The sequence below is a fragment of the Gossypium arboreum genome, chromosome 11, assembly GCF_025698485.1.
Source record: "Gossypium arboreum isolate Shixiya-1 chromosome 11, ASM2569848v2, whole genome shotgun sequence".
Taxonomy (NCBI): domain Eukaryota; kingdom Viridiplantae; phylum Streptophyta; class Magnoliopsida; order Malvales; family Malvaceae; genus Gossypium; species Gossypium arboreum.
The window spans coordinates 119,959,579-120,031,667 of record NC_069080.1 but is presented as its reverse complement, the minus strand read 5'-3'; the positions used below and the strand labels follow the sequence as shown (position 1 = coordinate 120,031,667).

The 72,089-nt window shown below is 32.8% G+C and overlaps 3 protein-coding genes, 1 long non-coding RNA gene and 1 pseudogene across 8 annotated transcripts; 1 reads left to right on the top strand and 4 right to left on the bottom strand.

Annotated features, from left to right (window-relative positions):
- Positions 1–23,319: 23,319 nt before the first annotated feature.
- Positions 23,320–30,388, bottom strand: LOC108471710 (sugar transporter ERD6-like 15). 3 transcript variants are annotated; one of them, XM_053021765.1, is made up of 18 exons: positions 30,052–30,388; positions 29,909–29,971; positions 29,742–29,831; positions 29,609–29,668; positions 26,378–26,443; positions 26,220–26,285; positions 26,077–26,152; positions 25,929–25,993; positions 25,604–25,696; positions 25,428–25,511; positions 25,258–25,342; positions 25,120–25,163; positions 24,976–25,038; positions 24,834–24,893; positions 24,455–24,508; positions 24,317–24,373; positions 23,918–24,032; positions 23,320–23,829 (listed from the first exon to the last, which is right to left on the bottom strand). In XM_053021765.1, exons 1-18 carry the CDS (start codon positions 30,235–30,237, stop codon positions 23,705–23,707), a joined length of 1,452 nt encoding a protein of 483 aa, XP_052877725.1. In that variant the 5' UTR covers positions 30,238–30,388; the 3' UTR covers positions 23,320–23,704. The 3 variants fall into 3 exon arrangements, with proteins under 3 accessions (XP_052877725.1, XP_052877726.1, XP_052877727.1); XM_053021766.1 differs by lacking the exon at positions 29,609–29,668; XM_053021767.1 differs by lacking the exons at positions 29,609–29,668; positions 29,909–29,971; positions 30,052–30,388 and having other exon boundaries at positions 29,742–29,897.
- A 2,282-nt stretch (positions 30,389–32,670) lies between these two features.
- Positions 32,671–42,520, bottom strand: LOC108471027 (sugar transporter ERD6-like 15). 3 transcript variants are annotated; one of them, XM_053022226.1, is made up of 17 exons: positions 42,162–42,520; positions 42,004–42,066; positions 41,752–41,841; positions 41,616–41,675; positions 41,356–41,421; positions 41,190–41,255; positions 41,031–41,106; positions 40,881–40,945; positions 40,544–40,636; positions 40,205–40,457; positions 40,067–40,110; positions 39,916–39,978; positions 39,774–39,833; positions 33,604–33,657; positions 33,455–33,511; positions 33,057–33,171; positions 32,671–32,968 (listed from the first exon to the last, which is right to left on the bottom strand). In XM_053022226.1, the coding sequence occupies exons 1-17, from the start codon at positions 42,345–42,347 to the stop codon at positions 32,850–32,852; spliced, it is 1,530 nt and encodes a 509-aa protein (XP_052878186.1). In that variant the 5' UTR covers positions 42,348–42,520; the 3' UTR covers positions 32,671–32,849. The 3 variants fall into 3 exon arrangements, with proteins under 3 accessions (XP_052878186.1, XP_052878188.1, XP_052878189.1); XM_053022228.1 differs by having other exon boundaries at positions 32,671–32,947; XM_053022229.1 differs by lacking the exon at positions 41,356–41,421.
- Positions 42,521–54,207: 11,687 nt separating this feature from the next.
- On the bottom strand, positions 54,208–58,045 carry LOC108471711 (sugar transporter ERD6-like 15). Its single transcript, XM_017773290.2, has 18 exons — positions 57,621–58,045; positions 57,461–57,523; positions 57,296–57,385; positions 57,160–57,219; positions 56,850–56,915; positions 56,683–56,748; positions 56,525–56,600; positions 56,376–56,440; positions 56,041–56,133; positions 55,873–55,953; positions 55,703–55,787; positions 55,565–55,608; positions 55,417–55,479; positions 55,276–55,335; positions 54,952–55,005; positions 54,815–54,871; positions 54,618–54,732; positions 54,208–54,524 (listed from the first exon to the last, which is right to left on the bottom strand). The coding sequence occupies exons 1-18, from the start codon at positions 57,810–57,812 to the stop codon at positions 54,400–54,402; spliced, it is 1,455 nt and encodes a 484-aa protein (XP_017628779.2). The 5' UTR covers positions 57,813–58,045; the 3' UTR covers positions 54,208–54,399.
- Positions 58,046–64,986: 6,941 nt separating this feature from the next.
- LOC108471712 (sugar transporter ERD6-like 5) lies at positions 64,987–68,255 on the bottom strand (annotated as a pseudogene).
- Positions 68,256–68,668: 413 nt separating this feature from the next.
- Positions 68,669–69,591, top strand: LOC128284390 (uncharacterized). Its single transcript, XR_008274822.1, has 2 exons — positions 68,669–68,890; positions 68,987–69,591. It is a non-coding gene; the product is annotated as an uncharacterized LOC128284390 (long non-coding RNA).
- Positions 69,592–72,089: the final 2,498 nt, after the last annotated feature.

The following is a 72,089-nucleotide window of genomic DNA, read 5'->3' as shown; positions in this document are numbered from 1 at the left end:
TGACAAAGATAGAATGGAACAGAATAATGTGAGGCCACCGATAACATCAGTAGCCAATGCGGTAGTGTTTGAAATGTAAATAAATCTGAATGTAGCCATTGTAGTCAAGTATTTTACAAGGACCTCAACTAGGTATGCTATGTGCTCTTTTATCTATAGTGGTATGGGCAATTGTTTTATTTCCAATTCTGATGCTTATCATGTTGGAATGCTGGCTAATCATAACATTAGATAGAGATATTGTTAGCCTAGCTGTAATAATGGTCGGTATTACTCTATTATTGGCGTTCTATTCAATCATCTTTGGTGGGGGACTCGTTGGCAAAGATCAAGTCTTGTTGCTTTTCTATTTCTACTGGTTGTTGCTCTGCTTTGTCCATATGAATTTTGTGTTGTTTATGCCATAGCTGGTTCCAGAGCGTCTGAGTGATATTCTTCTTCTGAATTTTTCTTTGATGTATCAGCAATTGCCTTAGAAATCATTATGCTCTTTACATGTCGCATGGTCTTCAATGGAAATGGCTTGTATATGGACAAATAAGTCTGAAGGGCTTATAAATTTGTATACTCTGATAGTATAGAAATGGGTCATATGTTTTGTTTACTAGAACTACCAGACCCAAACGAGTTATACCATCTGGAGTTTAGTAGGGCTTCACATCTTGGACTTATTTACCTTATCTCCCTTGTCATTCTTCTTGTCTACTCTATCCTATATGGTCTGACTGCAAAGGATGCACATTGGCTTGGAATATTATATTAGCTATGCAGTTGGAGCATCTATCATCTATCTTATTAGGTGCGATAGTTTTTTGCCATTTTTCAACTACAAACCAGTTAGCTTACTGAAGAGACGCCTTTCAGAGCACCATGGTCCATATAAGGGAAGCCTTTTGTAAGAAGGAGCAAAAGTAGTTCTTTTAGTTCATTTGATGGTTGTGGCTCAAGTGTGAAACGTAGTAATAGTGTTGAAGCAGGTTATTCTACAAATATCATCGAGGGTAGAAGTCAGAGCATGGTTCAATGCTCTAATGCTAATATTTGGAATAGTCTTGTTATGTATTCAACTTCTAGCTTTCAAGAAGGGATAAATAGTGATAATTGTGTAGACAGTGAAAGACCAAGTTTAGCATCACATAGTAGTTCTCATTACTCTAATGATCTCATAATATGTTAACAAGTCAAAGTTAAGTATCAAGTTTTGTATAAACTATTGCGGTTTGTCATGATTTTTTAATGGGATTAAGAGGAGTTACAATAGATTTTATGTCTGGATTATTTTTGACGACGAGAAGAAAGGCTTGATTTGAATAGTTACTATTAGATTGATAAGGTCGATTTAATTTGTTCTAGTCAGAATAGATTAACCACTCGAAAAGCTAGTTGAGATGTGTATCTAAATTTACCTTTAGATTCTGAAGTAAATTTCATTGAGCTATGACACTAATAGACAGACAGTTAGAATGAGAAATTCAAATTCTAGAATATATAATACAGGGATATATCAACCAGATCAGAGATAGTTGGGAAAATGTTATTATGGGTTAAATTCGTTTTGATAATAGCAACTATTAGACTTGTGTTAAAATAATATTGTTTGAAGCTTTTCATGAATGGAATATAGAACCCTGGTATGCTAGGTAGATGGAGCGACAACAAGTTAGTTGAGCCAGTGTAACCGAAACTATTATCAATTGAGAGTTACAGATGCGAATGTGTCAGAAATAGTATTTAGAATTTGTTATGGATATTACAAATTTTGGGAAAACTCTATGAATTAACTAATATACTTGGAATCTGATGATCTGGACTTTTTGGTTATGTTTCAATAGATGACTTATTAGAAATTTCTCGATAGTTGTACTGCCAATGATGCAGCTATTACAGGAAAACATCAAATTTGTTCAATCAAGTCAGGTATCTACTTTAGCCTCAGCCACAGAAGAATTTATTGTTTATAGTAACATTTCATTCAGATGATCTTGAATTATGCTGGTTTGACTGTTATAAAGTCGAGGGTTGAATTGTTAATTCTTTGGAGAATTTTTTAGATGCAGAGAAAAATATTCAAATATGTACACTGAACAATTATGGGATTTTATAGGACATCCTATACGAGGTTTATGACATTGTCTATTTGATCTACCAGGCAGCGACGAAATGTATAATGCTTTAAGACAAAGTTACTAGTGCTCAGGAATAAAATGTAAAATTTCAGAGTTTATACTGAGTATCTGATATGTCAATAGGTCAATGTAGAATATCAAGTACAGTTTGTAATATTACGGTCTAGTATGATTTTTGATTGGGAATGAGTTATGATGGATTTCGTATATGGACTACCTTTGAAGATGAGAAAGAAAAACTTGATCTGAATAGCTGTTATTAGGTGAGAAATTTCGAGGACGAAATTCTTGTAAATGGAGAGAGTTATAACAACTCGTTTCTCAGTAGTGTTGAAAATAGTGGTTTTGAGGCCACAGATCCAACGAGTGAATACGTAAATATTATTATTTAATATTTATGGGTCAAATATTATATTATATATTATTTTCATATGGTAATTTATGTTATTTGAAACAATAATTAAGTTCAAGTAATGTGTCCCTAAAGTCTAATGGTTTTAGAAAATGAGGTTTTGGGACCCCATTTCTATAAACCAAGCCCATAAATATTTGCTAAAAATATTTATGGAGCGACTATATGGGTATATTGAAATTTGGTTAAGAAATTTTAACGTTTAAATCGTTGATTAAACAAAGCGGACTAAATTGTAAAAGGTGCAAAAAAATTGAATTCCATTAGTCAAATGGATCAAAAAGCTTTAAAAAGATAAAGTAATGGACTTGAGTGGTAATTATACCATATTTAAAGTTAGTGGACATTCATGGATAGGTTTCTTGTTAAATTTCATGAATTTTAAAGGTTGCATTAGAAATTAAATAATTAAAACTAAAATAAACCTAACCAAAAGTGGTCATCTTCTTCATTAATTCTTTTCAAAACTGAACAGCCATGGATAGGTGGGGAAATCCTTCGGCCAAGGCTGATTTCTCTTGCATGGTAAGATTTTGAACCCATTTTTAGTAATTTTATGTTTTTAAGCTCATATTATCTTAATCTAGCTAGCCCGGGGGTCAATTTGTAAAAGTGTTAAAATTTTAGGGACTTTCCATGAAATTTTTTTGGTGATTGTGAATTTATTCGATACAATATTAAGCTTGGTTGATAAATAAACTTATTTTGTTAAGTGATTTATAATGATTTTAATGATTTGGGATTAATTTGTTAAAATATTAAAACTACATGCAAATATTGAGAATTGATAATGTTTATGGGCTGAATATAAATCATATGAAATTGGGCTATCTGGTATTTTGATTAAATTTGGATAATTTATGAATTTCGGGATTTAGGACTAAATTGCATAAAAGGTAAAATGTTAGGGTAATTTTGTAAAATGATGATGGAAGGACTTAATTGAATAAAAGTGATTATTTAAGTTTTGAAATTGTATTAATTGAATGAAAATTATTAGTTAGATTAAGAAACACTACAATTGGATTTAAATCAAGGAAAAAAACTAAGGTTCCGGACTAGTTGTCGACTCAGTCTTAGCAATCATTCTAATTGAGATAAATTCGTATAAGGATTAAATTTTTTATTTCTATTTTGGATAGAATGTTAATTAATATTTGTGATATGCATAATTAGATGGATAGTTGTGAATTAATTTGGTATAATGGATTAAGTTGTGAAGCTAATTAAATAAAAGTCTATATATGAAAAATATGAACTTTACTAATGTGTAATGGAATGGTACAATGGAATGAAAGGAAAGGAAAGAGTTTGGATGTGTAAAATTGAAAAATTTGTATTTCATAAAGCATGTGTGAAATGGTATAATATAATGGAATTTAAAGAATCGGATATGTGAAAAGGTTCCGTTTGAACCTTGTGAATACTTAGGATACAAATGACATGTCATTAGGGATTATATAGTTTCAAGTGCTGGTCCTAGATGTCTTACTGATGGTTAAGCTCCTACAATTGTTGTAGATTCTCCACAGCTTGTGTGAGCTACATCATGTAGCTAACATCTCGACCCACAGCTCGTGTGAGCAGGCCCATTTCACTGCTCGTGTACAGTGATACTCCATACTCTAGTCCAGCGATGGAGACAGGTTAAGGGTGTTACACTATGATTGCAATATGGTGCTACCCATGTAGAGCTTGGAACGTGCTAACAATAGCCTTTGTTATTGTAGAGTCAGAGAAATTCAAATTGTGGGAATTTTTCCTGACAAAAGTGCGGAGGCATGTTGTCAATCAAGACAACATTTGCATTGTATCCGATAGGTCGAAAGGACTAGTTATTGCGATTAAGCATTCCAGGGTTCCATTGAGGCTTGTCTACTGCATCTACCACATCCCGTCAACTTCCATCGGGAGTACTAGAATAAAGACTGGCATAAACAACTCGTGAACATGGCTAAAAAAATATTGTTTTTATTTTTTTTTAACATTTTGAATCACTTTGCTAAAAGAAATGGTAATGTGTTATATTGGAATTGTAAAACCTAAACTCAATAATGGTAATATAGAATGATCACAAAGCAATAAGAAAAGAAAAATAAGAACACACAGATTTTTCATGGAAACTTTTTCGAGGAAAAGCCACGGGCAGAGGAGAAGAAAATTCACTAATGTTAAAATTTGAATGATACAAGAAGAGTTTTAACTACATTTATTTATAAGTTGAAATACCTTATTCTAGTCAATGTCAAATAGAAGAAGAGTAGTTCTATACAGGTTCTACTTGTGTAATTAATGTCAAATAGAAGAAGAGTAGTTCTATATGAATTTTACTTGTGCAGCCTAGTCCGTATTTTATTTCTTTAACTAGAATTTGGGCCACACAACCTCTAACAGGAATACATACGTAGTATGAGTTGGAACCATGTCGATTTAGGCATAGGCTGGTGAGGCTGAAGGCTGATATGGTAGAGGTACAGAATCCTTTATGGAAATGGTTGGGTAGCATGGAACCGTTGCAATGGGCTCAAAGTTATGGCCAACCTTGTAGAGGCAGTTAACTCCGTCTTGAAATGTACACATCATTTGTCAATTTCAACTGTTTTAGCAACTACATTCTACAGGTTGTCAACATTGATGCCAAGAGTAGGGCTGAGACAAGTGAATCAGATGGAGGTAGGACATATGTACATGGAGGAGGTTAGGAAGGCCATCAACGCTCGAAGGGTGAGGTCAATGAGTGCATAACTATATTCCTGGAACATTGAAACTTTCTGGGTGCAAGAGTCATCGGCCGTCATGCAAGGGTCCCAGCTAGGTCCCAATATGAATGCAAGAGGTTCCAGACCCTTCGATATTTGTGTGCGCATGTCCATCTAGGGTGTGCATCCGCTAATCTGAATGTTGAACAGTATATCAACGAGGTGTACAAGCTGGAACGCACATATTTGGGTGAACGAGTTTCTCGTATTGCGAGATGTCTCGACTTGGGAAGTACCTCTACCAGTATTCAAGTTGGTGCCATACTAGGGACTACGTAGGGTACATAAAGGTCGACCGTAGATCACTAGGTCTTGTGATGACATGTACATTAGGAGGCGGTTGAACCAAAGCATTGCGAGTTATGGAGAACAATTGGCCACAGTCGAAACCATTGCCCACACCGTAACTACCATGTTGGACAATCTTCACGGTCGAGGGGAAGCCAAAATTATCTACCCAATGTTCAATTGTACTACCTTTTTTTTCATTCTTTGCGGTTAATTTATTCTTTTTATTTTTAATTTCTTTCCATTATTATTTTTCATATGAATTTTTTAAACATGTAAGAAGAAATTATGTTACAGTTAAAAAACTTGAAATTGTGTCAAACATTTGAATAAGTAAAAAAAAAAATTAAACAAGTGGCCAAAAAATTTATAGTTATTTGTATCAATTTTTTAAAATTTTAATAAGCAGAGAAGCTTTACTAGTGTGGAGATCTAAATTTCTTCAACAAATATATGTAATTTCATAATTATAAATATGGTATAACTTATCAAATTTACAAATATATACCATTTCAAAATTACAAATATGGTATAACTTATCAATTTTAAAACTATCAAAATTGGTTGGAACTAAGAGTTGTATCGTCCTGAGAGGCGAAACGTTGCCGCGCCTCCGTTGGCAACGGGTTGTTCATTGTGGTCCGTTTTGCTCCTCTTTCAACCTGTCATTATCATCATCCATGTACGACCCTTGAGGTGTATTCAGCACACTAGAATAATCGTATGCTAGATCGAAGCTTGGCGCTAGCGAGGTGTACTGTGAATAAGGGGTACCAAGCCAAACAAATCAACCATCATTGATGATTGTGGTTGCTGGTAATTAGAACTACAACTGGGCATCTCTGTATTATATGTGTAGGTCTCAGACCCTGAACCAAAAGTGTCAACCCGACATTCTAGGTGGGAAGAAGTAACCACCGATGAAAAGTGTAGGTTTGGATGTTAAGGCTCCGACTCGAGATCAGCCATAAGTTGGGAAGCGTGAGATGATTGACCTCGACAATGCCATGGTTCACTCGAGCCTGATTGTTGAGGCCTTCATCGGTGCTTGTGTTCCGGTAATACCATGAACTGCCCACCATATAACTAAGGCAGCCCATGTTGTATGTACTAACATTAGTACTCGACCGAGGGCATGAAGTCAAACAAACATGACTACAACCGAGGCTGCCTCTTGAACTGGGCATTCCATAGTGCTATATATTGTTGATGTTCCGTGGCTCAATAATTTCTTTCTTTTCCTCTCTTATTGATCCCGTGGACATCATCAAATCTTTGTGGATCGTCCGAAATATATTGTCTACACTCAAATTGTCACAGAACTAGATTGGCATTGTACCACTCCACCATTGAGAAGTTTAACACTTGTGCATTGATGCACCACACATTTGCATGTTGCTGAACCTACAGTGGATTGACAGCCATAACATCCAGTGTGGAATATAGCATCCACACGAACTACACAATATTTAACATAATGTTAGTTACACAAGTCAAATAACATGATCAAATTAATTAAATAAAATAAATATACCTTAATTAAAAATATATATTACTTGGTCGCCAATGTATACCTCGATCATTTGGCAGTAGACATCTAGTGTCTTAGACTGCCTAATACCTGGAAACGTTTCCCATCTAAAAACGAATCAAACTTATCAGCACATATTCCAAATAAAAAATAAATATTTTTGGTTCAAGTTAAGTAATTTTTTTACCTATTTACAAGTGGCCACATATGTGATTATTGACCCACTAGTGCCAGAAATGGCATCCTGTACTGAGCTTAGGACTGCAACAATATCAAACAATTGAAAATATCTTTTGTTTCATGCATTACCGCCCAAAAAAGCTCTCGATACAATGTTGTCAATACTACTAAGCCCCAACTATAAGAACTAGCCTTATACAAATTGGCCAATAGAGACAAGTACATAATCTTGACCTTATTATTATTTGCGTATGGCATAAATACCCCTTATCAACTACAATATATATGCTCGAGCAATGCCTATCAGCTCAAACTTAGTGGCATTGCTCGATAAGTGTTGGAACTTTTTGTTTAACTTGGAAAATTTCAAACTAGTGAGTTTGGCTTCCCCATCGCCAGGAGAGCATCCAAGCAACTGGTAGTATAAGGTCAAAGGTTTGGCCACTTTGTTTCGACTCGAGACCATGTCACCATCAACTGGGAGCCCAAGTTGCATCGAGATATCTTTCAAGGAGATAGTGTAGTCCCCACATGGTAGATGAAAAGTGTGAGTCTCTGGGTGCCACCGCTTAACCAAGGCAGATATTAAGCCTGCCCTTAAGTTGAATATTTGAACCAATGCTACTAATCCCAATCCGACAACCTCCAAGTACATCCATTCTTCTGGACGGTAACTCAAAAAATCAATTCGCGACCTCAACACCCGATTCTCATCTTACCAGTCTCATATAACTAAATTTTTTAAATCAGTTGAGTAAATATAAAATATATCGTAGCTCTATTATTATACATATAATCTTTAATAAAAAATATAATAATATTTTACCGTCCCGTTTATCATCAAAGCAGTGTGATCGACAACTTGGAGTAGAGAACTCATATTGATATCTACATAATTTTTTTTAGAAAAATCAGACCGATAAATTGAAGAAAGAAAAGAAACAAGTGGGCTAACAAAATCTACAAGCCCACTAAAAAACAAAAACAAAACCCAACATTAACAAAACCTTAATCGGTTCCCAAAGAAAAGACGAATGAAAAGATAGAAATTAAAAGGAGACATCCAGTCTGATAGCAGCTAGAATCCAATCAGCATTTTCGCATTTAATGCACCGATTCCAGTCCCCAGAAAAGCAATTTCCAAAACTCAACCATTATTCTACTTTTCTTTTTTCTTCTTACGTAGAGACCCCCTATCAAACATCCCTTAATCAGGTTCCCTTCTTCTCCGCTGATCCACCTCCAATGTGTCTTGCTCAGGGATTCTTCCGATCAGGTATGTTCTTGATTCTTCTTTCATTGCATTTCTAGCTAAGTTGTGAGCCATAATATTTGCAGATCTGTTTGTATATTGAAAGGTTATTTGGTGAAAAGAATTGTTTTTTGCTAAATGTCTCGTATTATACCCTCAATCACCGATTTATCAATCTTCTCTGAGTTACTTTTTTTATTACTGATACTGAGTCTCTTTCGATGATAATTGATGTGAATCCCATCTGTTTTCCCATAAATATTTCTTGGAGGCATGCAAGGGCCTCTGCTGTAAATGAAGAGGCCATCTCCCCATAGATCTTTATTTTGAAGACGAGTACCTCCCCCCAAGCATTTCTAGCCACCACCCCAAGAGATATCAAAAGCGGTGTCGAAATTAGTTTTGACAGCAAAACCATCTGTTGGGCACCAACCCACATATTCATGCCTCATGGTAAAATCCATATTTCACACCCCTCCAATTCCTTAATATATTTGTTTATCCATGCAGCAATTTCTGGACCCGTACTTTTTTTCCCTCATGTAATCTTTTGTTTCTAGCCATCCAGATTACCCATAAAGAGCAGCAAAATACTCAACATTGAATGTTGGAACTGTTCTTGAACACCCAGATAAGCCATTCCCCGTGTGACAAAAGCAAATCTGTTAACACCCAATCCAGATTCAAGCTAATCCAAACTTTTTGTGTCACAGGGCATTCTCTGAAGATACGGTCAGTCTTTTCAGCAGCTGCACCACATCTAGGGCAGACTACCATCGAAAGCAGATTAACAAAATGGGGAATAAAATTTCAAGAAATTTTCCAAATTAGGATTTTTAATTTCCCTGGAACGTGAATATTCCATAATTTTTTGTAAAATAAATTAGCCTCGGTCTGTAAATAATTAAGAATAAAGCCCTAAAATAGTTTATAAGCACTTCTTACCGAGAATTCTCCCGAGGCCTCCCCCTTCCATACCATGAAGTCCTCATGAGGTTCCATTGCTAAAGGAATTCGAACAATTATGTCTGCTTCTTCTCTAGACTTCCATTCTATCTTTTGTTCATCAATAAGCTCTGCCGCCTTACTTAGATCACTAGAGTTCTTAATTGATTCTACTTTGTAACTTTCAGTACCAGGGAGCCACGCATAACCAGTAATTGAAATATTCTTACCAGTTCCCCCTCTCCAACAAATCTCATTCATCAACAATCCTTTAGCAACCCATATACTCTTCTAGGTAAACGAAGGTAGCCTTCCTAACACAGAATTAAGAAAATTTGTATTTGGAAAGTATTTCGTTTTTAGAACTATCGTTAATATTGAATCTGGATTATTAAGAATGCACCAACCTTGTTTAACTAAGAATGCAACATTAAATTTGGATAAACTACAGAATCCTTTACCCCATTCTCCTTAAGATCGCAAAGTTGTTCCCAACTGTACCAATGGATCTTGTAACACCCTAAACCCGACCCAGACGTTATGGCCGAATCTGACGTGTCACATTACACTGCTTTTCAAAAATATGAATTCTGCTGGTAAAGACTTGTTTGAATAGTTAAAATCTCTTTATGGTTTGATAAAAACTTTAGTATATTAAATTCCTTGTTATTATCCAGTCAGTTAGTCAAAACATTAGTCATATTAGATTTCCATTATTTTATTACATTGATTTAAACGCAAAAGCTTTTCAAAATTTTGAAGGTTAAATCGTGTGTCTTTGTAAACAATCGATATTTTGAAAACTTGTCTTCCCCTAGATTAGCAGTTTAAAGTAAGCAAGCAAATGCCCAATTAAATTTTAAATCCATAAAAGGCCTTATAACATAATTAAAAAAACCCAAAATGAAAATTCAGATAAAAGTAAAATCATGCATAGCATAACTACGGTCACGTGGCCATCTCTGGGTCCATCACAGCACCAAATTCTCTAAAGCTGAGGATTACCTGCACAGTTAAAAAGAAGGGTGAGTTTATGAAAAACTCAATGTGTAATCCCCTATCTAACAGTCAAAATACAGTACGCAGTAACAGTCTGGGCTTGAGCCCATTACAGTAACAGTATCAATGCAGTAATGCAATAGTGAAACCTACATCAAGCCAGCCAAACACACCACTCTGTACCACCAATCACACCATGTGGGGACAAAATCGACCCGCCCAACCAAACACACCAAAATTAGCACCGGTTGCTGTACTAATTAGTATCGCAGCAAAGCTGCCTGTAATGGTATCGCAGCAAAGCTGCCAGTAATCAGTATAAAGGCTAAAAGCCAATAGTGCAGTATACTTCCTCCATAAACAATATCCCAACCCTATGCAATATGTCAGGTCTTCACATCATACGTAAATGCAGAATGTCATTGTGACAGCCCAAAATTGACCCTAGTCGGAAGGTGGTCTCGGGACCACAAAACCGAGGCATAAAAATAATTAAAAATTTATTTTGATGCCTATAATATGTGTGTGCTCATGTATGACATTTTATGATGATTGATTTAGTGTTATAAGGGTGAATTCCACAAGAAAGGCTTAGTAATGAACTTTGAAAGTATGATAGGAAATGTGTGATGACTAATTAAAGCATGCATGCAAAATAATGGACTTGCATGTCAAATTCCCCTTTATAGGTGGTGGCGGCCATGACAAGGAGGATGGGCTAAACATGTCATGAAACATGTTTTGTTGGTGCATTAGGGTGAAATAATAAACAAAGGTGTATGGGTGATAAAAAATGAAAAAAAAAAATGTGTGTGAGTGTGGTAATCCCCCATTGCCGTGAGTTGTAGAGAAGGAAAGAAAAAATTTTGTTCATCCTTTCTTTGAGCCAAAACTAAGGAAGAAGGAGGATTTTTGCTTCATGCTTGGTTTGGAAGAGATCTAGAAGGAGATTTGGCTAAGTTTGCATCAAGATTAAGGTATGTATGAGGTTGTGTTAGGAGTTTCATGCATGTTTTGGTTGCTAACTTGATGTGCATGTTAGCCATGGCTCAAATCTTTGTTAAGCCATGGAAATGGTATTTGGCCAAAGTTGTTATGGTGATAAAGCCATTGCATGCTAAGTGTGAAGCTTGATGATGATGCATGCAATGATGGATTGTCTACTCTTGAGTAAGATTTTGAGCTTTCTTTTGTTTTATCATGATTGAAGTTGAAAAGGAGCATATTGTCATATTCGCCATGATGCATTCATGAGCATGGTTCATGCTTCTTGCATGTTAGTTAAAATTTGTGTTTTGGATGGCTATGGACACCTTGAAATTCGCCATGCTCATATATGTATATATATGTTTGCACATGATGTTTTGGTTATGAAGGAAGTGATGAATAAGTTTGTTTAAAGAAGAAGATGTTGAAGAATAATTGTGAAATTGCAAGCACAAATCGGCCTAGCACACATATAAGTGCTTGATGCTATATTATAAGTTTTGAGCCACAATATGCAAAGCATTAACTAGTAAAATGCATGCTGTTTTTGTGAGGTATTAAGTGCATAATTGGCCTCAACATGTACATGAATATTCGGCCTTGGGTAGCCTATTGAAGGCCTTAGCATTTCCTTGATGCTCAAATAAATTGTATTGAATTGCTTGATGTAGTATAAAATGTGCATGACCATTGTGTATTCAAGCTAAAGAGTGGCCATATGACCATTTAAATTCCTTGTCATATTCGGCCATAAGCTAGCACAATGAGGTTTTAATAAATTGAATTTGTTTGAATTAGCTCAAGAGCTAAGAGGTCCACAATTGGACAAGGGGAAGGAAAAAGTGATCGAATAGCCGTAAAAGCCGTTCGACAACATCCGAGGTAAGTCCTCAAGAAGTGACCTTACTTGAATTATGTGAGATGAAATATGGATGTGTATGATTATTGATTATGTGTGTATGAGTATTTGAATTCCACCGGGCTAAGTCCCGGCGAATATGCTAATGATTATAATTGTGTTTGAGCCTTAGTAAGGAAAATGAAGTATGTATGTCCAATGATTATTGATGTATGTGTGCATGAGAAATTGAATGATATCGGGCTAAGCCAAGAAGACAATTATGATGAAAATTATATCCGGTTAAGACCGAAGGCAATTGTGCTAGTAGCTATATCCGGGCTAAGACCGAAGGCATTCGTGCAAGTTGTTAAATCCGGGCTAATACAGAAGGCATTTGTGCAAATCGTGATATCCGGGTTAAGTCCCGTAGGCCTTGGTGCGGGTTACCATAACGGGCTATGTCCCGGCGATTGAGCAGTAGCGACGTCCGGTTAAACTCGAAGGTATGTGATTTGAAAATTATAAGCTTGCTGGAAAATTTCAGCTAATGCACTTGTGAAATTTCCCAATGACAAGGTAAGTGCGGTGTGTGCTGCTGCGCTAGGAGTAGAGCGTATGAATATCTGCTCCTATGATGGAGCGAGTTATCGGCCTTAATGAAGCCGTTATTTGTGTATGAACATAAGTGTTGGGATGGTGAAGTAAATACGATTATGTGAATGTGCATTAATGAAATGATGCATTTGGTTATGTGAATGTATTGATTTAATTAAAGTTGATTATATTCCTTGAGACTTACTAAGCATAAAATGCTTACCCGTTGCTTTGGCTCTCTGTTTTATAGATTTATTTCGATAGCAAACGGATTCGGGATCAATAAAGTCGAAGTCATCCACACTATCCACGCCTCTATTTTGGTATAAATTTTGGTTGAACTTTGAAATGGCATGTATAGGACTACCCTTGTTGGTTTAAAAATGTGGCGATGTATATGTATACGACCATGCGAAAATGGCTCGTAAAAGGAAGCATGAACTTAGACTATTTGTGGTTTGAATGTATATATATGGTGTCATGATGTGATTATGGATCGGAAATGGGAGTGTTGGTCACATGATCAGCCATTGGTATGGTTAAAATGATCATATGTGAACCTATGTATGGCAAGACTAGTTGGTTGATGGAGACTACAAAAAATAGATAAGACCTACCTTAAAAGCAGATGCTGCCAGCTGCAGTGACGTGAATGTGAAAATCACCAAAATTGTAGGAATGGTATTAAATAGTGAATAAGCTATGTAAATGAACCTTAATGAGTCTATTTTCATATGGAAGAAGCGAAATGATCATAGGAGTTACATGTTAAGAGATATTGAAGCTATTGTGAAACAGGGCCAGAACGGTTTCTGGGTCCCCTGTCGCAACTTTAAAAATTCACTATAAATTATCCAGAAAGAATTAGGAGACATACCTTATATGTACAGATTCCATTTTTAGTCTAGTTTCATTAGAAACAAACTTCACCAGCATTAAAGCCCTGTACAGAGAGATATTCAAGTTATACCGCGAGAAGGTCAGAGCAGTCGATCCCTGTAACATGGGTGACTTTAACTAATAAACTATACCAATTGGCCCGACCAAAAATTCTAGAAATAAATCCATGATGGATATATGAGTCTAAATTCAGGAAAATTTGAAACCAGTTTCGAGTTTTGAAACTCGAGATATGATTTTAAATGACGGTGACGCAGGTCTTCCAGCCTGACTGGAAATGCCAAATTGGTGGGCAAAACATGTGAACTTGGCTTGTTAACCCCTCGTGTCTGACACCGGCGATGGTCTCGGGTTCGGGGTGTTACAGTGATGCTCAGAAAGAACAGTCAAATCATAGCACAATCAGTCATTTACCCTCGAGGGGCAAAATAGTCATTTTACCCTATAGAGGTATTTTGGTCATTTTACCTGCGTTGGGGTACCTCTCTCATCGACCCATTAGAAGGTCTACAATTTCCTTGAGCGACTCATGCAACCTTAACGGCCCTAACAGTGTAAATGGGCCCAAGGCCTAATATGCGGCCCAAGTAGGTCCACACGCCCGTGTGGCCCATCAAGCCTAAAAATTACCACGACCATGCGAACTACACAGCCCAGTCCAGTAATTACCATATATTGTGACATTTATCCATGTGGAGCCTACAAGCCCATTGGGCCTACATAGTCCATTTGGGCCCATCGTAGCCCAGAATGGCCCAAACCCATGAGAATACACGTGGCGGCCTCTACAGTCTAACACCCATGTTTTGTGGGCTCGTTTCACCAAGCGAGCGATTGCACGCCCATGTGGCCTTAATCGCTGTATTTTTCAACTTTTCGGCTTTTGCCAATTTACAATATAGGTGGTGAGAGTACACATCTAATTGCGAAATCGAGTGAATAGCCCACCACGCCAAAGCCTACATTTATTCAAGATTTACTGTCAGTTTTCCAATAGTTAGAATTCTTAATACTAAAACCCAAATAGTCACTCACTAATCACCTTGAACGAACGAAAATAGCTTATTGCCCTTAGATCGCTAATTAAGAATCAATCTCACATCCTTACCGATTATTTGCTTTAGCAATGAAACTTATTAGACAGGATTGTTTACCAAAAATAAGACTTAAAAACCCCAACACTTAAAAACTATAGAAACATTCGGCCAAACAAGCCAACTTACCCCCAAATATTATATTGAATGCCGAAAGGAGGATCTTGAATCACTTGAGAACCCTTTACTCCAAAATCAAACGATAGATATGGAAGGATGATGGAACAGTTGGCCGGTTGTCAGAGAGTAGTTAAGGAACGCAGTATTCGGCTTGGTACCTGTGAGGCCTATAGCATTCGGCCAGAATTGGAAAAGAGTGGGAAGCAGATATTCGGCCAAATAAGAAATAAAATGCTAGGAAGAAATAATATCAAGAATCAGAGGGAAAAAGAAATCATTTCAAGAGAAGGCACTTGAAAAGAAGCAGAAAAGTAAAGAGCCAACACAAAACTGCCCAAATGGACTCAGGTGACTTCGGCTACAATTCCAAAAAGAGAAAAAGAAAGAATAAGTTGCACAAGAAATCAGCTAACAATTATTGACCAAAAAGAGACCCAAAGTAGCACAAAAAGCAGAGAAAATAGAAAGACAAGAAGAACAAAACAAATCCAAAAACACCCCCAAAATGCTCTCAATTGCCGAAGCGAAAACACACCCCTCCAAAGCCGAAACCATGAGTTTCCCCTTAGCAAATTCGGCACAAACCCACACACCCTCAAACTCCCCTTTTTCCTCCCAAAATCTCTCCATAATCCTCTCCTTGATTCCCTCCACATAACACTCCCTGACCAAGTTAAACTCCACTCAACAGAGTTTCAAACAACATATGCTTCTTACACGGCAAGAGTAGTAAAATAAATACTCTTTTACATTGCCATGACTTGAACCTCAGACCTCCAGCAACTACCACACGCCACTTACCACAGTACCACAAGCTCATTTGTGTCACATTTCAACTACAATTATTTATAAGGTCTACATGCTACTGTCTAGATTCATTCAAGGGAAAAACCAAAAATTTTGAAAAGCTAAGACTAGAACCCAGGCTTCTCTAATAATCTCAAACACACCCAAAACACTTTTAGCCATTAAAGCAAACATGCAACTTGTGTCACAATATGTGTAATTACAAGATTTACATTTTTAGGGCGTTATAGATTCCTTTTCGCCCTTGTCTTTTTTGCCACTAAAATTGAGCCATTATGCTGTCCAATTCCACACATAAAGATTTTGGAAGTAAAAAATAGGATATAGTGTAAGTAGGTATAGCCTATAAAACAACTTTAATAAACACTTCCTTACCTTCTGAGAAAGAAATCTAACATTCCAATTTTCAATCCGTTGCCTCATGCTATCCCTTAAAAGCTGAAAAGAATCTTTTTTTTATTTTTCCCTACAACATTCGGTAAACCAAGATATCTTTCCATATTACTTGAATTTCTCACCCCAAGAATATTGGAAACAACTCTCCTGAATTCTTTTAAAGTGTTGGTACTATAAAAAAACCGTTGATTTGTCGTAATTGACGCTTTGCCCTGAGCATCTTTCGTATTTCCTTAGGTTTGATTTCAAAACTTGTGCGCCCCTCTCACTAGCTTCTCCAAACAAAATACTGTCATCTGTAAACAATAAATGAGAAACTAATAGACCCCATCTACTTGTCTTATCTCCTTTAATTGACCCTTCCCTCAAAGTCATCTTTATAAGCTTTGAAAGTCCCTCACTACAAATAAGAAATAATAAGAGAATAAGAGTGTCCCTTTGTCTAATTCCTCTCGCCAGTTTAAAAGTCTGACAATTTCTCCCATTAATTATTACTAAATATGAGACTATAGTGACACACTTCATTATATTTTCCACCCACAAAGTATGAAATCCCATTTTTAACATCAAAACTTTTAGGAAATTCCACTCCACCCTACCATGCACTTTGCTCATGTCTAACTTAAGTTTCATAAAACCTTTCTTCCCAACTCTTTTTTGTCTAAAGGTATGAAGAATCTCATATGCAAGGGGCACATTATCCAAAATTAATCTATCCATCATAAAAATACTTTAGGTACCATCAATGCAATTGCCTATGATGCTTTTGGATTGATTCGTTATTTTTTGCTACTATTTTATATAGGACATTGCATAAACTAATGGCTTTAAAATTTTCTAAGTTCACTGGATTAGAGACTTTATGTATAAGTACAATATTAGTAAAATTAAAACGGTCCACAAGCTTACCTTTGTTTAAAATCCCCAAGCAATAATTTGTAACCTCGTCCCTACAATATGCCAAAATTGTTGAAAGAATAAAGTCGAAAAACCATCATCTCTCGATGCCTTTGTAGGACCCATCTTATTGAGAGCCACCACAACCTCCTCATTCGTATAATTCTTTATCAACATCAAATTTTCTTCCTTAAAAATACATCTTTCAATCTCAGTAAGGATATGCTCAGTATCCCCATAGCCATTTGATGAAAAATATTTTGGAAATAACTCTTTACAATTTCCTCCAACTCCTCATCATCGCAAGTTTCTCTTTCGTCATCGTATCTTAAACTGTGAATGATATTCCTTCTCATTCTCTGTGAGGCATAATTAAGAAAGAAATTCGTATTTTTGTCTTCTAATTTCAACCAGTTTACCTTAGCCCTTTGCTTTTAATACATTTCATCTTTATTAATCTCCAAATTAAGATGTACTCTAGTATCAATCAATTCAGCCATACTTTCATCAATTTTATCTTGATCTAAGAGAAACTCTATTTTTTCTGTCAGTTTCGTCTTTCACACTTCCCACTTTCGTCTAATTTCAGCTACCCATCTTATGAGCCCACTCTGTAAAAGTTTTAGTTTTTCTAAAATATCACCTCTACCTAGTTGCCATAACCGTCTGATCTCATCCACACAGCTTTCTTCCTTCACCCACCACGCCTCAAATCTAAATACCCTTCTGGACATGATCTTCGATTCTATATCTGTATCAAGTAGGATGGGACAATGGTTAGAAAAGAATGCGAAAAATGGTGAAATACTACTGATGGAAACATATTCATCCATTCCATATATGCCACTCCTCTATCAAGCCTTTCACGAATATTAGCTATTCCCTCTTTCCCATGTAAACCTAGTACCTAAGAAACCAATATCCATCAATTGACACTCCTCCAAAACATCCCTAAACTCCTCCATCCTCATTTTTTCTCTTGGTGCGCCACCCACCTTCTCAAAAGAATAAAGAATCTCGTTAAAATCTACACAAACCATCCAAGGTAAACCTTAAAGTTGATTCAGGTTTCTCAATGTGCCCCAAGTAGCTCCTCTATTTTGAACATAAGGGGAGCCATAAAATCCCGTAAACCTACATTCCTTTTCATCAGCATTTTCCTTCAATACGACATCAATGTGATAAGATAAAAAACTTTTTAAACAAATATTTGTATTATCCTTCCATGCCAAGCATAAACCTCCTCTCGAACTATCCACTTCAATATCGATTCCATTTAGAAAACCACACTTCCTCCTAACATTTTCCATTCATATCTTGCTTCGTTTAGTCTCCATAATGAAGACCACCTGGGGATTGTAAAGCTTTAGCACATACTGAAACCTCCTAATAGCCCACGGATATTCCAGCTAAGGATTTTTATTGTGACCAATTAGCTTGCCCCTTGGAAACTGTCGATATAAAGTGACTTTTTTCCACCATTCTCCTATTCCTCACGACCAAGAATCCCATCTCTTCCCCTTCTATAGATTTATCACTCTCCATTCTACTCTTTTTCCCATAACCACACTCTATCACACACATCACCAAATATTGGTCCATGTTCACTCGGCCTTGTAAATTTGATTGAACCCTATCCATATCCAAATTTCGATTAAGGTCTCCTTCTGAATTCATCCCCAATATAGGGTCAATTCGGCCTCCCAACCCGTCTCCAATCTCTTCCTCCCTTTTACTTCTATCCAATTTAGCCCCTTCGTAACTATACCTCTATTTTGTCTCTACCCCCTCTCCCCTCAACCATACACTATTCATCGCGAGAGATCTTCTAGGTTGAGCTCTTAATGAAAGGTCCCATCTTATCTCAGCTACTTCAAACCTTAGATCCATCTTCACTTGACAAAAAGAATCGCCATGACCTTGTCAGCCACAAAAGAAATAGAACAAAGTTAACCGTTCATATTTAAAACTGACATACAGACAAACCCAATATGAAACTAAACCCTTTTTCTTCCTTCTCCAAAGGCATCTCACGTCCAATTGAATCATTATTCGAAGGTAATTTCACACTCCTTTACCTAGATTTGCACCATCATGTTCTAATAACTTTCGAATAAAGTTCACCATTTGTCTCGCCATCGCCTCAGAGAAATATCCTTGAGGCACATAATGAATTTGGACCTAAAAATTTGTAAAGATTAGAGGCACCTTCAACGGATCCTCCCCCTCCTCCAAAAAATGAACCAACTATAAATGACTGTTAAAAGTCTATGGAGATCATTTCAGCACCCTTTCAAGATCCATTCTATGAAAAAATCTAAACAAAAATCTTTTCTCACTCAAATTTGAAATTTGGACCCTTTTAACTAGATGCCAGAGATTAGCCATTGTGCTTCTCATAGCTGGAAAGTGGATAACACTTGTTGTTAAAAAACACTTGACCAAACAAAAATCCTCTTCCGTAGAAACTGGATCTGGCTCTCTCTGCACTTGAACAACCTTCTCTTCCTCATCGTCCAATGATAGCGCAGCAAAACCTCTTTTCGTTCCCCTATATCATCCAGCCAAAAGTCCTCAAGTTTAAAGAAATCAAGTGATTAATCTAAACGGCTCCACCCAAATCTTAGTAAAAAAAACCACAAAAACAAACTGAAACTCTAAAAGAAACAAAACCCTACTAGACACAGTAGACAAAAATGTGCAAGGAGAGCAGATTGTATATCTACGTAATTTTTAAACAATCAATGAAGTGCAAATTAATTTTTAAACAATGGCAATATTTTCTTGCTTTTATGACAAATTATTCCCACTTATTTTCTTTTCATTGCAACTACTTAATTTTCCCATTTCAAGATAATAATTGAAGTTGCTTAACTTTTAAACTTGAGATTTGTACTTCCATATCTTACCATTACACTATAGCGAAATTTTGTTTAATAAAGTCTGTAAATAAGTTTTATACTATTTTTCTTAGTAATTGAAAAAACACAATGACCAACCATCAATGGAGTTCTATATTTTAAAATAAGTTTATAATATTTTTCCCAACAACTAAATAAAATAATCGCAATAAATCATGCAAAAATATAAGTCAAATTAACTATATATACAAGAATATAAATAAATAAAATCATCATATGAAACATAAATGAAATTCAATAATAAAACAAATCAAATTAAAAACATTGATTAAATTAAATCAATTAAAACTAAATTAACAGACCTTAAAATCAAAAAACCAACACAAACAAATTCTGATTTTCTGATGTTTATAAAAAAAATTCAAAAAAAAATTCAACTTCGAATTACAATTCTAGTGGGGGACCAAGAAAAATTTTGGTGGACAATTTTTAGGTGGGAACAGTGAGAGAGAGGAAGAAAAGGGAGAAAAGAAATAAAGAAAAAAAAATAGAGGGAAGGAAGGAAGGAAAGAAAAATAAAAATAGGTTGACGCCTGTATCAAACAGGCAACACCTGACGGTAGCGCGTTGGGACACACGTGTCAGCCTTTTTTTCCCTTTTTTTTTTAAAGTGACCAATTTTTTTCTTAATTACGAAATTTTTTTTTTCAATTTTATTTCTCTCCTTCTTTTTTTTCTCAGAAGTTATGTATTTTAATTTTATTTTAATTATTGTGACTTTGTTATGGATATATCTAACTTCTTTATCATATTTTTATTTAAATAATTTAAATAGAAAATATTTAAATAATAGAACATTCTTGGCTTCCAAAATGTCATTATTATATAACCATAAATAATTTAAATAGAAAATATTTAGATAATAAATTATTCAAATAACTATTAATTTTCATAATTCAAATCAAATAAATGAAAAATACTTGAAAATTTAAAAATTACTAACTTAAACAAATCATACATCAACTCAAAGTAAAATAATTTTGTATCATACAAATCTAAAGATTTCTTAAACAAATCAATAATGAAACCAAATCATACTTAAAATTTGAGCATTCTTTATTAAAAAAGTAGGAATGAAATTTCATATCTTTCATCTCCGTCTCAATTTTTTCTACATGGTCTAAAATTCACCCTTTTCTTTTTTATCTTTTTCTTCCTCTAGTTTCATCATCTTCTACTTGAATTAGGTCCATCAAGAATCTCATAATATTCAACTTTGCTTGATTTGAGTCCACAATAAATTATTTAATTATGAAAATGACCAAAAAATTCCATACTTTTCACCTGTAATATTTAACTTTGCTTGAATTGGGTCTATCACAAATCCTGTAACTCAAGGGTGCTTGTAGTGATATAATATTCGATTGGCTAACTAGAATCGCTACCACACTTACATTGCCATCAACTTGTGTCCACCATAATGAACACCTCATTTAATACGTACCTGTAGATATACTGGTGCTGCCAATGTCAGCAATGGCACTTGAGGAATTTTTTTTAAAAAAACCGACCAATGATTGTGGAATTATTAGGGATGGTGTCACCAAAGGCAACGACGACACCGAGCTTCACCATAGCAAACGGGTCATTTACATACATAATTTTGAAAATGAGTCATTTTCGTAATTAATAAAAAATTGGGTCAATTTTTAAAAAAACTTTTATATATATTAAAAATATATTTTTAAAGGTTGCTTTAAAACGTGGAAACATATAAATTAAATTATTGGCAAAAAAAGTGGGCACGTTAATATGTAGATATTTTTTTGATTCAATGTGAGGTAGATTAAACGATGGGGACATGCACTTTATTGCATTTAAGACCACGTGTTATTATTTGTATTATTTTAAAAACTAAATTATATTTTATTAAGCTTAAAATATGTTCTATATTCTGTACTTTTTATACTTTTTACTTTAAGAAATGCGTTTAATTTCAGGGAACAACGTAACTTTTATTTTAAAAATAATGAAAAAAACATGTTCGCCTAACAATTTTGAAAATGATCTTTAAAAACAAAAACAAAAATATGTAGAAATTAGAGAATAAAAAATGTTTTGGGAAAATGGAAAATGTTGAAAACTAGGAATTATTTTAAGCTTCATTTTATGCATTAAAATTATCTAAATTCAAATTCTTTTAAAACAACTTTTATTTTTATAACTTTAAATTTTTTATTTAATTATATTTTATAATTTTAAATAAAGTATAATTTAATTTAATTATTTTTTCATTTTTATTTTTAAAATAAGCACCAACTGCATTTTTCACGATTTTCATTATTGAAAACAAATTTTTATTTCCATTTATCAAACATATTTTTCGCTTTTGAAAAATAAGAAATGAAACTTGTTTTTGAACATGAAAACAGAGAATCTTCTCTTAAACCAAACACATTTTTTTAATTTTTTTAAACTTAAAAAATGCAAGTCAAATGGTTAACATCATTAATTTTTGTTAAATTCAAATTTATTATAATCATTTATGTATAATTTAAATTATTTTTTAGTTATTAAACTTTAATTTATTACAAAATGGTCATTAAATCGCTATCCTGCATTCAAGACTGGGTTCTAGTTTGGTTCTCAAGTAACCAAATAAATGGGCATGGCAGAGTTGGGAATACCTTTGTTGGTGCTGTATCTTAAGTTTCCTAAGACTCAGATATGGAATCTCCAAGTCCCCTCTTCTTGTAAGAGTCAAAGTTCCAGCTAAGGGACCCAAATATGGTCGGCTCGAGGTGATTCTACTATAAGGCATCGTCGAACTGCTTTGGCTCTCATTTATGCAAACAGATTTGGACATTGAAGCCTTGAAAGCTCGAGCCTTGGCTCTATGGACATTTGGTAGCTGTGGAATTGCATGGACAACTGTTTAAGGTTCATGAAAGAAAGGTTTTGTTTTTGTTTAGAATTTCTTTCGACTTACATGACATTCGCCTGAATTACTCGTTCACAGTAAATGGAAACATTAGATTTGCGTCACACATCACATGTTCAATGATTAGTCATAAAAATAACAATGTCAATAATTATTTTGTAACAAATTAAAATTTAATAATTAAAAATATAATTTAAATTATACATAAATAATTATTTTTAAATTCATAGTTATTAAGTGATTTTTTTTTATTTGTTTCAAAATGTTACAAAATTAAACTATTTAACTATGATTTTTTTTTTTTCTCTTTTTGAGTTCTAAATCATTAAAATTTTAAAAATGTATAAATAACTTGGGGAAATTCACATGTGAACCTAAGAAGACACCGCTTTTACCAGGCTAAATATTTTTCATATATATGCTAGTCACACCACCCACATACCAACAACCCCATTTTAACAACGTCAACCAATGTTCTAATTGGTCAACCACAAAAGCAAGTGGCTCCCTTGTTAGTCAAGCAATCCTTCTTAAATTTCATGCTTAATAAGTGAGCTAACAGGATCCAGATATTGCCTAATGATAGGGACAGATACACTAGTGTTGCTGGGTTTTAGCCTTGTCAGGTCCCATCGTTACCTATTCGTATCGATGGTATGTTGTAGTAAAAGAGCAACAACGTCGCTAAAGAGTTTGGCATATTCAACAGCAACAGATCAAGATTTAAAGCAAATTGCTGATGATGAAATAACTTTTGGAAAAGCCGCTGCTGTTTCAGTCTGAAGAGGGAGTAATTGATGCTTGGATTTCCTCCAGTGTTCGTCCCTTAGTCTCAGGTACCATCGTCGCTATTAGGATGAAATTTGCACAGCAAAATGCAGAAAATGTAAAGAATATCCCTGAAACAATGCCAAAAGAAATGCAGTCATTTGTAAGGTCTAAAAGCTTGAGAAATATTATGGCAAAAATGAGTAAGGCATGAATCACCTGCTGAGCTCCATTCAGTTAGGAAGTTAAAGTAGTATCCAACAACCCAACCAGTGGAATTGCCCATAAAATTACAGATGCTTCCTGCTGAACCTTTTATATTTATTGGGAATAACTATGATACAAGCAAATATAGTTCAATAATCAATATGATGCAAAAATGGATGACCGAATAAATAAACAAAGGCGAACACCTGTGTTACTTAGAGTGAAGTGTGAGTGTCGGATGCAGATATTTATCCGACGGAGGTATATCCAACTTTTTAACAAGTTTTTTAAAATTTTTTGGAGGGTTTTTGGAAGATTATATCTTCAAGCACATGTCCCGATATGGTTGGATATAGTTACTTGGAGAAACATGAAGAGTTGGAGCAACATAGGTGAAAACAGTTTGCAGACCTCTGATACTAGCAGCCCTGGTAGTCCTGCGCTAAGTGCATACGAGCCCATATACATCTGAAAGCATAATCCAATATTTAGAATTGCTAAAGAAAAAGGGGAGAAAAACAGAATGGAAGAGAAAAATGGATGACTTACCAATAAGCCAATGAACGCCAAAATAGGACTCCCTTGATCCCACCAATTAAAATCCTGCTCAATATTGATCATTGTATCTGATATGTTAGGACATAGTGAAATGCAGTAATAAGATCAATGAGGGGCAAATAAAGGCACTTTTTAGTTATAATGACTGGGCTTCGAATGTTTCTCCTGCATCATTGCACGTCACGATATCCCATCGCTTACGCTTACATTGATTCAAAATGAGGGAGAGGTCATTGGTACTTGTGAGGGCAATAGAACTATCTTATGGGATAATACCTTTGATGTAAGCATACGCGAGGGTGATGAAACAATTCTTGCCACGTGAAGTGACGAGGGGGAGATATCCGAATCCTGGTCATCACATTAGTACCTTTAAGAAGAATGTTACTCCTGTGAGGAAGCTACTAAAGCATAATCCAGCTGATGAAACCTGATGGACACAGTTAAATCATTGTTCAGTAACAATGCATTTTACTTGGCAGATAATTACAAAAGGTTTATCCTTGGCTAACCAGTAGGAGTGGTCGCCTTCCTAATTTATCAATTATGGTTGAACTCAAAATGCCAACTACTGTCTGCAAAACAGTTCTTTACTTACTGAGACATTAATCCGATCAATAGAGAATTTAGCTTCCCAAAATGACAGTGAAACAAACCTGAGTAGCAGCTAGTGTGATGAGTCCTACCATGCTCGATATACCTTTCAATTGTCATAAAATAGAACTTTATATAGTTGAAATTTTCATAATTTTTCTTTTGAAGTTCTAGGAGATTGTTAAGATCAGTACTATTACCAGCTGAGACAAAAATAGCACCAGAATAGTATACAAATGCATTTATTCCTCCCAAATTTGTTAGGACCATCATTCCAACAACAGTCTATAAGGAAAAGAAGAGATACATCAATGGATTATATAGCAAATATAGAGAAATTGATCAATTTCAACCAAGTTACGTGTCATACAAGCAATGGCCGAACATACTTCTTTTGAAATATGTCTACTACAATTCCTCCCCTTGAGAAACTTTTAAGAGACTCCACATGATTCTGTAAAAAGAAAAAAAAAAAAGCTCAGAGAAGCAGAAATTGAACCATTATAAAAGTTTTTACTTTTTTCCTAAGAAAAAAACAAAGGTTACTTTTATTTCAGTTGCTTCATCAGAAATATCAGCTTTATCTCCCCTAAGGCACAACAAAGCGGCTTCAAGCTCTTTCTCACGACCAACATTTGCCTGCACAGAATATTCTCGGTAGCTATAAATAACAGAGGAGATTTGAACCGAAATAGAAAACTTATGATGATCTGCTATGATATATTTGTAGAAACTCAAAGCCATTTTGTAGCTGAACGGACAATATCTTGCAGGTTAGTAATGAGTTTTTCTGTTTTCTTTCAACACGAATTTTTAAGATAGACACTGAACAGTAGCTGTAAAATTTAAGAGAAACTCGAATTGGATTCACCAGCCATCGAGGAGATTCTGGTATGAAGAAGATGAGTAGGAGTTGAAGCAGACCGGGAATCGTAGCTGTATGTAAAATCATTCAATAACTGTTAGAAAACTATCTGATTGCCTAACCAATTTCCAATGCAATTCAAAGTTTTAGTTACCTAACAGAGCTAATGTGCGCCAATGGACAAAGGAACCAACAACATACATGAACGATGCGCCCGAGCCAACCATCACCTGCAGAACTAGTAGTATAAGAACCATGAGGCAATAAGTGTATTACAGGCAATGTTTGATTAATGACCTGCAATATGGTTGTAAACCTTCCCCTGACATGCTTTGTTGTTATTTCTGCAATGTAGATGGGCGCCTGTTTGAGATCGAAACGGCTATCCATTGTAATTCAACATTTAAAAACAAATGGATAAAAAAATGTATCAAAGAAGATGTCAGATGAGTTACCAAGTAACCGGAAATTCCATTTGTGAATCCTAGTGATATTCTTCCAAGATTAAGCAACCAAGGGGCCTTTTGAAAACAAATGAAAGCATGGTATTATGAAATGAAAGCAAGCAATTGCAAATTGATCATGACAGCAACCAATCCTGAAAATCCTCTAATGGATCCATCATTGTCTTACAGCCAGAATCCTATATTGAGAATGTGACTTAGATTTGCTGAATAATAGGTTTGTAGACCAAGTATTTAGGGATTTTAGCCATATAATCTGAACAATACAACAAATTATAGTGTGTTTCTGTTGAAATATGTATATATTTTAAATTTATTTAGATAGATAAATCTTATTTAGATAGATAAATCTTATTCATATTCTATGAATATTTTTATTTTATCTTTTAGTAGTTTATTAAAAGAAGGAACTATTTTCTTTTATATTTTAGTAGTTTATTAGAATAAGGAACTATTTTCCCAATTAGGATTAGGACTCTTTTCTCTATTTAAGTTCAATTCTTTAGTTAATAAAAGAGAACAGTTTTATTAAAAGCTCTCTTGAAAACTTTCATGGTATCAGAGCTAGGTTAAAATCTCTAGTAACATCATGGTTAAAATAGCTTTCACTGGAGATAAGAAAAAACCTTGGTGCAATCACTGTAAAAAATATTGGCACACTCGAGAAACGTATGGGAAGCTTCATGGGAAACCGACAAATGGAAGGAAAAAGAGTGGCAATGGTCGTGGTTCACAATCAGGGGATAACAGAGCTTTCCAAACAACTAATGGAAATTATGAGGCTAAAGTTCTCTGAAAGGATCTCCATCCACTAAGGAACAATTAGAGCATCTATACAAGTTTTTTCAATCACCACAATTTCGGATGAATTCTTCTATTCCTAACTCATCCAATAATCCTTCTTCCTCTTTTGCCCAATCAGGTACTGATTTTTCTGTTTTTTTCAGTATCAAGTCTTATAAAACAAACAAATGTACAGTATCCTGATGTAGATCTTCTATCTGTTATTGAGCCTGCCCAATCTCCATCTGTATAAGCTTCAATTCCTCTAATATATTTTTCTTTTATATTTTTCGTGTTTCATATGTTTTTCTAAAATACTAAAAATTGGTATCTAAGCTGGATCTGTGAGTTAAAAGAAACACATAAGCTTTAGACATGGAAGTTGACACAATGTTTTCTCATATTGTTCCACCAATTTTTGATGGTCATAATTATTAAACTTGGGTTGTTAGAATGACAGTCTATCTTCATGCGATGGATCTTTGGGAAGCAGTAGGAAGATTATAATGTTCTGTCAGAATACCAAGGCAATGAAAGAACAAAAAGTATGCAGATGCTCAATTTGATCATAGAGTTTGAAATGCTAAAAATGAAGGAGATAGAAACCATTAAAGACTATTCTAACAAGTTGGAGGGCATAGTAAATAAGGTAAGATTGTTAGGTAATGATTTTTCTGATGATCAAATAGTGCAAAAAAACATTGTTACTTTGTCTGAAAAATATAAGTCTAAAATTTCTTCGTTAGAAGAACCAAAGGATTTTTCAAGTATATCCTTGATAGAATTAGTGAATGCTCTAGAAAAAAGGAGAAACATGAGACGAGAAGCATCAATAGAGAGTGTTTTTCAAGCAAATTTAAAAATTCGAGAGGCAAAAATAAGAAAATTAAAGATAAGACCAGCAATAATAACAACAATAAGATATATCCACCATGTCCATACTGTAAGAAGATAAATCACTTGCCAAAAGTGTCGGTGGATGCCTGATATTAAGTGCAGAAAATGTGGTAGTATTGGGCACATAGAGTGGGTCTAAGTCTCAACAACATAAAGAGGTAAAAGCATCTATTGAGCAACAAGAAGATGAGTTCCTTTTTGTGGCAACATGTTTCTCCAGTGTCCATACTGTAAGAAGACAAATCACTTGCCAAAAAAGTGTTGGTGGAGGCCTAATATCAAATACAGAAAATGTGGCAGTATTAGGCATGTAGAGTGGGTTTGTAAGTCTCAACAACATGAAGAGGCAAAAGCATTTATTGAGTAACAAGAAGATGAGTTCCTTTTTATGGCGACATGTTTCTCTAGTGATTCCTAGTTAATTGATAGAGGCTGCACAAATCACATGAACAATAACCCAACAATTTTCAAAGAACTGGATAAAACGATCATTTCCAAAAAAAAAGTTGAAAATGGTGAGTTTATTCCAGTTAAGGAAAAAGGAAACAGTGACTATTGAAAGTTTAACAAGTTTGAAACACATAATTGATTTTCTATATGTGCCTAACATTGACCAAAATCTTGTTAGTGTTGGGCAATTGATTGAAAAAAGTTTCAAGGTCATATTTGAAAACAACTGGTGCTTGATCAAATAATCAAAAGGCAAAGATGTATTCAAAGTTAAAATGAAAGCAAAAAGCTTTACCCTAAATCTAATGAAGGAGAAGCCAACAACGAAGCAATTGCAAGAGACTCTTTAGCACTTTGATGACATGATGTTCTGGTTTGTGACACAAGATCTTTATTTGAAATTTATGAAAGGTGTACTGTTGTTGTATTTGAGTCTGCTCAATTTAAAAAAGCTGAAAAGGATGACAAATGGATTGAAGCAATGAGTGAAGAGTAGTCCGAGGGATTCCAAGTTAAGAGTCAAGAGGAGAAAGTCTACATGCTAAATAAGGCCTTATAGAGTCTTAAACAAGCTCCTAGGGCTTGGTACAATAGGATTGATGAATATAATTTGAAAGAAGAATAGAAGATTGGTAAAATCAAGTCGGTTTTATGCAAGACTGAAATCAAATTGCAAATAGGTTAACCAAGACTCTTCCGAAAGTTAGATTTAATGTTTTAAAAAATAAATTAGGCTTTTGCAATTACTAAGACAAGGAGGAATATTGAGAATGTGCCTTAGACTTGGTGAATAATAAGACTATAGACCAAGTTTTTAGGGATTTTTAATTTTGTAACATAATTTTAGGAGCAAGTTATGTGGCTGAATATTAGCAGGATACATTTTCTGTTAATTTTTTAGCTAGATAATCTGAACAATACTACATATTATAGTGTGCTTCCAAAATATTTTTCTTTCACATTTTTTCAATACCAACATCCTAGTTAGCATTGTGATGGAAAAAAACAATGCAAGTTTATTTCCAACTTGGTACATAACTCGAGCATGTCGTAAATAAAAGCTTATAAAAGAAAAAGCAGAAGAGCTGAAACCCTTGTAAATGCTATGGCAAGCCATCCACCGATGTAGAACAAATTCAAAATCCACATGGTCTGGTTCAAGGCATCGGAATGAGTTTGTAAGATTTTAGCAAATTAATATTCAATAATTCTTGAGAAAGCTTACCAGTTTCCGACCAAACAAATCTGTTATCTTCCCACTTATTGCAGCACCTATTAGTGATCCAATACTCAGAATTGAACCAAACAGTGAGAACTGCAGAAACAGAGAACTGACTGTCAAATTGAAACCTCTTAAAAATCGGAACATAAATAGTGGATGGGTTGTTTAACCTCAGCCACAGAAAGTCCCAAGTCTTCCATGATTGAAGATTGAGTAGGCGATGAATATCCTATCTGCCATGCAATCCAAGAAATTAGTAAGTTCCATCAATTTTAAAACTGTTAAAAGAACAGTTCAACGAAAAGGCACGTACGGCACAGCCAAAACCAAAGGTAATGCAAGCAGCCGTAAGGATGCTAAGACCAAGAATGCTGGTAAAATTGGAAACAGCCACCAATCCTCCATCCCCGACACCGACATTTTCTTCACTGTAAAAAAGGTTGTCGTGTCCTTGACTGGAAAGCAAACGCTCAGTTGCTTCTTTTCTTTGCTGCTCCATAGATTGTTCCTCTTCGAGGATGCTAACAGAATCAACAGCGAATTTCAAGTAACTATTTATAAAAGAAAAAAAAAGTCAATTAACTTTAGATTTCAAAATTAGTGCTGTAGGTACATGTATTATATTCGGGAGGTATCCACTTAAAACTTAACCCACCTCATAATTTTTTATACCATTAATTTTAATAATCCAACTTAACATTTCTTCAATATGTTTATACTTGTTATGTCGATATGATATCTCTATCATATCGATTTAAATATTGTCTATATTAACATATATTTACCTGTTAAATATATTTTTACATAGAATAAAATATTAGAAAATTTTAATTTATGTCAAATTTACATATGGAGCATGAAATATAATGTTTGGATTGTTACTATATAACGAGGATCTACTTACACTAGTTTAAAATTTAAGTAGTTTTATACCATTTTGTAACTTATTAAACGTTTAATATTTTAACAATCCAACTTATATATTTATCAAAATTGTACTTGTTATGCATGTAAATTTTGAATTAATCGATATTCATATCATATTGATCTAAAATGTTATCTATATTAATATATTTTTAATGGTTGTAAGTTTTTTATTTACAAAAATGAATAGTTAAAAATTTTAATTTATATCAAATTTGACATGCATGATCTATATTATTGGAGCACGAAATATAATAATTAAGTTGTTAAAATATTAAAAACATAAAAATTATAAAAAAATATAAAATTACTTAAATTTTACATTAATGTAATTCGATCTCTCCTTATATATATAGGGCTAAATCAAGAAATTTGTTAGGAGGTTAAAATTAAATTGTATATTTTACTCTAGTAAAAAATACAAACTTACCATTTTAATATTATACACCTTTTATAATTTTTAAAAATTAAATTAAAATTCTCTCATTATAATATTATTATAATATTAAAATTTTAAAGGAGTTAAGTAAAAAAAATTATTTTAAGAGTGGAGGACGCTGGGTTCGCCACTATATATATATTAAAAATATCTTTTATTGCTATTCAGACAAGGATCAAATACTAATTTTCTCTTAAAGAGTACCATAAAAGGTGGAAAGATAAAAATTAAATAATTGGCAGTACGATTTGGAAGTGAGGTTGGAACGTCGTTTCAATCTTACGTAGATGTTTCTTTTTAGTTCAATCGAGGAGTCCATTAAACGATGGGGACATATACCTTATTGCATTTAATTATTTTTTTATTATTTTAAAAATTAAGTTATGTTTTTATAAAATAAAAATAGAGAATAATAAATAAATGAAATTAGAGAGTAAAAGTTATAAATCTTCCTTAAAATATTTATTTATAGGTATAAGAAATATAAATAGAATAGAGATCTATGAAATATAAATAGAATAAAGATCTACTTCTAATGACTATAAAAATTTAAAATACATCAAAACTTATTATGATCTTAATGAACATCCACGTAATAAGATATTCATAACAATATTTTATCAATATGCTTTTAAATACTGAAATTTACTCCAATTTTAAGAAATGCTTCAATTTAAGGAAATAATTCTAATTTTATTTTCATTTTGAAAATAATTTTTAAAAACAAAATAAAAATTAGATATTTTTAGTTAAAAGTAATTTTTAAGCTTCATTTTATGCATTAAAATTATCCTGGTTTGAATCCTTTTTTAAAAAAAAAACTTTTTTATAACCTTTAGACTCTTTTTATTTAATTACATTTTATTTTACTATTGTAATATATTTTAAATAAATTATCCTTTAATTTAACTTTTTCTTATATTTTTAAGAATATTTTTACTATTTTTATTATTGAAAATAAATTTCTATTTTATTTATCAAACATATTTTCTAATTTTTGCAAAGTAGAAAATGAAAATAAAAATTAAAAACAGGGAATGTTCTCTAAAATCAAAGACACTTTTAGTTGTTCTATTTTAAAATTTTAAAAGTGCAAGTAAAATTGTTTATATTATTAATTTTTTTGTTAAATTTAAATTTTATTACAATACTATTTTTAGGGATAAACTACTGAAATAGTTATTTACATATGGTTAAAATTACATTTTAGTCATTAAATTTTAATTTTTACAAAATAATCATTAATATTATCGATTTATTACATTTTAGTCACTGAAATTGTCACAAATACTACTGTTAATTGCTTACATGGAATGCTGTAAAAAAAAAGTGAATGGGTCAAAGGGTTGTAGCTTTTGTTTCTTTTTTATTTCCATTCAAAACGTCAACGCCGACACAATCCCACCGCATATTTATAAATGCAGATTCTAAATGAAGAAAAATATAGTTTAAATAGCTTCAAGGATAACCAAAGCAACCGCTTCATGAATGAAATGTTTTTGTGCTTTTTGGAAGCAATGAAAATCAAGTAATCAACTAATAACCTAACATTAATCAATACAGAGAACCTTATAGTCAAAGCACAAATTCATTCATTACTTTTTTTTTTTTCATTAATGAATAACACAGACAACAGCAGGGAGCAAGTTATGACGCTAAAGAGTTTGGTAACTTCAATAGCAAGACAAGTGAGGATTTAAAGCAAATTGTTGATGATGAAATAACTTGGAAGACTTGTTATTTCAATCTCAAGAATGAGTAATCGATGTTTGTATTTCCTCCAGTGTTCGCCCTTTCGTCTCGGGTACCATTGTTGCTGATAGGATGAAATTTGCAGCGCAGCAGACTGAAAATATAAAGAATGTCCCTGAAACAATGCCAATGGATATGCAGTCATTTGTAAGGTCAAGAAGCTTGTGAAATATTATGACAAAAATGAACAAGGCATGAATCACCTGTTGAGCTCCATTCGGTTAGGAAGTTAAAGTAGTATGCAACAACCCAACCAGTGCAACTGCCCATAAAATTACAGATGCTGCCTGCTGAACCTTTTACATTTATTGGAAATAACTGTGACACAAGTTCAATATGTTGTTGAAATCGATGAATGAATAACTAAACAAAGGCAAAATTTTATATTACTCGGATTCGGGTGTGAGTATTAGACGCTAGTATATTTCTCGTGTAGATATATTTAGTTTCTTCTAAAAGTTCTTTCATCTATTTCCAGCATCATATCTTCATACTCGTCCTAATGTCCCGATGTAGTTAGACATTGGTGTTGGATATGATTACGTTGAGACAAGAAATGAAGAACTAAAGCAACATAAAGGAAAACAATTAATTTATGGACCTCTGATAATAACAGCCATGGTATTCCTGAGCCAACTATATAAGATCCCGCGTACATCTGAAAACATAATCCAACATTTAGAATGGCTAAAGAAAGAGCAAGAAGAAAAAAAAAAAAAAAAAACTGGTAGGGGAAAATGGATTACTTACTAATAAGCCAATGAATGCCAAAGCAGGACTACCTTGATCCCACCAATTAGATTCCTGCTCATTGATCATTGTATTTCAGACATCATGACAGAGTAAAACGCAGTGCCAATATCAAAGGGAAGCAATAAAGGAAGATTTTAGCAGTAATGACCAAGATTCAAATATTGGTATGTTGTCAAGGCGTATAAACATGCAATAATTCATTATAGAATAATTTTTATTTTAAAAGGAGGAGGAGAAGTAAATGATATTTGATTAAGAGTTTTGGTATAATGTTGTAGGTAAAACATGAGTCGTATTTATAAAAAGTTTAATGCCTATTTATAATTTATCAAAATAGATACTTATTTGGATAGTAACATTTAAATTTTAAATATATTTTTATAAATTCTTAAATATATTTACAACTTTTTTATATTTTTAGTAAATTTTAAATAATTTGTTACAAAGTTTTATAATTTTTACAAGTTTTCTTTTACATTTTATAATATTATTAATTTTAATTAATTTCTTTTCGTTTATCATTTTTTATAATTTATATGTTTTTTATAGATTATATATATTTTTGAATTTTTATTTTTATATTTTTAAATGTTAATATACATTTAATAAAAGAAAATACTTATTAAAAAAATACTACGTGGCACTATATTATTAGTCACCAACTTTTTCTTAATGTCGGTCAAAAATAGACTAAAAACTTTAATTGAGGAAAACTTTAGACACCAAATTAAGAAATGAGTGTACTTTAAGCATCAAATTGAAAAAAATTAATAAATATCAAAGTGAAAAACTTTTTTTCTTACTAAACTTGTAGTGTTTTTTCTTCATCATTTTTGTTATTTAGATTTTGTTCTAATGATTTGTTGATATTTGAAGATATAATTGATGAATTTACTTGACATAACTCTCTTATCTTTTCTATAATATTTTTATATTATGCATTTTAATTGTTTTTTTGTTACTTTATGTTAATAGTTGATTTTATGGTTAAAATTTATAGTTAAGTGAATAGATTAATATGAATGTTGAGTTAGTTATATTTACTTAATATATTGTTAAGTTTTTGTTTAATAATGTTAAAAGGGATATTGTTAGTGCCAACTATAATTTAAGGAATTTTTGGCATTATAACTTGTGTTGTTTGATTGATATATGTTTTGAGTAAATTGATTTGAACTTTTAATTGCTAAATATTGAAGACTATTAGCAATTTATTTGAGAATACTTTATGTATAGGAATCGACATAAGTAAGAGTCAAAATTAGACTTTTAAGGTGTGCTTGGTCAGGTAGAAAAGTAGAGGGATGGAAGGAGTTAGTAGAAAAGTGGAAGAAAAATAAATTTTGAGTGTGCTTGGTAAAGAAGAAAAATGAGAGAAAAGAAATGACCATCCTAATACATAAAAATTAATCTTTTCAAATTGAGATGATGAGAAGAGAGAAAATAAGAGTGAAGTGCATGTTAGTTCAAAATTATGCATTTTCCAAATGTTTTATTTTCTTTCATTCTCTTTTTCAACTCAACCAAGCAATTGATGGAAAGAAATATTTTTTCTTTCCATTTTTCCATCTCTTATACCAAGCACAACTAATGAAAGAAAAATTATGTTTCCTATCCTTCTAGTTTTCTACCCCTTCAATTTTTTATCCTTCCAGTTTTCTTTACACTCTACCGAATAAGTGTTAAGGTCTGCTTAGTTAGGTGGAAAAGTGAAAGAATGGGAGACGGGAGTGGAAAAGTGGAAAGAACATAAATTTGGAATGTGTTTGGTTGGGAAGAAAAGTGAAAGTAAAGAAAATAGGTGGGGTGATTATTTTCTATCTTAATGCATAAAAATCAATACTTCCAAATTATATAATTTTCAATTATTTTATTTTCTTTCTTTTCACTTTTCAACTCTAATAAGCAATGGAGGAAAATAAAATTGTTTTTCTTTCTATTTTTTCACCTTTCCTACCAAGCACACATATCAAAAGAAAATTTATATTTTTCATCCTTCTAGTTTTCCGCCCCTTCATTTTTCCATCTTTCCAATTTTCTTTAAATGGAAAAGATGATCTTTAAAAGAGTTTGATTACTTGAAGATCTCTACTAGTATGCTGAATGTTGATGATGTTAAATCTGGAGCCTCAAGTGTAGTATATTTGTTTGTATACTTGTAATTTTTTTTCAAACAGATTGCTTAATAAAATTATTCATGAATTACATTAGAATCTTTTGTATATTGCGCTCAATTATTTTTGCATGCAAAGCAAAACATAAACGAATATTAGTTCACTAGTTGTCTAATGTTTAACTAATACTAAGTGGCATTACATTATCGTATTATAATATGGAAAGGCAATTTATATTAGTAGACGAACCTAAACATGTCCTTAGTCTAATCAGAAATGAGAAAACCAATTGACAGACTAATATGTCTTTTATCAAATCCAATTATGGATATTGTTTGCCTTGAGCATTAGAGTTAACGACTCTTAAAAGATAGAGACATAAATGTGACTGACTGGACTAATAATCCATCGAACTGAACCCCAAGCAGAATAGATCCTAAATTCGTTTTTAGATTTATTCACTTATGATGTTTATAGTGTGGCATATATTAATTCTGAGTGGATGATGGACTATGTATGCATAACTCGTATACTTTGATCTAAGTAAAAGTCTAAGTTCAAATAGATAAATAACCAAAAGCTGATGCGTTGGGTATACAACTTCTGCAGTATGTAACATCATTCACAATAGTGGAATTTATAGCCCAAGACATTGGTAAATGATAACTTTTCATTGGCATTACATGATAGATGAAAAATAAATATGGTCACGAGTCATTCATCTTTGTGATGAATGACTTAATTGCTATTTGATAGTAATTAAATATTCATGAAGAAAGATGTAATAGTTATCATGAGATAGAATAGGATCATATTGGGAGAGCTATTTATCCCAAAGAGATTAAGGATATCCTATTAAAGTAACACACTTATGACAAGGTTATTGGACGGGTACTGATCGAGTTGTTTTCGTAATGGTATGCCATTAGAGAGAGCTCAATCACAATACTATAGTGGAATGATGTCACATCACAAAATTAGTGCTAGAAGAAATAAGAATAAAATTTAGATTTTAAAGTATAATAAGAATAGGGTAAGCGAACTTAGAATGTGTTAAAAATTATTGTTGTTAAGAAATTAATAAAAAATGAGCCTTAGAATTGGTGGTTAAGTGCTAATCTTATATCTTAAAGGTCTTAAGTTCAAATTCCATTGATTGCACCCCTTTTTGGTTTTTTACCCAATAGCATTCCCTTATATCTCAAAATTGAAACCCTTTGTGCACTTTTAGTCAAAATATTTTATTTTCTTATTTTTACTTGCATAAAGTACTAAATTTTCAAACCAACCCAGACTGAAAACTATTTTTTGAATTATTAAAAAGGGTGGAAACCTGTTATGCGAACCCTTATGAATGCAAACATCTATGGAATTGTTGTGCGGATCCCTATGTGAACTATTAAGCGAACCTTAGGTGAATTGTCATACGATTCCTTAGTGGATATTATGCAAACCCTTACATAAACAGGTATACATGGGAACTTTGTTATAAATTGATAGATGAATTGTAGTCGATATGTGAACTTTCATGCAAACCCTTATATGATTTAGTATGTGAACCCCCATATGATTTAGTATGTGAACCTTTATGTGATTTAGTATGTGAACTCTTAATGAATGTTATCCGAACCCCTTAGTGTATGTTATGCAAACCTTTAATAAATGTCATGCTAACGCTATTGTAGAACTATTATGTGATCCCTTTAGCTGTTATGCGAATCCTTGTAAAACTGTTATGCGATCCCTCTAACTGTTATGCGATCCCTTATGTGAAACTGCTATGTGATCCCTTTAACTATGTATGCGAACCCATATGTATACTGTACCGCGAACCTTCATACAAACCCTATATGTGATTTAGTATGCAAAGCCTATATGTGCAAAGCCTGTATATTAGTATATTGATGCAAGTTTTTAATTCGCATGAAGAAATTATATATGTGAAATTGATATGAATGAATGCATGAATACATCTCATTTGATGATAGTATGAGATAATAAATGTGCTTGACAAGCATAGCATCGATTGTTGATAAATAGCATGATATGCTGAGTTTATATGCATAATTACATGAAATTGGGTATAAAGGACGAAAGAGTTCCATAGGAGAAAGTGACAATTTAAGTCTACACCGAAAGTCAGTACTACACGAAGTAGGTGGCAATGACATTGAAACTGAGTTAATCGAGATGGTAAGTTATTATAATAAAAGTCACTATCATGGATGACAAGTGAACGGTTATCGTCATCTGGAAATATGAGATGACTAGTTATTGATATGTGTTTTAGAGTGTTAAGCGATACTCGAGAGCGGATAGGATGGATGGGTGGGAACTTAAAAATTAAAATTGCATTGTATCGTGAACATAACTTAAAAATCAAGAACTTCTCATAGTACTGTGGCTGCCAAGCAAAAACACAAGACTATCCATCTAGTGATAAGCAATCAAGGCAATAGATTAAATTCATTTGAGCAAATTTCAAAAGGACCTGTGAATTTCTTCCAGCATATCTTAGGTTCCGTTGACCCACGGGTGGAAGGTTGTATAAAAGAATTTGTTAACATCCTTCAAGTCAATTTAGTTGACAATACCCTTTATATGCTCTCGAGAAATATCACCAAAGAGGAGATAAATTAGATAGCCCTCTTTGAGCAAGCTAGTGATAAAGCTCCAAGGTTAGATGGATACACTACTCACTTATTAAAGGTGGCTTAGAGAATGATTGAAGTGGATTTTATGGAGGTTGTGTTCTTTATATCGAGGGACCTTAATCTAGCTTTCAATCCCACTATTGTGGTTCTTGTCCCTACTTGTTAAATGACTACACACTTAACTGACTATAAACTTATTTCTTGTTGCTTCATTGTCGACAAGTGCATTACCAAGGTCATCTCCAATAGAGCTCAGTAGGATGGATCAAGAGTTACTTAACTACTCTGAGATTCTTAATAGCCATTAATAGGGAATTGATCGGCTACTTCAAGGGTGCAAACGGACTATGACAAGGAAACCCTGTGTCTCTCTACTTCTTTGTAATAACAATGAATGTACCCTCTCGATTTTTATGTGTAGTAGCCTTTTTGGGTGTTACTTCTTACCACCCAAAGTGCAAGAGAGTCAACTTGACTCAAATATGCTTCGCAAATGATCTTCTCATCTTCACTAAAGGGAACCTTAATTCGGTATTGGGAGTCCAAAGGCTTCATCTCTTTTATTCCTTTTCTACTTGAGCTAAATTTTTACAAAAGTGAGTTGTTTAGCAGAAGAATTCAGAAAACTGAATTAGAGTTGATATTGCAGACAACAAGCTTTATGCAAGGTACCTTAGCTATGAGTTCTCCAAAAATTACCATCAGAGACTGGGATCCTCTCATTGAAGATCACAATAAGGATGACTTGTTGGTTTGCAAGACATTTGTCTTACGCAGGTAGGCTGCAACTAGTCTAGTCAAATCTTTTTTAACCTTCACAACTATTGGTGTCGCTACGTTATACTCCATCAGAAAGTTATCAGCTACATTACTTAATTGTGTTCAAAATTCATTTGGTAAGGGCAAGTTGACTCAAGCAATAGAGCTAGAGCCTTTTGGAAATCCATATGCTAGCCTAAGTCGCTGGAACATAAGGATTTCATTTTTGGAATTGAACATGCATGCTCAAGCACCTCTAGTCCATGTTTTTACACGTTGGTTCTCTATAGATTGCATGGGTTCGCGCCTATACACTTAAGGCTGCAACATATGGAATGTAATACCACCCTAGAACTGCAGATAAAGTTTGAGAGAGATCTTAAAAATGAGATAATTAATTTTGAATCAAAATGAGGTTGGGGGAGGTTGGAGTTGGCCAATGTTAGGTTCAACTTACTCTACAATGAATGTTTGGAGCACAATCAGACCGAAGTAGCTGTAAGATGACTTGCATAAATAATTTGGTGCACTAAGCATATCCCTAAACATGTTGTTATAGCATACGCAAGGGTGATGACCAAATGTCAGCACGTGTAGTGATGAAGGGGAGATGTCAGATTCTCGGTCATTATATTAGTACCTTTAAGAGAAATGATAATCCTGTGAGGAAGCAACTGAAGCACAATCCAGCTGTAGACACCTAATAAACACAATTAACTCATTGTTCATTAACAACGCATTTTACTGAACATATTATTACAAAATGTTTATCCTTTGCTTACCAGTTGAAGTGGTCGCCTTCCTAATTTATCAATTAGGATTATACCCAAAACACCAACTATTGTCTGCAAAATAGAACAACAATTCTTTAGTTACTGAGACATCAACCCATCAATGGAGACTTTTGCTTCCGAAAATGACTGTGAAGCAAACCTGAGTGGCAGCCAGTGTGATGAGTCCAACCATGCTAGATAAACCTTTCAATTGTCACAAAATAGAATTTTATATAGTTGAACTATTCAAACATTTTCTTGAATTTTTTATGGAGATTGTTAAGACCAATGGTATTACCAGCTGAGACAAAGATAACACCAGAATAAAACGCAAACGCATTGGCTCCTCCCAAATTCATTAGGATTATCATTCCAACAACAGTCTGTAAGGAAAACAAGCGGTATATATCAATGGATTGTACAGAAAATATAAAGAAATTGATCAATTTCATCCAAATTACTTGTCTTACAAGCAATGGTCGAACATACTTCTTTTGAAATATTTCTAGAATTCCTTCCTTTGAGAAACTTTTAAGAGATTCCACATAATCCTGTAAAAGAGTAAGCTGAGACAACCAAAAATCGTGCAATTATTAAAGTTTAATACTTACTTTAAGTAATAAAAAATAAGGGTTACTTTTATTTCAGCTGCTTCATTAAAAATATCAGCTTTATTTCCCCTGAGGCACAGCAAAACATCTTCAAGCTCTTTGTCACGGCCAACTTTTGCCTGCACAGAAATACCAAATTGGAGATTTGAACTAAAAGAAGCATCCATGTAGAAACTAAAAACTGTACTTGTGAGGCATCTCTTCTAGGACAAAACCATGAGGCTTCCAGATAAAATCGATCAATATCTTACAGGTTTGGTGCTGTTTAGTAATGAAATATTCTGTTTTCCTATCAGTTCAATATTTAAGATGGGCATTACAACTTAGTTATAAAATTTCATAAAAAAATCAAACTAGACTCACCAGCCATCGCGGAGATTCTGGTATGAAGAAGAGTGGTAGCAATTGAAGTAGACCAGGAATCGTAGCTGTATGAAAAATCATTCTGGAACAGTTACAAAACTATCAGATTGTCTAACCAATTTCCTACGCCTTCAAGGAAATTTTAATTACCTATCAGAGCCAATGTGCGCCAACTGACAAAGGAACCGACAACATACATGAACGATATGCCCCAACCAAACGTTAACTGCAGAACAAGTAGTAGTACAAGAGCTATGAACCAATATGTTCAATGCAGCCTAGTGTTTGATTTATGATAAAAAAGTTTACCGACGGTATGACTGAAAATCTTCCTCTCACACTCTTTGTTGTTATTTCAGAAATATAGACGGGCATCTGTTTGAGATCGGAACGTAAATACGATTATCCATCGTAAGTCAACATTTAAACAACAAAGGAGTAAACAATGTATCAAAGAAAACTTGAGATGAGTTACCAAGTAAGTGAAAGTTCCTATTGTGAATCCTAATGATAGTCTTCCAAGGTCAAGCAACCAAGGGGACTTCACAAATCACAAAACAAATAAAAACATCATGTTATGGAATGAAAGCAAGCAATGGCAAATTGATCATAACAGCTTTTACTAATCTTGAAAATCTTCTAACTGATCCATCATTGTCTTAAAGTCCGGATCCTAGTTTATCTCCAACTTGGTACATGAATAGTGCATGAAAGAATAAGTAGAAGAGCTGAAACCTTTGTAAATGCTATGGCAAGCCAGCCACCGATGTAGAACAAATTCAAAATCCACATGGTCTGATTCAAGACATGATGTTAGAAAGTTTGTACGATACTAGCAAGTTGATATTCAGCAATTCTTGACAAAGCTTACCAATTTCCGACCAAGCAAATCTGTTATCTTCCCACTTACTGCAGAACCCAGAAGTGCTCCAATACTCAGTATTGAACCAAAAACTGAAAACTACATTCCAGGTGAAAGCTTCACTTATCAGATTCTTAAACCTTAAAACCAATATCTATCCTTGTAGACCTTTTTCAAGGCAAGCAATGCAAAGTGCATGTCAGCAGCTAGGTCAAAATCCGAACATAATTAGTTGTGGGGGGGGGGGGGTTGTTGTTTTACCTCAGCGACGGAAAGTCCCAAGTCTTCCATGATTGAAGATTCAGTAGGGGAAGAATATCCTACCTGCCATGCAATCAAACAAAATAACAAATTCGTATTGGGAAATTTTTTAAAAACTTTAAAATTGTTCTAAAAAAAACAAGTGAAAAAGCATATACAGCACAGCCAGAACCAAAGGAAATACAAGCTGCCACGAAGGTGCTAAGACCAAGAATGGTGGTAACATCGGAAACAGCCACCGACCCTCCATCCCCAAGACCACCATTTTCTTCATTGTAAACAAGGTTGTCGTTTCCTTGTCTTACAAGTAAAGACTCAGTTGCTTCGGTTCTTTGCTGTTCCATAACTCGTTTCACTTCAAAGACCCGTAAATGTATTATGTAACAGCATCAATAGTAAATTTCAACTTCAGAGTTTAAATTAGTCTGGGAATATTCAAGAAAGGAAGTTATTGGTCTCGGAATGGGAGAAAGTGGTGCAGATGCTAAAAATTGAATAATGAATATTACCTTAAAAGATTAGTTAAAAAGGTGAACGAATTAATTGTTTTTTGGGCAGTTAGGTTCAGAGCAGAGTCTGAGATTGGGACATCGATTCTGTCATAGTCGTAGATTAAACCATGATGACATACACTAAACTACAAATCAAGACCACGTGATTGTATTATTATTATTATTATTATTATTATTATTATTGGGTCGTGAGTGAAAATTTAGAATTACTAGAGTTGATAAATTTTATTTTATAATAAAATTTAATTTGATTTTTATTAAATTGAGTCAAAAAATTTATTGATGTTAAAATTTGTATTTCTTATTTAAATTCACGATTGAATTGGTTTCACGAATCAACCAAACACCAATTCGATTAAGAAATTACTAAACTACCATTACATATCATATATATAATATATAAAGTAACATATTGATCCAAACTTGAAAACAAATACATCTAGATAAGTATCAATAATATTATTTAAATTATAATGTATTGTTTTAATATTTGTTGGGATCGACCTGTATAAACAACGAAAAGTAAAATAGAAAAAATTAGACACAAATATTTTACGTGGAAAACTCCTCCAGAAAGGAGGAAAACCACAGGCAAAGGATGATTCGGCTTTTCACTAAATGAGTAAACAAACGAGAATATAATATAGAGAAAATAACCTAAATGTAGAACTTGTACATTACCCAAAACCCCAAATACAAAGCTCAAAATCTCAAAGAGCAAACCGGTAAATAAAACCCTAAATATCATAAGACACTTACAAAAAGGGTATCAAATACTCTCCATAATTATCATGAAACTCTAATAAAAACTCATATGTGACTGCATCTTATTGCCCTTAAAGAAAGTCCCTTTTTTTTAATTGGCATATCAAAATAGGGATACACGGCCCCTTTAAGTAGGCTAAATTTAGAGTCTAATCATACTAAAATATCCCTAGAATAATCAAAGTCTAATTGGGTAAAAAAGTCCTACTTGAAGTCTAAAACGTAGCTATCAAAATGAAGAACATGTTGTGATGTCCCAACATCCCTATTTGCATCATTACAACGTCATCCATCACGTCTTCCTGACGAGCCGACGCTTCTTGTCCCAACGTCGAATGTAACGACCTGGAAAATGTGTCTATGTTTTTGTAAATATTTAACATAAATATATGTTTACTTCAGTGGTTAAGCGTTATGGGTGTGTGAGAGAGGTCTTGAGTTCAAGCTTTACGTTTGCCAAATTTTGCTATTTTGGGGATTTAAGCCTTATCTTTGGTCAGTTGGCTTACATTAATTTGTCTGCTAATCCATATCAGAATGAGCCTGCTAGTTTTAGTGGTAAGAGAGTTAGTGTGTTGAAAGTCTTGTGATTGAACTCTTGTGTAAGTGTAAATGTTATTTTTTCTCGGTTTTTCTAGAAGAGTTGTGGGATTTGAATTTTAAGATAGTTGAGTTTGAGGGGTTAGTGGGGAGGAATTTGGGGGAAACTGATAATATTTGATTTTAATCTGTTTGATTTTTTTTTTCAAATTTTTATCTCTCCTCCAAAATTCCAAAAGTTTCTGACATGAGATTTTTTTTCTTTCTCCTTTCTGCTCTTTACCGTTTGCCCTTTCTCTGTCTTGTTGTCGACTTAAAATAGGCTTTGGCAAATGAACTAATTAATTAATGTTTTCGAAATGAATATAAAATATATGAGTTAAGTAACTGAAATGACCTCACGCAACTAAACCATTCTCTGTGACATTTCCGAATTCGGCCATTACGTTTAGACCAGATTCGATGTGTTACATCAAATTTATTTTGACCCTTCTTCAATTGTTCATTGATTCAAATCTAAAATATCTAGATTAACCCATTGAGTGCTTTAATTATCTAGATTAATTTATACCCATAGTCGCTTTTTTTTAAACACACTACATTTTAAGGATAACATTTATCTTCATTAATCCACTATTTTATTTGATTTTCAGATCTCTCTTTGCAACTACTCCTGATTTTCTTCTTTTTTTTTTCTTGCAAACACACGTGTATGGCATTACCAATACAACCAAATTTCGAATATATATATATATATATATATATATATATATATATATATATATATATTGCAATTTGCAATTTGCAATTTGCAATTTTAACACATTATGTATAAAATATATATGATCAGATAAATGTATTAGAAAAACTATTAAAATTTCCTATATAAAATTATTTAGGTCATTTTAGTAATTAACGTATTAGTAATCCTTTGACCAAAAACATTAATTTTTATTCTCATCTATTTTTTTCTTCAATAAATTATAATACAGCTCACAACTAACTCATTATTTTAATTCATATTCAAGGGTTTTATAGATTTAAATAAATGGAAACTAAGATAAGTAGCTACTTATCACTTAATATATAGTATATTAAATTGATTTTGATTTATTAAAATTTGAAAATTTTATCATTTTATAAAAAATGAAATATTTAAATTAATATATTAATCTTTCATCTAAAACTACCCACAATAATATAAAATATTATATTAATAATATTAGAATTAAAAATAAGTAATATAATTATAAAAATAAGTAATCTTTAAAAATCATTATTTACTTTTATCAAACAAATATTTATTAATTTACTAAATAATTTTTAATATAAATTCAGCACTCAAGTACTTCATTTTTCAACGCTCAAATTTTTAATTTATCAAACACACCCTAACTAACATAATACTAATTTTTAATTGAGCAATTTTCTGCATTTTAATTTTTCAAGTAGACATGAGTGAAACTATTTCCCAGAGTAAGATTCTTATTGAACTAAACTGATTATATAGTATTTATAAATAAAATAATATTTATTTTAATTTAATTATACAATATTTATTTTTATAGATACTATCAAAATATTATTTATATATATTATGCTAAAGAAAATGTTATATATATATATATATATATGACAATGTTAATCTTAGATATTTAAAATCAAATCAAATATATAGATAAAAATTAGATTTATTTAATTAAAATGTTTAATTATAAAAAAGTCTAGATTATATTATTTGTTAGTTTATTCAATTATATTCAATAATTTTATATATTTAAAATTTTATTAATTGCCGATTAAATCTTAGCTTGACAAGAATAGGTAATCTCTCTTAAATTTTATAGTTGTAGTTACATAGGAATCAAATCGCTAAAAGACAATATCCTATAATAATATCCTATAATTTCCCATTAGGAATCAAATTGCTAAAAGATAATATCTCATAATAATATCCTAACACTACCCTCAAGTTGGAGCATGTAGATCACAAATACCCAACTTGCAGAGAGAATATTTAAATTGTGGTTTACCAAACGCCTTTGTAAAAATGTCAACCAACTGAACAGAGGTCGGGACACAAGAAGGTATAATCAACCCATCCTAGATTGCATCCCTAACAAAGTGACAATCCACTTCAATATATTTAGTACACTCGTGAAATAAGGGATTCTGTGCAATATACAGCACAAATTGACTATCACAAAATAAAGGAATTACTTTAGAATGATGAACATCTAAGCTCAATAGCAAGGCCTTCAGCCACTTGAGCTCATAAGTAATGGAAGCCACTTCAATATGTTTAGTATGCTCGTGAAATACGGGATTCTGTGCAATATGCAGCGCAGATTGACTATCACAAAAATAAAGGAATTACTTTAGAATGATGAACATCTAAGCTCAATAGCAAGGTCTTCAGCCACTTGAGCTCACAAATGATGGCTTTCATAGACCTATACTTAGTTTCAACAGAAGAATGAGAAACAATATATTCTTTCTTCATTTCTAAGAAATAAGAGATTGTCCCATAAAGACAAGCCAGTCAGTAAGCGAACGCCGAGTTAATGGACAAGCAGCCCAATCTAAATCACATCACCCCTTCAAGGATTAATCACTATCAGATCTCAAAAAAATCTTTTGGCCGAGAGAGACTTTCAAGTACCAAACAGCACGCAGAGTCGTATCCTAATGCTCTTGCCTCGACTCATATATAAACTGGGATAAGACATGAACCGAGTATGCCAAATCAAGTTTGGGCACCGCCAAATAAATCAAATGATCCATTAACCATCTGTACAGCTCAGGATCAGACAAAATTGTCCCTGTAGCTTGTGTTAATTTATAAGTTTACTGTATTGGCGGTCCTACGGGCTTTGCTCCCAAAAGACCCACCTCCGAAATAATATCAAGTGCATATTTCCTTTGACAAGGAAATAACCCCAAAGAGCTACGACCTACCTCTATCCCTAAAAAATATTTCAAAACATCAAGATTCTTCATATGGAAGCAAAAATTGATATGCACTTAAAAGTTTTCAAAGCAGTGAAATTGTTCTCAGAAATAAGCAAATCATCAACATAAGCTAGCAAATTAATACGTATAGATCCCTTAGTGTATGTAAAGAGAGAATAATTAGAATATGATTGAAAAAATCCATAACCTTTCAGTGCAGTAACAAGCTTTGCAAACCAACACTGATGAGCCTGTTTCAACCCAAACAAAAACTTGCCCAAATGACAAACCATTCTAGGCTTATCAGAAGCAAAACTTAGAGGAAGCTTCATGTAAACCTCTTTATCAAGATCACTATGCTGGAAGGTATTATGGACATCCATCTAATGTAACTTCCAACTTTTTGAAGCTGCAATAGCTAAAAAGGCCTAAATAGTCACCATTCTCGCCACAAGTGTGAAAGTTTCATTATAGTTAATATCTTTTACGTGGTGATTATCAATGATTACCAAAAATAAAAAGACGAGCTTTAAGTTTTTCAATACTTTCACCAGAGTTATATTTAATCTTGTACACCCACTCACTACCCAGTGTTTTCTTTGAAAATGAAGTGCTTCCATAGACCAAGTGTCATTATCCTACAAAACACAAATTACCTTTTGCATAGCATCACGCCACCTTGCATCCTTCACAACCTCTTTAAAAGATTGTGGCTCGACCCCTGCAGTAATAATTGCAAGAAAATTTTGGTGTTTCATAGTAAATTTGTCATAATTAAGATAATGTGATATAAGAAATGAAGTACCTGAGGAAAGCTCTGAAGAAGGTGAAGTGAGAAATGGACTTTTCTTTATGATAGTATAAGAATCCAAATCATATAAATACCAACCCTTTTTACCAAAAGGGTACAAAAAAAAACACACTTTTGAAGGAAAATTTCTTCCTATGCCCTCGTCTCAATTCAAGCGCATCATTACCCAAAGCCTTTTGTACCACCGTGTCATTGAAAGAAGAAGAAGATACCACAGGTGTTAGAGAACTCGTAGGTGGTGAACTCAAAGGTTGCGGAGTAATAAGCGTAGGAACTATCGTAAGTTCCAACACCTCTGATTCACCAAAATATGTATAAAAAATTACATCTGCACTCTCATAGGACAGAGAAACATTGTTAGGCTCAATGGTTGCAGCATTCGTATCCAAATATGAAAAAATATCCTCAATAAAATTCAAATCGCGGGACACAAAAAACTTCTTAAAATCCAAATCATATAAATACCAACCCTTTTTGCCAAAAGGGTACCCAAAAAAAACACACTTTTGACTTCGAATAGCAAACTTATCACATTTAAAACGTTGATTATGAGCAAAACATAAGCAACCAAACACACGAAGATCATCAAACAAAGGAAGGCTACCAAACAACATTTCATAAAGTGTTTTATAGTGAAGAAGAGCTAAAAGAGTTCGATTCGTGAGATGAGAAGAAGCCAACGCACACTCCCCCCAAAAAGATATAGGTATATTTCTCTGGAAACGAAAAGCACAAGCTACATTTAAAATATATTGATGTTTCCTCTTCACTCTCCCATTTTGTTAAAGAGTACCAACACAAGATGTGCAAGAAAATGATTCTGGAGACAATTAAATTTCGTCTCATTATCACTTCTAAGACACTTTAATTGTTGAAAAAATTGGCAATCAAACATAGAATGAATGACATGAAAACTTTAAAAACCTCATTTTTATTTTCCAATAGATATACCCAAACAACACGAGAGAAATCATCAACCAATATAAAAAAATAGTGAGATCCACAAGATGGAGTGTCATAAAACCCCTATAAATCACAATGAACTAACTAAAAAATACAAGTGACTTTCTGTTCACTAATTGGAAAACTATTTCTAGTATGCTTAGCATGATGAAAAATTTCACATGCTTTATTTAGATGATCTCTAGAGTTACTAACTTAAGGAAGTAACTTTACTACTTTCTCGGAAGGATGACCCAATCTTTTATGCCAAAGTTTCAAAGAGGATGAAGCTTCAACTGAAACCGTTTTGACCATCGAAACCTACTAAAAGTAGTAAAGTCCATCCCGTCTTTCAGCTGCTCTAATCAGCTCCCTCAAATGAAAGTCCTGAATAACACATATGTAGTAGAAAATAAAATTGGACAAAACAGTTCATATCACCGTTCAACTAGGAAACCGAAATTAAATTGCAGTTTAATTTAGAAGCATAAAGAATATGTTTTAAGTGAATATTGTCTACCAATTTAACCATTCCTTCTTGGGTAGCCACTACTGTTTGACCATCAGAGAGTCCAACAAAGCATGCTACAACATCTCTCACATTTGTCAAACACATAAGATCACCCGTAACATGATTTGAACATCACATATCAATAATCCAATTATTCTTGGACTTACCATTCAATTGAGTGGAAGTTGATTATTTATTATCAAATACCGTCAGAAGTGACGTCATTGCTCAATGGAAAAATCTGAAAGTGTCGCCCCCTTGGTGGTGGTGGAAAAGGAGAAGACTCGCCGCCAACCATTTAGAATGATGAAAGAAAAAAAATCGTGTCAAAAATTTTACTTTGATACCCTGAGAAGAATAGGGTAATTTCTCTTGAATTTTATTAATAGACCTCAAGAGTATATATATCTATACAGTAGTAGTTACGTAGGAATCAAATTGCTAAAAGATAATATCCCATAATAATATCATATAATATCACATTAGGAATCAAATTGTTAAAAGATAATATCTCATAATAATATCCTAATATAACTTGATTGGCATGGACATTGTTGCCAGTGTAAAAAGACATGAGTACGAGTGCGCTGAAGTGAGTTGTCCTCCTATTTAAGGGTTAGGGATGGACTATGGGTATTCTTAGGCATTATATCAAAAAAATTATTAATTAATAAATATATTTATATCATTTTTCAATAAAATTTTAAAAGATTTGACTAAATTAATTATTTTCACAATAATATATTATCATGTTAATTAATATTATTTTGTTATCATCGTATAATAATCATTTTATATTAATAAATTATTTTTAATATTAATTTACTAATAAAATAAAAATAAAATATTATTCAAAAATTCTGATTTAAACTTAGTGAAATAATGGTTGTTAAGATAGCCACAGAGAAGCTAAGAGCAAATACTCCAAGTAAAATTTTATTTATTGTTCAATTCAATTTCAAGCAAATGACCAATCTTAGCATCGTTATTTCTGCTTCTCCTCCTCCTTCCCGTTATTTCTTGTTATTACACAAACCGAAATTGAAAATATTTATTTTATGTATGATGTCAGCAAAGTTGATTTCTTTATTAAATTTGTCACTGTCGATGTGATGCGTTGAAATACCTCAATAAACTATTAGTGTCTTTATTTTAATAATTAAATTTCACTTTCAAAATAAAATTGAAAGTGATATATACTAGAAAGCATTATTTTCTTTTTCCAAATTATGAATTTTACAAAATTAAAAAATTATTTTTTAATTAATTTGAATTTAATTTTGTATTTTTCAAATATTGATAAGTTATTTCAATCTGGTAATTTTTATATATTGTCCTTAAAACGTTGATAATGAAATAAACAATTCAACCATTTATAGTAAAATTAATAATTCAACAACTAATATACAACAAATTAACAAAGATTAAATGTTCATGTTTACATATTTACCAATAAATGAACTAAATTTTCAATTAAGATTAAATTCTAACAAGTCTCAATTTTCATGAAATAAATAAATAAAATTGAGAACCAACCTATTTTTCATCTAGATAGACACAACTTTAGCCAAAAAGAAATTACACCAAATTTTAATTAAGTAGTTTATTTCTTATCCTTATAATTTTAAAATTTTTATTTCAAGGTTTTTTAAGTTAAAATAATTTTGGTTTTAATATCATATATATTACATGTGTTATTATTAGTTAGCTTTCAAATCATATGTTTCATTATTTATTGTATGTTATTCTTAAACACGCCTATTTTCTAAATACTTACATCACATTTGATTGGTTTTAATAGTCATTCCATTATTGATCGATTCGAAGTGCTATAGTTAATCAATGGTTTGGTTCGTTGAATTGTCATTCAATCTTGCACTTTTGGTGGACAGGTTTGGCGTTTGGTGCATCACTATGATCCTTTGTGTCTTCGTGTTCTTAGTGTGAAATATTCTCCCAATGGGGATGTCTTCCACCCGAAGTTGGTTGAGAAATCTTCTTTTGCATGGACGAGCATTTTGGCAACCACTCGTGAGTTGGAACCCAGGTTTTTTTGGTAGGTAGGTAATGGTTCTTTTAAAAGGATTTGGGGCATCGATGGGGAAATGAGGGTTTGGATGGTAGAAAGTTGGGTATTAATGGTTGTTTGTGTCATGATGCCTTGGTTAGGGAGTTACTTCGAGTGGATGGGAATGGGTGGACCGAGACTTGGTTTGAGGCTTATTTTCAAGGCAGGAGGTGGACAATGTTTTTTATATCTTAATTGCATCTTTTGGGCCCTCTAATATGCTTATTTTGGGTTATTTTCCATTGGGTTTCTACTTTACAAAGTTTGATTATAGTTAAATTTTGTACATTTTATTGGTTTGGGGCTTCACCGGTTCTTTTGACAAGCTAAATGGAAACTTAAAATTCTCCCAAAGTCATGTTGTTTGCTTGGTAGGTCAGCCATGTTTTGTTGGCTATAATGACCTGGATTGCCTTAACCGTACTTGCATATGATGCTAGTTGTGGACGATGTGGGGTGCCTACTGAATTTGTCTTACATGCTTTACATGATTATCAAGTATCTTGCGACACCCTTACTTTGGTTAGTATTCATAATGCTTTTCTTGATGATAGTTTTTGAGAAAGCTATGCAGTTTTTGGATAATGAGACATTTACAATGTATCTCTTCAATTAGACTTGATAAACAACATATTAGTCTTTCAATCAATTTGCTCATTTTTTATTAGACTAAGGAGGCGTTTAGATTATCTACTAATGTAAGTTACTCGTTTAGATTATCTACTAATGTAAGTTATTTTTCTATATTACGATCTGACCATGTAATATTGCTTAGTATTAGTTAAACGTTAGATAATCAATAAGCCAATATTTGCTTTCATTTGGCTTTGCATGCAAACACCGTTAAAGAAAATATACAAAGGATATTAATGTACTATTTATATTAGTTGGTTTTAATATCATACATATTGCATGTGTTATTATTACCTAGCTTTCAAACCATACGTTTCATTATTTATTATATGTTATTTTTTAAACTCACCCATGTATTCTAAATGCTTACATCACGTTTAGTTGGCTGTAGTAGGCCATTCCATTATTGATCGACTCGAAGTGCTACAGTAAATCAATGGTTTGGTTTGTTGAATTATCATTCAATCTTTCACTTTTTGGGGGACAGGTTCGGCGCTTGGTGTATCATTATGATACTTTGTGTTTCCATGTTCTTAGTGTGAAATATGCTCCCAGTGGGGATGTCTTCCACCTGAAGTTGGTTGGGAAATCTTCTTTTGCATGGACGAGCATTTTGGCAACCACTCGTGAGGTGGAACCCGGTTTCTTTTGATAGGTAGGTAATAGTTCTTTTATTAGGATTTGGGGGCATCGATGGGGAAATGGGGGTTGGATGGTGGGAAGTTGGGTATTAATGGTTGTTTGTATTTTGATGCCTTAGTTAGGGAGTTACTTTGGGTGGATGGGAAGGGCTGGGACCGAGACTTGGTGTGAGGCTTATTTTCAAGGGAGGAGGCGAACAATGTTTTCTCTATCCCAATTGCATCTTCTGGGTTGTCTGATATGCTTATTTAGGGTCATTCACCGTGAGGTTGCTACTTTTGCAAAGTCCGATTATAGTTGGCTTTTGTACGGTCTATTGGTTTGTGGCTTCACCAGTTATTTTGGCAGGCTATATGGAAACTTAAAATTTTCCCAAAGTCATGTTGTTTGCTTGGTAGGCCAGCCATGTTATTTTGGCTATAGTGACCAAGATTGCCTTAACCACACTTGCATATGACGCTAGTTGTAGACAATGTGGGTTGCCTACTGAATCTGTCTTACATGTTTTACATGATTTTCAGGCATCTTGCGACACCCTTACTTTGGCTAGTATTCATAATGCTTCTCTTGATAATGGTTTTTAAGAAAGCTATGCAGTTTTTGGACAAGGAGACATTTACAATGTATCTCTCCAACTAGACTTAATAAACGACATATTAGTCTTTCAATCAGTTTGCTCTCGTCCGATTAGACTAAGAACATGTTTAGATTATCTACTAATGTAAGTTATCTTTCTATAGTACAATCTGACAACATAATATCGCTTAGTATTAGTTAAACGTTAGATAATCAATAAGCCAATATTTGCTTTCATTTTACTTTGCATGCAAAAACTATTGAAGACAATATACAAAAGATATTAATGTAACTGACGGATATTTTATTAAACCAATTTATTCAAAAATACAAGTATACATACATGAATATACTACACTAAGGGCACTAAATTCCAACAATTATTAACTTTTTAGAAAAGCATTTATCATTTATGATTTCATATCGAATTATTTTGATAAATTAATTTTTAATGTTTTATATATCTAAATTATTTTAAGGGTACTTTTATCTTTTACATTTTAATAAAACAAGTATATAATTTGCATATGTTGAGATTTGATCCCATGCATATAAAATAAATGAAAAATAATATATTATAAACTTAAAAACATACCAAGCTGGGTTAGTCTCAAATTTTGAATATTGAAACTCAAATTTAATCTACAGTTTAAATTAATTTAATTTTTTGTCCAAATTCATTTTATGAGTTTAATAGAGAAATAGAAGGCTAGATGCTCTAATTGTTGAACCACAAAAGCAAGTAGCTCATTGGGTTGCAAAGCAGACTTATTTATGAAGCTCATTCGAAATTTATAAAGGTTTAGCCAAAAATATTAAACTCGAAAAATAAACTTAGATAAAAAAAAATAAATCTGTTGAAAATATAGATCGAGATTAAGCTTGAACATTTAATACTCAAGCTTAGCCTGATCTATTTTAAGTTAATAACGTTTTATATTATGTTATTCTATAAATTATGTAAAAAAATAGTATTAAAGATGTTAAAGATGGGAATATATAAAATTTTAATAAATAAAATATATTAAATATTAAATATTAAATTAAAAATAATATAAATATATTTTAAAAATAATATGAGTAGATTTAAAATAGAATCGAGTTAATCATTTATAAATATGATTAGACTTGATAAATTTTAAACAGATTATTTTAATTAAGACTAAACTTAAACAAACCTAAAATATATTAATAACATACTTAAATTTTGATATCCATTAAATAAAAGTGAGCTAAGGCATAAGCAGCATGGTTTTTATCTTGCCTAACTGATAGAGACAAAGACAGATACAATAATGTTATTGGGTTTTAGCCTCGTCATTTCCCATTGTCACTTATTAATATCGATGGCATGTTGTAGCTGGGAAAAAGCTATGCCGCTAAAGAGTTTGGCATCTACAACAGCAAGACAGATCAAATTTTAAAGCAAATTGCTGATGGTATTTTAAACTGAAGAATGACTAATTGATGCCTGTATTTCCTCCAGTGTTCGTCCTTTAGTCTCGGGCACCATTGTTGCTGATAGGATGAAATTTGTACAGAAAAAGGCTGAAAATATAAAGAATGTCCCTGAAACAATGCCAAAAGAAATGCAGTCATTTGTAAGATATATAAAAGAAGCTTGAGAAATATTATGACAAAAATGAACAAGGCATGAATCACCTGTTGAGCTCCATTCACGTAGGAAGTTAAAGTAATATGCAACAATCCAACCAGTGAAACTGCCCATAAAATTACATATGCTTCCTGCTGAACCTTTTATATTTATTGGAAATAACTGTGACGGAAGCAATTATTGTTCAATATGTTGTTGAAATAGATGAATGAAAAACGAAACAAAGGCAAAACAATTTGTGGACCTCTGATAATAACAGCGAAGTTATTCCTGCGCCAACTATGGTAGATCCCGTGTACATCTGAAAACACAATCCAATATTTAGAATGGTTAAAGAAAAAGCGAGAAAAACAAAGTGGAAGGGGAAAATGAATTACTTACCAATAAGCCAATGAGTGCCAAAACAGGACTACCTTGCTCCCACAAATTTAATTCCTGCTCATTCATCATTGAATAGGCAATAGAGGTATATTTTTAACCATAATGACATGTAAGTATATAGTTATTGGAAAACAAAAGCTTCAAAACGCATAAACATGTCACTCGGATTCAAACTGAGGGTGAGGTCATTGGTACTTGTGAGGGCAATAAAACTATCTTAAGGGATAATCACTTTGATGTAAGCTTAGGCAAGGGTGATGACCAAATGTCTGCACGTTCAGTGATGATGAGGAGATGTCGGATTCTTGGTCATTATATTAGTACCTTTAAGAAAAATGATAATCCTGTGAGGAAGCTACTGAAACACAATACAGCTGTAGACACCTGATAACACAATTAACTCATTGTTCGTTAACAATGCATTTTACTGGACAGATTATTACAAAATGTTTATCCTATGCTTACCAGTAGGAGCGGTCGCCTTCCTAATTTATCAATTAGGAGTATACCCACAATTCCAACAATTGTCTGCAAAATAGAACTACAATTCTTTAGTTACTGAGACATGACCCCATCAATGGAGACTTTTGCTTCCGAAAATGACAGTGAAAACCTGAGTAGCAGCCAGTGTGGTGAGTCCAACCATACTAGATAAACCTTTCAATTGTCACAAAATAGAACCTTATATAGTTGAACTATTCATACATTTTCTTCAAGTTTTTATGGAGATTGTTAAGACCAATGGTATTACCAGCTGAGACAAAGATAACGCCAGAATAAAACGCAAACGCATTGACTCCTCCCAAATTCATTAGGATTATCATTCCAGCAACAGTCTGTAAGGAAAACAAGAGATATATCAATGGATTATACAGAAAATATAAAGAAATTGATCAATTCCATCCAAATGACTTGTCTTACAAGTAATTGTCGAACATACTTCTTTTGAAATATTTCTAGCATTCCTTCCTTTGAGGAACTTTTAAGAGATTCCACAAAATCCTGTAAAAGAGAAAGCTGAGACAACCAAAAATCGTGCTATTATTAAAGTTTATTACTTATTTTAAGTAATAAAAAAATGAGGGTCACTTTTATTTCAGCTGCTTCATTAAAAATATCAGCTTTATTTCCCCTGAGGCACAACAAAACATCTTCAATCTCTTCGTCACGGCCAACTTTTGCCTGCACAGAAATACCAAATTGGAGATTTGAACAAAAAGAAGCAACCATGTAGAAACTCAAAACTGTACTTGTGAGACATCTCTTCTAGGACAAAACTGTAAGACTTCCATACGAAAACGATCAATATCTTATAGTCTGGTGCGGATTAGTAATGAAATATTCTGTTTTCCTTTCACTTCAATATTTAAGATGGGCATTACTCCGTAGGTATGAAATTTTATAAAAAATCAAACCAGACTCACCAGCCATCGCGGAGATTCTGGTATGAAGAAGAGTGGTAGCAGTTGAAGTAGACCAGGAATAGTAGCTGTATGAAAAATCATTCTGGAACAGTTACAAAACTATCAGATTGTCTAACCAATTTCCTATGCCTTAAGGAAATTTTAGTTACCTATCAGAGCCAATGTGCGCCAACTGACAAAGGAACCGACAACATACATGAACGATATGCCCCAACCAACCGTCAACTGCCGAACAAGTAGTAATACAAGAGCTATGAACCAATATGTTCATCGCAGCCTAATGTTTGATTTATGATAAAAAGTTTACCGCGGGTATGGCTGTAAATCTTCCTCTTACATTCTTTGTTGTTATTTCAGAAATATAGATGGGCATCTGTTTTGAGATCGGAATGTAAATACGATTACACATCATAAGTCAAACATTTAACAACAAGGGAGTAAAAAATGTATCAAACGAAACTTGAGATGAGTTACCAAGTAAGAAAAAATTCCAATTGTGAATCCTAGTGATATTCTTCCAAGGTCAAGCAACCAAGGGGTCTTCACAAAACAAATGAAAACATGGTCTTATGAAATGAAAGCAAGCAATGGCCAATTGATCATAACAGCTTTAACTAGTCCTGAAAATCCTCTAATTGATCCATCCCTGTCTTAAAGCCCGGATCCTAGTTAGCATTGTGATTCATCATGGAAAAGGAAATGCATGTTTACCTCCAACTTGGTACATGAATCATGTATGTTGTAAACGAAAAGCTTATGAAAGAATAAGTAGAAGAGCTGAAACCTTTGTAAATGCTATGGCAAGCCAGCCTCCGATGTAGAACAAATTCAAAATCCTCATGGTCTGATTCAAGACATGAAGTTAGAAAGTTTGTAAGATACTAGCAAGTTAATATTCAGCAATTCTTGAAAAAGCTTACCAATTTCCGGCCAAGCAAATCTGTTATCTTCCCACTTATTGCAGCACCTAGAAGTGATCCAATACTCAGAATTGAACCAAAAAATGAAAACTGCAGAAACAGAGAAGTGACTGTAAAGTTAGAAACTCTTAAAATCTGAACATAATTAGTGGATTGAAGATTGACCTCAGCAACAGAAAGTCCCAAGTCTTCCATGATTGAAAATTGAGTAGGTGATGAATATCCCAGCTGCCATGAAATGAAACAAAATAATGAGTTGGTTCTTGGGAAAGTTCCATAAACTTCAAATCTGTTTTAAAAAAACCTTCAATGAAAAAGCACGTACAGCACAGCCAGACCCAAAGGCAATACAAGCTGCCACAAAGGTGCTAAGACCAAGAATGGTGGTAACATCAGAAACAGCCACCGACCCTCCATCCCCAACACCAACACCACTGTTTTCTTCATTGTAAACAAGGTTGTTGTTTCCTTGTCTTACAAGCAAAGACTCAGTTGCTTCGGTTCTTTGCTGCTCCATAGCTCGTTTCACTTCAAAGACCCGTAATTGTATTATGCTACCAGCATCAATAGTGTGTATATATATTCCATAAAGGAAGTTAGTAGTCTCGGAAAGGGAGAAAGTGGTGCAAATTCTAAAAATTGAATAATGAATGTTACCTTGAAAGGTTGGTTTAAAAGGCGGTGAACGTAGTAATTAATTTTTGGGCAGTTGGGTTCTGAAGAAAGTTTTTGAGTTTGGGACATCTATTCTACCATGCATGTCATAGATTAAGTCACACTCGAATTTTTAGAGAAAAAGTATGTTCAAACGCATTCGCATCTCAACTAAGTTAAAAGTTCAATTAGCAACAAAACTTAAATTTACAAGTCCTTTATCGGATTGCTTTCCAAATATTAATTTGATAAAAAAAAAAATCTACTAAAAGATAAAATTTATAATTAGTAATTTGAATAACTTGAATTATAAAATTTGAATAGTGACCCAAAATATTTATTTAAATTGATTTGAAATTTTGAATAATTCAAAAAATAAAAACTATTTAATTTCCAACTTGAAATATAATCTATTCTATTTAATTGTTTCTGAATAACAATTAATGTTGAGTGAAATTATTTAATGCAGGTGGCTAAACACGCACTTAATAAAACATGACCTAACAATTATTTGGGATAAAAAATTCATCAGTCAACAAAGGTAGCAGATATTCCTTTGATTAGGATAAGCATTGGTTTGGTTGAGTTCTCAAATTTCCAAACACAAGAAATACAAATACTTTCAGTTTAGATTTTATTCTCTTATATTATATTTTGAAATTTCATTTTAGATATATAAAATTGAATAAATACAAATATTAGTTGGTTGGGTTTAAAAAATAAAAATAAACATTGATTGAATAAACTTATTTAAATTGACTTCAGAAGAGTCTAACTCTTCGCACCGTCCCATTTTCTTCATAGTTGATACCTTCGTTACAATTCAATTACTCTATTTTTTTTTCTTTCTCTTCTCTTTTCTTAGCAAAATATTTGTATATTATTTAGGAAATAGGCTTTTAGCGATGAGTAAATATATGCAACTTTATTTTGAATTATTATTGAAATTGTGGTTCAATCAATAATTTTAGTTTTGACCTTTTGTTATTATAAAAATTTTAAATTTGAATATTGGTATATTTATATATTTTTAAAATAACTTAATCGAAACAATAACTCGCCAATAAAATTGATCGGTCTAAAAAAAGATTTATTGCTCAACATATTCTTATTGTCAGTATTTGATTACTATAACAAGATATCGCTTGTAAGTTAACATTTTGTCCAAAGATAAAATATTAATGGAGTGATCGATATCTTGAGATAGTATTTACTTTTATTCAAATTATTTTGGTGTAAATTTGAAGTCTCATGTGAATTTTTTTTATTGAATCAGCTACTGTTATACCTGCCAACATCAATACATGTATTGGAATATTCAGGGGCATTATTTCTGATAAAATTACCACGTTTAAGGAATTTATGGTCAATATTGAAAAGAAGTTTGTCAAGAATGAAAAGGTTAAAATTGGTATGTTCTTAACAAATCTAACTTCAATGAGGTATATAAAGAAAAATACAGAAGAAACAACAAAAGGAATTTACAAAGAATGCTTGTTTCTTTTGTGATACAACAAGTGCACTTTTTAATTCTGTTTGTTTTGAGGTTAATTCGATTTCAATACCTAGACACACTTGGTAGATAGATTTTGGTGCAATAACTTACATCGGTGTGTTTATGAAAAGTTGTCAGAACTATTGAAAGCTTAATGATGGTGAAAGATACATCTATATAGGCAAAAATAATTCGGTAGAAGTTGAAGCGACAACTATTTTTAGATTATTATTAAGAACTAAATTTTATTTGGATTTGAATGAGACTTTTGTTGTACTCTCTTTTAGGCAGAATTTGACTTCCATTTTAGTATTGGAAAAATTCTTTTTCTTATTCATTTGGAATTGGAAAATTTAGTCTTTTTCGTATTTCAAATTTAGTTGATTCCAGTTCTTTATCCGGTTATGGTAATCTATTTTTACTTAAAATTATTACTTCATTTAATGAATCATTGTATTCTGTAATAGGTAAGAAACGAAAATTAACCATTGAGAATTTGGTTCGTTTTGGCACAAGAGATCAAGTCAGGTCTCTAAAAGAAGAATTGATAACTTGTATCCGACAATATTCTAGATCTCTTTGATTTTTTTGAATAGTCTAAAAGATCTAAAGGTCACAAATTTTATAATCCCACAACTAAAGGTTATTTTTAAGATGTATAATGCTTATTCTTTGAGGATATTGAGTTGGTAGGGTGAAAGAGAATTAAGGACATTGTCTTTAAAGAAGAATATATGATATTTCTTAGCATACTCATTTAATTGTTATTGTAAATGATCAGGAACTGTAACACCCTTAACCCGACCCGATTCACTGGGTCTAAATCTTGAGTGTTACTACACAATACTTAACAAAATATTGAAACAGTTGACAAATACTCTTTAATGAAAATAATTTACTTATTATTTTAACTGAAAGCCTTAATATCCAAAAACAAAGGAAAGTATAAAATACTACATCAGACATTTTCTAAAATTTTACAATACAACATTTATTAAAGACGGACTCTTAGGGTGAAAGCCTACAATATGTCACTTTTCCATTGTATGCATAACAACCCACTTCATCGCTACCCTGGGGTGTTCCTGGTGTTGTCCCTTTTGGCACATTCTTTTACTATAATACCTAAAACAAGAACAAATTTTGTAAGTTCAAGAGAACTTAGTGAGCTTTATCACAAAAATACCTTAGCGGATACTTTATCTTATTTGAAGAACATCTATGCTCCAACTACCCTTCTGAACCAATTACTTTCATTCCTGGCGGATACTGTTACAGTCTCGGCATACACTTACATGCCAACTTTCATACTCTCAACTTACCAATGTACCATTCAAAAGAATATACCTTCAGAGCTCACTTTATACAGACCAAATCTCACACATACATTCATTCTAGAACACTTGTTCACAGATTCTAATCACTGGTGGATACATACATGTTTGGTGGATACTCACTCAGAATTGCATAACATCAATTTACTAATCAAATCATATTCTAGTTCGATATCATACAAGCTCTCACTGATAATGTACTATATAGATCATCCAGATGAATTCCATACAACCTTATCACATACCCCCAAATAACTCAGAAAATACAATAACTCGGTTTCCATAAGATTCCAAAAGAAGGTATGATACTGTTCAAATATGACGTATATCAAATACTTGTGTTTCAATACTATACAACACAACCAAATTCATACAATTTCTTATGTCTCTCAACTATGAATACACCCATATTCAACTCTAACAGATTATCATGACAGATACTCTTCTTAGCATACAAATACATATATCTCTTCAAGAACTTTCTTAAAAACTTATCAAATTACTTTACAGATCTAATTCCATCAAATAACCTCGAACATCTCATAACCTTATCTTAGCAATACATATTACAGAACAATCAGCATTTACCCAGACTTACTATAAGGGTGGATAAGTACATTTTGCCAAATAGATTATCAGAGTATGCCGCAAGGGCCGAACAGAATATGCCACAAGGGCATTATACATAATCACGTATTTATTGTCTCGATCGAACTTTCACAAGAGGTGCCATATGTTCTCCCTCATGGACTTGTACATAGGTTCATGTATTATGACCTGCCCATTCAATTTACACGTCATCAAAAGCTCACCATGAACATTCACATATCTTGTCATGGGTCTTAACCACATGATCTTACATATATTCATGTATCGTGATTTTCCAGCCCACTCTTTATCTTATTAGAAGCTGCACCATGAGTGTTTCCAAACCATATCAAGATGTCATGGGTCTCAACCTCATAGTCATACACTTGTTTTTATATCGTGATCTGCCAATCTGGTTAGCAATATAACTGCCCTACCAGAGGCTTCACAAAGGGACATTTCTCATCATTTACTTACCTAGATTTATTTGCATTCCAAACTGACTCATACTTTTCATATCTCAAACTTCACTTACATACTTATCAATCAACATTCCTCTTCAATAGAACTTATTACATATCATCATAACACTTATCTCCTCTTTACTATACTCATACACTTATCAGTTATTATAAATATCATTATCTTCTCTCTCTCTCTCTCTATATATATATATATATATATATATATATACACTTACCCAGAGATGAAATAATCACCGATTAAAGCAAGAATCTTTAACTTCCAGCTTCACGAGGAAAAGATACCATTGGATTTAAGAAAAAAAATCAAAAAGTACTCTCAAAGGAAGAAGAAAAACATCCTTCAGAACCCTTCTCACCTATATAAATATGACCCATCCTACTTAGTAGGACTTAACAAGTGTCAAATATTTCAGAATTTTTCTTTCCTAATGGCCTACAAACTTCGAAAGAAACATAAACGAGAATTCTATAATAATGGATATTTGACTAATCAATCTAATTAGTTTCTAACCAAGTAACTTTAAAACCTAACTGCTACAGTACTTCAGACAAACAGGGCGTACTATACCTTTGACAATATTCATACTTACCCCTTATTGCTTAACACTATCTTTTCTTTTAAATAGTAAAACATTTTGAAATAAAATCTTCACTTGCTTACACGACAATTACTATATGCCCACACCTATGTACCAAAAGAAACATATGGGCGGAATGCACTTTGCTAAACAAATTATTTTGCCACTATCTGCCAAACTTGGGGTGTGATAGGAACAAACCATTATACTTGATATTATTTAAGTAGCAAATCTAGATCAAGACAAAGTCGTTAAACCTCCCAGTCAGATAAAAAACTTTTTAACTTCAAGAACAAATGTTATTAAGAAGGTCCACTAAATAAAGAATTATAATATGACTTTAGTGGAATATTTTAACCTTGAGTTGCATTAAATGAATGCTAGGTCAATGATTGTTCCAATGGTAACATTGTTGAGACGATTTATTTGGTGCAAATTAAAAAAAAAAAACTTTTGTATCTAGTGATGCAAAGTCAATGAATTGCAAATTTAATAAATTCATTTATGGGCTTAAGCAGGATTCTCGTTAATGGTATTACAATATTCACCAAGTAATTATCTTATTCGGTTTCCAGATGGTTTTGATTAATGATTTTGTATATCACAAGTTCAATAAAGTAAGTGTAATCTCAATCAATGCCTCAATAATGATTTTGATATTATGAAAATGCATAAGATTCTTTACATTTTCAATAGTAGGAAGTTTAATGTATGTTCAAGTTTGAATGCATTCAGATATTGCGTATATTGTTGGGATGTTGTATAGATATTTAAACAATTCGAGTGTGGATCATTGAAAAACAACCAAACGATTTATACATTATCTTCAAAAAAAAACAAAGCATTACATGCTCACATATTGAAGGTCTGATAAGTTAGAGATTGTTAGGTTTACAAAGTCCAGTTTTAATGGAATATGGATACAAAATTTTGTTACTAGGCTGCAAATCGTGACAATAAATGGCAGTCTTTTATTCCAATAATAATAGGAAGATATCAAAGTCAATGCACATAGACTCCAAATTCCTAATTGTTAAAATAAGAGTTCAAAGTGGTCAGGTGTCTATAAAGTATACTGAGACAAACTCCATAATTGCGAATTCACTTACTAAAGGACTACCACCCAAGGTTTTTATGGGAACACTGCTCATATGGATATAACATCGTTTCAAGATATTAATTCGAATTTAGTAGGAGTTTGTTGTTTTAAATATTTTCTGTTATAGACACATTTTCAGTTATTTCAGTCCTTTATTCCAATAACAACAAGAGGGCATCAAAGTCAATGTACATGGGCTTTAAATTCCTAGGTGTTAAAATAAGAGTTTAAAGTGATCAGGTGTTTATAAAATATATTAAAACAAACTCCATAATTGCGAATTCGCTTACTAAAGGACTACCACCCAAGGTTTTTATGGGAACACTACTCATGGGTGTAACATTGTTTCAGGATATTAATTAGATTTTAGTGGAGTCTGTAATTTTAAATTATTTTTTGTTATAGATACATTTTCGATTATTTCAGTTTATAAATATTTTAAGGTTATTTTCTGTAGAAATAAAGTTTATTTGATTTTATTCACTTTGATTTTGATAAAGTTTGATGTCACTAAGATTTTTAGATATTACAAATATTGTATGTTTAGATCAATTGCCGTGAACAGAATAATTACCCTTCTTAAAAACCTTAAAACTTTTTAATTCTTTTTCAAAATTTATGCTAATCAATATTTCTCAAAATTTATATCTCTTGCTTATTAAGCTTGAATGGGAGGTTCAATAATCAGGTTTCTACCACAATGAGATTCTACAAGTTTTACTTTTAAAATATTCTAAAAGTTGAAATTTTAAAATAAATAAAAAAAGTTGAGAAAAAAATTAAGATCAAATTTCTTCGATTAGTGTTTCATGCAAAAGAAACTTGACTTCAAATGAATAACGTTTCCTTCAAATGAAAAATTTTTGGTGAAGATTTTAATATTTATTTTGATGAAAAATATAACATTTTTACTTATGTAAATTTAGTATTTACTTTTTTATCATCTAAATGCTTTTTAGGTTTAACTATTTTTATTTTAAATTTAATTTATTTTTATTTTATTTAATTTTTCACTCAATGATATATTATTTATGTGAAATTGATGATTTGGAAAAAAATTACTTATGTTAAATTCTAATTAGTTGGTTTAACATTCTCTATTGATGTTAATTCCATGTTAAATATTAATATGAATATATTAATTTAAAAATTATTACAATTCATATCGATAGTTTAAAAATGATTAAAATTTATAAGAGAAGAAAAGGTGTTTGTTTATACTTTAAAAATTAATTATTTTAAATATTTTAATTAAAGTTAAATTAAATTGGAGAAAATATTAAATATAAATAAATATATAATAATTTATTATCTTTAAAATTTATTAATGTGATACTATTTTATTAATACTTAAAAAAGATAATTTATTCTCTATTAATGTGATACTATTTTATATAACACAGTTCCGACAGCACCCATGAAGGCAAAAATAAAGAAAGTTCCTGAAGTCAAAATATATTCAAACCCAAATCAAAATCTCAACAAAATAGCAACAAAAGAAGCTGGGAAATAAGTAAAAAAAATTACCAGCTGAGTTCCATTCAAAAAGAAAAGTGAAAGTGTATGAAACAACCCAAGAACTAGTCCAGTTTATCAAATACACCATGCTTCCTCCTGAACCCCTTATATTTAAAGGAAATATCTGAAATAATATTGTATATATACATATAAACCCCCATCACTTAATTTAATCCTCATTTATGATCATCTTTAGCCATCAAAAGGATTTTGGGAAATTTACCTCAGACACTATAATCCAGGGAATTCCCCCCATGCCAAGTTCAAAACTAAGAAGAAAAACCTGGTTAAGATAAACAACAATTAAATATTCCGTAGTGAACAAATGTGAACTGTGACTTGACGATTGCATATAAGTATAGTAGCTTTACCAATACTCCAATAATCACCAAAGTGGCAGTTAGATCCTTTCTAGCATGAAAATCCTGCTCATTTCATGGCGAAGAAATATAATTGATGTAAAAAAAAAAAAAAAAAGGCTACAAAAAGCAAAATCATGTAAGAGAGTCTAGTTAAGCTGAAACCTGCAAGAAGAATGATAATCCTGTAATGGCACAACCCAAGCATGATCCACCTGCAGACATCTGAAGAGATCGGTGCTAATTGAATGTTTAAATGCTGATGAACTTAGAGATATGATTGGAAAAAAGCTGTTTGAGACTAACCAGCAGAAGTGGTCGTCGTCCGGATTTATCAATGAAGAGTACTCCGATAATAGCCATGAAAATCTGCTAAACAACATCTCCCTATGCAGTAGAATACACCAGTACAATGTTTTAGTCTTATATCAAATGGAAATTGTCATTTTCTAACCTGAAGAACAGCTACTCCAATAGATCCAACCGTGCTGGGAAAACCTATTAAAGACCAAGAATCCCGTTGTCTAGAGTTTTCAATCTATGTTTCAACAACCAAATTAAACAAATATGGTTCCGAAATTTACCTGCTGATTCGAAAATAAAACTTGCGTAGTATGAAAAACCATTTAGGCCTCCAAATTGCTGGAACATCATAAGGCCAGCACCAACCTGGAATAATTTTTGCATACACATCAAATAAGCATCATAATGCAGCTTTTGACAATAAAAACAAATCTATGTATCTCATTATCTCTCACAATCAATGGATAGGCATATCTCTTCTGGAAGAGATTCAGAAGCCCTTCATCTGGAATCTGCTCTATGTATTCTGTGTACAACTGTTACATAACAAAAAGAACAAGTCTCGTTCCTATAAAACATAGGTTAAGAGATGGAAAAACCAAGTTCTTTAGGAAGTTAAAACTTTTTGGCTTTGTAAACTGATATTTTGTATTGGTTCAGGAAAGATGAGATTTACTCTAATATCAGTAGCTTCTTGAGAAATATCAGCATGTTCACCCCTAAGGCGCCTAAGTGCAGCTTCAAACTCTTTCGTTTCATTAGTCTTGGCCTGCAGTTGGTTAGGAGTATCAATTGGACACATTAATGAATTTTCATGCCATATTGTTTCGAATACTATAGCCTATACATGCATTAAACCCCACTAACCAGCTATCTTGGAGACTCAGGAATAAAGAACAATCCTATTAATTGTAGCACACATGGTATGACTCCTGAAAACAAAATTAATATCAGCTTTCTAAGTAGCTCAAAATTCGAATCTCCGGCTCACGAAGAATGTCATCAACTAAAAGTTTAAACTATATCAAAAGAAGTTACCTATAAGGGCCGAGGTGCGCCAATTGATCAGAGAACCCATAATAAACATGACTGCCTTGCCACAGCATAGCATTAACTGTAAAAAACTAACATATATCAGCTAAAGGAAATCTGCTCTCAGGAATCAAAATATGCAATGAAAGATCAATTCATACGATGGTAAGCGATGAAAATGCTCCCCTGACATTCTTAGCAGCAATTTCAGCAAGATATAGAGGAATCTGTATAAGAGAAGATTGAGAAGACCGCTTTCACCATACCAGTGAATCGTGTAGCAAGTTATGGAAGTTACCACATAACAAAGAACCCCAGATCCACATCCAACTAGAAGTCTTCCCAGGTCAAGCCACAGAGCATCCTGTCAACATTGGGTTCCATTTCTTTTTATTAATCCGTTCATCACTGCCTTGGACTGTTTGAGATTTTCTGAACGACAAACCTTTGAGAATACTATAGCAAACCACCCTGTGATGCAGAAAATTTCTGAAATTCCCATTGCCTGTTTAGATATATAATGTATCTAAGTTGTTAAATTACTTGCATCAAGCAGGAAACTGGATACCAAGCATCTTTAACATATGTTACGGTTAGTAGAAGACTTACGCCTCTTCGGCCTACGAGATCTGCAATCTTTCCACTACATGCTGCTCCAAGCATCCCTCCTACTGTTAATATGGAACCAAAAACTGCATACTGCATCAGTGAGTGAAGTTAATCACTGACCATAAATATTATGAAGAAAAAAAAAGATAAAGGTAAACATGTGTTTATTCTATTTTGATTCTGTGATTCAATATTTTCATCTCAATATTGAATGATCAGATCACTTTCCCAAAGATGATATTGAGAAAGTGAAACCCTAAACCATAGTTCAAAAGCTATTCTGCATTTATTTTACCTCCGACAGAGAAAGGCCAAGGTCTTTCATAATGCCGCTTTTAGCCGGTGATGAATACCCCACCTGAAAATGGATCTCAAACCAATCAAATACGCCATTAACACATTCATTCCTTAACATAACATATAGCCCCAACCCAATATAACATATCAAGTTTCAAGCTTGTGAGGCTGAGATACTGATGATAAGTATCTTCATCCTTTACCAATTGATATAAGTTAAGATTTTCTTTCATCATTTACAGGCAATATGAACCAGATATTGCTACTATGGTACTAAAGATAACAGTAATTGTGACAGAAGTTGAACCATTTTACTATTCTTACAGCATTTCCAAAAGCATATGAACCAGATATTGCTACTATGGTGCTAAAAATAACAGTAATTGTGACAGAAGTAGAAGCATGATTATTATAGCTAATAACGCTATCTCCATCTATAATACTGGTCTCTGCCTCATCAGTAATCGGTCTTCTCGTCACAAGCCCTTCCAACATTTCATTTTTCTCCATGTTTTGCTTTCTTGGTCACCGTGGAAACAGAGAGAAACTGCCCACTTTTCTGAAAGTCAAAAGGGAAAGTATTATTGAAAAAGTACACTCAATTATTGGAATAGAATTTTTTTTTTGTCACAAGTAGTATTAAAACAAAGAGATACTGTCGCAAAAGTTTTCAGCCGTCACTTTCGAGGGTTCCAAAGTTTCAGTGGGTCATTAAAAAAATATCGCAGTGGGGTAGCCCACAACCAGGACTACTTTACTTAAAAATACCATAAAAACTTTTATCGGAATAGATTTTTTTTTTTGAAAAATTATTGTAATAGGTTAATTTTACAAAAATGCTTCCATTTAGGAACTTTTTCAAAATTGCTTCCATTTAGGAATTTTTTTCAAAATGTAAACGTTTTCCCCAACAGTAATTTTTAACGGCTAGTTTTTCCAACGATTATTTAATTAGATCCCATCCCCTAATGGTCTAATTTTTTTCCCTATATAAATCCTCCAATTTCATTTTTTTCAATTCAATCTCAACTCTCTTTTACATCTCAAATCTCTCCCAAATTTTTCTTAATTTCCTCTCAAATTCTCACTCAAATTTTATTTCTCTCTAAATTTTTTTATTAAAATTATTTTAACATTTTTGTAAATTATTTTTTCTATTAGAAATTATTCGGTGTTTTTCCAAATTAGGAATGGCAAGATCTCTAATCCATTTTGATGACATTTCCATCAATCAATTGCAAACGGTAAGAATATTTTTTATTGTATTTTATTGTTGTTTAATTTTTTTATTTTCTTGTTATCTTTGAATTTAATAATTTGTATATTTTTTACCAAAATAGGTGGAAGATCAAATTTTGTAGATTTATATTCGTAATCTACTTGCTCCTCCATAACCCTTGATTGAACCCTACTTGAGAGACGTCAATTTTTCACACATAGTCCTTCTAGGTGGGGATGTAAGTTGGACCCGACACTCATAAGCGCATTGGTGGAAAGGTGAAGACTAAGGTGCATACATACCATCTTCCATGCGGTGGAGGACGTGCAGTTAAAACTCGGATTCCCAGTGGATGGGCCGGTAGTGATTAGGTTAGTTCACGCAATCAATTGGAAAGGCATATGTGCCGAACTTTTGGAAAGATTTTGAAGACGATTTTTGGAGGCAAGATCGAAATGGGTTCGTTAAGAAGAAACTTTGATTGGCTCGATAAAGATTTGATTGAAATTTAAAGAGAATAACATGCTAAGACATACATCTTTTTTATAATCGGGGTATCCTAATACCAGATATGTAATACCCCGTACCCGAGTCCGTTATCGGAATTGAACACAAGGTGCACATAGACTTAACTATTTTCACAGTCCATTTAGAAATTTCCAGACAAGCTGGTTACTGCATCACTGTCGCCTTAAAAATCATATCTTGAGTTTCAAAGCTCGAAAATTAGTTTCGTAATTTTTCCCTGAAACTAGACTCATATGTCCATCTACAGATTTTTTTCTAGAATTTTTGGTCAAGCCAATTAGTACAGTTTATTAGTTAAAGTCTCCCCTATTCCAGGGTTCGACTACACTGACCTTCGTGCGTTACGAATTAAATATCTCCTCGTACAGGGCTTTAATACTGATGCCGTTTGTTTCTATAGAAACTATACTCAGAGAGGAATCTATACATGTATGGCATGACTCCTAATTATCTCTGGTAAATTTACAATGAATTTCCAAAGTCGGAACAGGGGATCCAGAAACCGTTCTGGCCCTGTTTCACGAGAACTTTAATATCTCTTAACATATAACTCATATGACCGTTTCGTTTCTTCCATATGAAATTAGATTCATCAAGGTTCATTTACATAATTTATTCACTATTTAATACCATTCCTACTATTTTTAGTGATTTTTCATATCCACATCACTGCTGTTGTCAGCATCTGCCTTTAAGGTAGGCTTTACCTATTTCATGATTTCCATATTCAATTGGCCCTTTTTTTTGCATACATAGCACAAAGTGTGATCATGATTAACTATTCCAATGGCTAATCGTTCAAAACAATTCCATACCTCATAATGATCAACATACAAACGGTTATAGTACTATGCTAAAAACGTATATAAGCCATTTTCGCATGGCTATCCAAGTTTACACAAAACCGAAAGGTACATGACCTACAACAAAAGGGTAGTCCTATACATGCCATTTCAAAGTTCAACCAAAATTGTACCAAAATGGGGGCTTTGATAGTGTGGGAGACTTCGACTTCCAAAAATCCCGAGTCCGATAGCTGACGAGCCAAAATCTATAAACAAAGAAACAGAGAAAACGGAGTAAGCAATTTATGCTTAGTAAGTTTGAGCAAGAAATTCCAGCACGACAAAAGCATAGCATTCATAAAGCTAACGGATAATTTCATATGCACAAATTCTCAATATCCTACTCATTTCACATTCCAACCCCTATGTTCATACATAAGGGATCATCTTAGCCAAATACCGGAAACTCATTACTCGACTGAGCGAATATTATTCGAAGGGAATCAACTAATTCAAGCACATACGAACATACCTCGTTGCTGGAATTTTTCAAGCGTATTAACTGAAAATTTTACAGCAAGATCGCTCATTCACGAATCACGTACCTTCGGAATTTAACCGGATATAACGACTCGCTCAAATGCCTTCGGGACGAAGCCCGGTTATAGTGACTCGCACGAATGCCTTCGGGACTTAACCCGGGTTTAGTAACTTGCACAAATGCCTTCGGGCTTAGCCCGGATTTATTAACTTGCACGAATGCCTTCGGATCCTAGTCCGGATATAGTCACTTAGCACAAAGCCTTCGGGACTTAGCCCGGACATCATTCGAATAACCGAGCACAATTATCAATAAATTATGACACATTCATTTTTCATTTTCAATAGCAAAACTCAAACACAAGGCATTTTTCACACTTGCAATTTCGGCTCAATAGCCACACACAAAGAGCATGATTTTAATTTGCTTTAAACATGATCTAATCAATTCAGAATTTAAGCTCTATTAATCAAGAACTTACCTAGGATGTCGTCGAACGATTTCAATGGCTATTCGACCACTTTTTCCTTCCCTTTGTCGGATCTAGTTCCCCTTTGCTCTTGAGCTTAATTTAACAAATAAATCGATTTAATCATTTGAGCATCGAAAGAGGAATTCAAGGTACTTAGTCAATATATATACTTATTAGGCATCAAAGTCGCATATGTACGAAATCATGAATCGAACTCAACACATTAGTTAATATTCCTCTTAGCCGAATTTTCTAAGCCAAGAATAGGCATCAATATGCTTGCCTCTAACCGAATGCATGCACACCAATTTCCCCTTATGTGGCCGAATATGCATGTCCATGTTGAGGCCAATTATACACTTAATACCACATAAAAACAACATACATTTTACTAACTAACGCATTACATATCGTAGCTCAATACACATCTCTCATTTACTTCATAACCGAAACATCATCACAAGCAAATATACACCTTGAAATAGTATATATGTCATACCAATACATCATGTACAAACATATATACATATATATATGCTAGAGCCGAATCTCAAGTTGATTGTAACTAAACATGAACATAATTTCAAAACACAAATCTTACTTTCCATGCAATGAGCATAAATCACACTTTTGGATGTACCATGGCCGAATACATCACAACACCATAATTTTGGTCATGATTAAACAAAGAACTTGATGTCTTACTCAAAAATACTAAAAAGAAAGTCCAAGAGCCATCAATCCACCATCACATATATCATTAGCAAGCTTCATATTTAACATGCAATGGCATTAACACAAAATCCACCTTGGCCAAATACCATCCCCATGATATAACAAAGGTTTGAACCATGGGCTAACAAGAGCATCAAGCTATCAACTAACAACATGCATGAAT

Excerpts from the sequence above, each read along its gene's own strand:
- LOC108471710 (XM_053021765.1), bottom strand. The coding sequence starts at position 30,237 with ATGGAGCAGCAAAGAAAAGAAGCAACTGAGCGTTTGCTTTCCAGTCAA. Across the intron at positions 25,039-25,119 it reads TCACACTAGCTGCTACTCAG|ACAGTAGTTGGCATTTTGAG; the intron begins GTTTGTTTCACT and ends ACTGTTTTGCAG. Across the intron at positions 24,374-24,454 it reads TGGCGTTCATTGGCTTATTG|ATGTATATGGGCTCGTATGC; the intron begins GTAAGTCATCCA and ends TTATGCTTTCAG.
- LOC108471027 (XM_053022226.1), bottom strand. The coding sequence starts at position 42,347 with ATGGAACAGCAAAGAACCGAAGCAACTGAGTCTTTACTTGTAAGACAA. Across the intron at positions 41,842-42,003 it reads TGGGACTTTCCGTCGCTGAG|TTTTCAGTTTTTGGTTCAAT; the intron begins GTAAAACAACAA and ends CCTGGAATGTAG. Across the intron at positions 33,658-39,773 it reads GATTATCATTTCTCTTAAAG|GAATCTAATTGGTGGGATCA; the intron begins GTACTAATATAA and ends ATCAATGAGCAG.
- LOC108471711 (XM_017773290.2), bottom strand. The coding sequence starts at position 57,812 with ATGGAGCAGCAAAGAACCGAAGCAACTGAGTCTTTGCTTGTAAGACAA. Across the intron at positions 57,220-57,295 it reads ATTTGCTTGGCCGGAAATTG|ACCATGAGGATTTTGAATTT; the intron begins GTAAGCTTTTTC and ends GTCTTGAATCAG. Across the intron at positions 56,749-56,849 it reads TTGGAATTTTTTCTTACTTG|ATGCCCATCTATATTTCTGA; the intron begins GTAACTCATCTC and ends ATCTCAAAACAG.